The sequence below is a fragment of the Pantherophis guttatus genome, chromosome 3, assembly GCF_059756535.1.
Source record: "Pantherophis guttatus breed Tessera chromosome 3, ASM5975653v1, whole genome shotgun sequence".
In the NCBI taxonomy this organism is placed as follows: Eukaryota; Metazoa; Chordata; class Lepidosauria; order Squamata; family Colubridae; genus Pantherophis; species Pantherophis guttatus.
Genome location: NC_142065.1, coordinates 18,733,767 through 18,805,855, shown reverse-complemented (window position 1 = coordinate 18,805,855; position 72,089 = coordinate 18,733,767). Strand labels below are relative to the sequence as shown.

At 39.1% G+C, this 72,089-nt stretch overlaps 1 long non-coding RNA gene across 1 annotated transcript; it reads left to right on the top strand.

Annotated features, from left to right (window-relative positions):
- Positions 1-16,872: 16,872 nt before the first annotated feature.
- On the top strand, positions 16,873-29,655 carry LOC117674824 (uncharacterized). Its single transcript, XR_004594002.2, has 3 exons — positions 16,873-16,904; positions 27,897-28,031; positions 29,580-29,655. It is a non-coding gene; the product is annotated as an uncharacterized LOC117674824 (long non-coding RNA).
- The last annotated feature ends 42,434 nt before the right edge of the window (positions 29,656-72,089 follow it).

The following is a 72,089-nucleotide window of genomic DNA, read 5'->3' as shown; positions in this document are numbered from 1 at the left end:
TGAAGGCTATTGCTTAACGCATTGTAAGCCGCCCTGAGTCTCTGGAGAAGGGCGGCATATAAATTGAACCAATAAATAAATAAAATAAATAAATATCTTTATGCAAGATATTATGAAACTGTGCTGCAATGAAATTTCAGGGCTGCATGGCTCAACTTTTCAGCAAAGGTCTAATGATCCCCTTCTAAAAATAGAGTTTATTTTTTTTAGTTGTACATGTTGCACTTCCTAATTACTAAGTACTTCTATACTTCTGGCCATATGGAGCAATAACTTAACCTGCAGGGACAAAAGTCTGGTAGCAATACTGGTGGTCATAGAATCCAGTTAAAATGTACAGGATTGTGTGGTCATCAACCTGTCTGCAAGCAACACAGTGGAAAGTGTCCCCAGCATTGTGCAAAATGTACACCGCATGAGCTAGAATTGCTCAAGCTCAGGATGTGTTCACTGTCGCCGTCTCTTCATTTTCGTGTCCTGCAGTTTTCTCATGCTTTTCATGTGGTTTTTTTTTTTTTTTTAATATAACCAATGTTTTCTAGTTCCTCTGCTCTGTGCAACTTTGAGATACAGTGTGTGCTACATTGATTCAATAATAAATGAACTTGACATTATACTTTTCATGAGGATAGCTAGCTGGATGGATGGATGATAGATAGATAGATAGATAGATAGATAGATAGATAGATAGATAGAAAGACAGACAGGATGGATGGATGGATGGATGGATGGATGGATGGATGGATGGATGGATGATAGATAGATGATAGATAGATAGATAGATAGATAGATAGATAGATAGATAGATAGGAGATGGATAGATGGATGGATGGATGGATGGATGGATGGATGGATGGATGGATGGACAGATGGATGGATGGATGGATGGATGGACGGATGGACGAATGGATGGATAGATGTGTGTGTGAAAGAGAGAGAGATGGAGTTATGGATATTATATTTTTTAAAAATACACCTTTGTTTTAAAAATAAATAAAAAGGGTACATGTAAATACATATTAAATACTTTCCCCAAAGATTCAAATTTTTGCTTTTAAGAAGTAGGCATAAATATCTCAAGGAAAACTACTTCTTAAAAAAAAAAAAGAGGAAAGATCAACATTCAAATAGTGTTTTTTCATGGTAAGCAGGAGGGAAGTTTTCTGGTATAAAATGACAGGTTCTTTCTTTACAAAGCTGTCAATATGCAGCCAAAGTGCTCTTAGATGAGGCATTTCTAACTAAAGACTATCAGTTAGATACAATACTAATGTTCTTTTAGTAGCTAACAGCCTCTAAATTTTTCTGATATTTTCTCTGCTGTTACTTCATTCTTACAAGACATCCAGAATGAGGTTTCTAGACTACAAATTGAAGCAGTCAACTAGCATCCTGGTTTATCTGTAATACAAAATAATAATTCTTTGTTGAGAGGTTTTTTTTTTTTGTTCTATTTTTTATTTTATTTTTCAGATGCAGAAAAATGCAACATTTTTTCAGAGTTTTTTTGTGTTTTTAAACTGATGGATTGTGTGCCATCTTGAGGCAGCGCTGACATGCAGCACATATTCTCAATCTGGTACTTTGGGTATTCTAGGAGTGCACCCATCCCCCCATAAGAAATATACAGTATATATTTCCGTAAATTTTCACGGGTACAGGTATGCAAATCTTGGCGTATTCGGGTCTTTTCCCATGTAAGATTGAGAGTATCTTGGCGACGTTTCAACGAGGTCCCACTCGTCATCTTCAGGCTGGTGTCTTTGGCTTCGTGCTTGTGTGAGCAAAGCGTGATCGGAGATCCGTCTCTCTATAAATACTGGTGGAGAGGTGGGGAGTGCTGGCTTTGTTGTTGTAAGTGGGTTGGTTGGTTGTGTTGTTACATCTTGATTGGTAGATGGAGTTGATGTTTGCAGATTAGTCAGCTGTTTCGTAACATCCTGTGTGGCCGAGGTCATAGATGTGTGCCCATTAGCCTTTTGTGTTGTAACGACCTGGGTAATGGGTTATGTGGTAGCATCCTGACCTCTAGTGTTGTGACATCCTGAGTCCTGTGCTGCAACATCCTGAGTAGTTGGCTGTGTTGTAACATCCTGAGCTTTAGTGTTGTAACATCCTGAGTTCTGTGATGTATTGTCTTGAGCAGATGGCTGTGATGCAACATCCAGGGCTTTGGTTTGGCTCCGAGTCTGAGGTCTTGTCATGTGTTCATGGTGTGTGTTGGTTTGCTTTGTATGAGGATCGGAGGGGGGCTCAGCAGCTGGTGGTGCTGCTGTGGTCCAGCCCTTGGACGATGGTTGCATTTCATCTATGGGATGGGATTGGGTTTGAATCTGGTGAGGATGATTGGTGGTGGCGTCATGTGTTGTCCTGGGTCTGGTGTCAGTGTTTGTGGCTGGGGCTCGTTTGTTGACTAGGGCTAGTTTCTAGATGTCTGGTAGGTGGGAGGTATCGTCACGTTTATTCATGTTATGGGGGTGTTTCTCTATTTCGATGGCTTCCATAATCATTCTCTTGTTGAAGTGTTCAGTTTTGGAGATTAATTTGGTTCCTTCAAAATCAATTTCATGTCCTGTTGTTTTAAGGTGCTGTAAAAGGGAGGAAGTTTTTTCTTCTTTTCTGACTGTGTTTTTGTGTTCTGCAATGCGTACATTTATTCTCCTATTGGTTTATCCAATGTATGTGGCTGGGCAGATTTTGCATGGTATTTCATAGACTCCTTGGTTTTCTAACTGGATCTTGTCTTTGGGGTTTCTTAAGATGTTGGCAATTTTTTGGTCAGGACAGAAGGTTGTCTTGATGTTGTGTTTGTGGAGAATTTTGCTGATTTTATCTGTGGTGCCTTTGATGTAAGCAAGGAGATATATATATATATATATATATGTTTTCTCAGGTTTTCGCGGGTGTTTGTATGTAGGTCTTTGGTTATTCGGGTCTTCTCCCACGTAAAATTGGAAGTGTCTTGGCGACGTTTCGACGAAGTCTCATTCGTCATCTTCAGGCTGGTGTTCTCGGCTTCGTGCTTCCAGGAGCAATTCCTGGAGATAGATATGTGTGTGTGTATACATATATATATCCTTGTCCTTGGCAAACTCAAGTGAAATGAAATAATTGAAAACAAGTATATATATATATATATATATATATATATATATATATATATATATATATATATATAATTCTTTTTAATTTTTTTTTTTTTTACTACCGGCTCGCCCAAACCAGAGCGAACCGGTAGCATTTCACCCCGGTTCAAACATTGCTTTATTAATGGTAAACCAAGTCATATTCATTTTGGTCTGCAGCCTATGTCCCTCCTGTTTAACCTCTTCCACTGCAGTCTCATAAACAGAGGGGGAGTTTTATCACCTGGCATAATTAAAGTGCTTTATATGCCGCAATACTAACGTTGTGTGTTAGTAATACTTTGGAGGCAGGGCAGCTGATGTAGCTTTGAAAGTGCTGTAGTTGTTGGACAGAATTTTTGTCAGCATTTTGCACAGTTTGTTGTATTGCTGTGTCCTGCAACCCAGCAGGGTTTGAATTTGAAAGCACACTGGTATGAATACTTAAAGCTTAAGCCCAAGGCAGCATATTAACATTCAGATTTAAGAACATAGAATAACTGGGTTGGAAGGGACCTTGGATGTTTTCTAGTCCAACCCCTCATTTGAGAAGGAGACCCTATACTATTCTGGACAAATAATGTCCAATATTTTCTTTAAAACACACTCAGTAAAGGAGCACCCACAACTTGTGGAGACAAGCCATTCCATTGATTAGTTGTTCTCACTGTCGGGAAAATTTTCTTTACTTCTAGGTTGGATGTCTCTTTAATAATCTTCCAACAAGAAAAGAAAGACCTTCTGCTTCTTCTGCCAGTGAAGAAGACAGTGAGTGGACCTCTTCAAAATGGCAAGTATGCAACATTTTCCAGGGCTAGATCTGCATTTACTCCCAGGAGAGTTTTTGACCAGGTTATGTAGACTCCAAACCAAAGTTAATCACACTTGTTTTCAATGATTTCATCTCACTTGAGTTTGCCAAGGACAAGGAGATTCAGTTACCTTGCTCTTGAAATATTTCATCTACTCTTGCCAAAGATGAGGCCATTGCCCCTCACCAAAGGACCATTGAAGATGAAAAAGATTATCCCACTGTTCACAGTTATTTTTTAACAAGTATATACAAAACAGAGCATAGGTCTTTAATAACTGAAGTAAATGCTTCATTCTGTATTACATGATTCAATTTATGAGCCATGGTGGCACAGTGGTTACAATGTAGTATTGCAGGCTAATTCTGCCCACAGCCAGGAGCTTGATCCTGACAGACTCAAGATTGACTCGGTCTTCCAGCCTTCCGAGTTCAGTAAAATGAGGATCTAGATTGTTGAAGGGAAAATGCTGACTCTGTAAATTGCTTAGAGAGGACTATAAAGGACTCTGCAAGTCTAAGTGCCATTGCTATTAATGGAAAAGTAAAGTTCATGCAGCTAAAGAAAAAGTGGTCTATGCCCAGGGGTGGGACTCAGCCGGTTCAGACTGGTTCAGGAGAACCGGATACTAATTTTACATCTGGTTTGCCGAACCGGTAGTTGCAAGGACTGGCTGGCCCCGCCCACCCCACCCCGCCTCTCCCAGGAGTCTCCATGTGGCCTGTTTTGGATGCCAAGTAAATGCAGGGCCCTCGTGGAGGCTCTGGGAGGGTGAAAAATGGGTCTCCCGGAAGTCCCGAAACGAGCCTGTTTCCAGCCTCCAGAGGATCTCTGGACCCTGGGGGAGACCATTTTCACCCTCCCAGAGGCTTGAAAGCCTGGGGAGACTGGGAAGTGTGAAAAACAAGCCTCCCAGAAGTTCCGGAAGTCTGAAAGTGGCCTCTGGAGCCCAGGGGAGGGCATTTTCATCTTCCCAGAGGCTCAAGGAAAGCCTCTGGAGCCTGGGGAGGGCAAAAACTCCCCCCTCCACCATGGTGCAGGAAGCCAAGTAGGCCACGCCCACCATGGCCATGCCCATCCATCAACCGGGCAGAGAACCAGCTGCTAAAATTTTTGAATCCCACCCCTGTCTATGTCACTATCTCTTTGCCACTTTTGCATGGTGCAAGTATCGTACATTTCAGAGCAGTTCTGTATGAGCTTAGTGAGTTGTTTCCTCTATAGCACAGCACTGTAGGCAGAAAAGTTGGGATATACAGAGAGATGAAGACCCACACTAAAGGATTTGAGGTTAGACAGTCTGGGACTCATAAGCAGAGAGTTTGCTTTTATCTTGTTCAATCAAGTTCAGTACGTAGCCCTGAACAAAAATGAGCTTTCCTTGTCTATGGAGACCAGACATTTTTGCTATATGAGAGCACTCGTCGTCTGAACACCACTAAAAAGTCTAAAGGTTTGATTAACTTGTGAAATTACTGCAGGATCCTTTTTCACCTGTACCATCAGTTATTGTGCAGAAATTTAAATTTCATCAGCAAGTACAACAAACTAGGACATCCGTTGTTGCTTCTATCTCAGAACTGTGTAATTTAGCTCCACATGGCAACTTTATGTTCTTTTCAGAAGCAAGGCTGTTATATGTGCGGTTTATCCAACAGAGATTTTGTCTAAACAAAAATGTATATTTGCAAAGGCCAAGAAACAGCCTGCATTGGCATCCTTCAGTCTCAAGAGACTATGGTATCGTGCTCTGGAAAGAGATCTTAAAACAGCATCTAGTGTGACTAAAAAGGCCAATTTGAGAGTGGCAATCTGTTCCACACTGAGGGCAGATACATTCTGTCCCCTGCCCAGCCCCCAGATTTCGCTGGTTCCGGGACTGCCTCTTTGATTCAGCCTAACGAACAAGTGTCTCTTCGAATTGGAGAAGGCCATGCTGCATCTTTAGCCTACAAGCTGAACGATCGGAGGTCAAGTTTTCCCAGTTGTTAATGTCCATTCCCAAGGACTTTAGATCCCTCTTGCAGATATCCTTATATCGCAGCTGTGGTCTCCCTCTGAGGTGCTTTCCCTGCATAATTCTCCGTACAGGAGATCTTTAGAAACAGCATTACCCAGTATAACTGTATCACTCAGAGTTACAAAAATCAAGAAAACAGCAAATAATATAAATCTACACAAAGAAGACTGAATTCAGGGCCCCAAGTAGAGGTGAGGGTGTGAAATTCACCCTGTACAATGTCTGCAGATAGGATTAGCTATGTAAGTCCTTGTTGAGGCTATAGAGGATTATAACAACCTTCGGTGTGCAGACTCAAGGATGTAGAACACGGATTTTATAGGAAGAAAGGTCACAGTAAGTGAGCATACTGTTCACGGTTCATTAATATGAAACCAAGGAATAGCACTAAGGAATCGCATGGATAGTTTTATATGAATTTACCTATTTACAGGGTAATGAAGGTCAGTAGTTGCATCATGCTTAAAATGTGTGAAAAAGAAGCCTCAAGGTAATGCAGTGTTTGTAATAGTGTCAAGAGACAGGAATATGCCATGTACCTTTACTCTACGTGGAGCCTATCCATAATTAACAATTGCATATTTGCACAGGAGCTCCCTGACAGATTGATGAAAAGGTCAAATTCTACATACATGGCAGTGGTGAGTTTCTACCGGTTCACCCTGGTTCAGGCAAACCGGTAGTGGCAGCACCGGGAGGCTCCACTCACCGGTCCGGACGTCATCACGGGCACTCTGTGGATGCACAGAGGGTTCTGCGCACGCACAGAAGCACCACACACGAGCAAAGCAAGCACGCACATGTGCATGCTCACAGTTCCAAACCGGTAGTGAAGGTAAGTGAAATCCATTACTGGTATATGGCATGCCAAAATCACTTTTCAGAGTGATATGAGTGGCCTATAAATATAATAAATAAATGAGTAAAATAAAGAGATACAGCACATTTACGCACAATTCAAGCTAGAAAGAACCAGAGACTTTTCTTTTAGGTTTAATGGAAAAAGACTTGGGGAAAAAAAAAATTGGAACTTTGATGTTATATATGTTGACTGCAGCAAAACTACTTTATGCACAGAAATGGAAGGTCACCTCGATTCCCACGATGGATGAATGGCTGCAAAAACTGATGGAGTTAGCAGAGATGGCTAGATTGACTGTTTTGATTAAAGAAAAAAAAATTACAAATACCTTTATTTCTACGTGGAAACCACTTCTGGACTTTGTGCTTGAGGTGGGGAAAAAAATGAAACTTTGATTTTGGGTTTTACCGATTAGATAGATTTGTCATTATAAAAATGGCTAGTTTATACTATTATGTAAAAGTAAAATGTTGAGGTTACTTAATGACTTATTCTACTGCATTAAAAGGGTAGGAAGTCAATGCCTTTTTTTTTCTTTTTCCCTTTGCTTTCCCCCACTGTCCCCTTGCCTTTTCCCTTCCCTAACTTCCCTACTATTTACTTTTGTATTCTCTTTGTATGCTATAAAATTTGTATGCTATAATAAAAATTATCTTTGTATGCTATAATAAAAATTGTTTTAAAAAAAGCTAAAAAGGAAACAAAAAGACTGGAATTTTAGGAGATGAACAGGCTGAGCCCAAGGGAAGGGTCAAGCACGTCATCAGTTTGAAGTCCCTTCATGCCAAGAGTTGTAAGTCCAACCCCCCTTGAATTCCATTGACTCTTATCTATTGTCAGTTTGTCTTGACCAGGGCTGTCAAACTCGTGGCCCACGAGCTGGATGCATCATGCTCTGGCCACGCCCACACCCGGTTTAGCTAAGGGGGAAAAAGTCCCAATACATCATATGCCTCTGCCGTGATGATGCAAGTTTGACATCCCTGGTTCAGATTCTTGTATATAGTAGTAGCCAAAATTGTGGAAAACTTTTGGGAAAAGTTGTATTTTCTAAAACTAGCTAATAACACCACTTTTGGGGGGGGGTAGTACCATAAAATTATATATCAATGGAAAGATAATTTAATCAAGAATGTAATGCAATAACTTTTATGAAGGAGTTGCTATTTGAATAGCAGTTACAGTATAAAGAAGAAAAGTGAAATGTAGAAAAAATGAGATATTCAGAAATTATCACCATGTCAGTACCCACTTAGTTGGGTAACCTTTAGCATGAATTATGGCCTTACAACATCTTCCCATAGAGTGAACCAAGTCTTTTAGTTCTGCAGAAGTTATAATGTGAAACCAAGATTAAATTATTGCTTCCGTTAACTGGGTTTTATTGCTGGGTCGCTTCTGACTAACAAGTTTCTTTAGTTGGCTCCATAGATTTTTCAATTGGGTAAAGGTCTGGTTATACCCAGGCCATTCCAGCAGTGGAATAGGATTACCTTGAAACTCCTCCAAAAAGTGGTGTTATTAGCCATCAAACCTCAAAAATACACTTTTCCCAAACGGTTTCCACAATTTTGGCCACTACTGTAGAAATAGCATGGTATAAACTTATACTCAATTGAATAGCCCTGGTTCCAACTCTAGGGGGAGGTGCTCATCCTTGTTTCAAAGCTGAAGAGCCACCGCTGTCCAAAAACGTCTCCATGGTCATGTGGCTGGCATGACTAAATTCCAAAGGCGCATGGAACACTGTTACCTTCCCACCAAAGGTGGTCCCTATTTTTCTACTTGCATTTTTTACGTGCTTTTGAACTTCTAGATTGGCAGAAGCTGGGACAAATAACGGGAACTCACCCCGTTATGCGGCACTAGGGATTCGAACCACTGAACTGCCGACCAAATTCAATGTCTTAGCCACTGAGCCATCACGTCCCCTACAAGTTTTACAAATGTTTATTGGTGGACAGGATTTTGGAAAATTCCATTGCAGGTTTTGTAAATAGTGCTTCAGCTTTCAGGTAAGAAAGTAGGAGAACAAATTAGGGCAGTCACGAAAGTTTAAATAAATAACTCTCATTTAACCAGTCAAAAACATATACTCAGATTAAAATTCTAGTGCAATTAGTCAAGAACAATCCAAGCGCAGAGCAATATAAGAATGATGTTTAAAGTTGATTTGAATCTCCACATGGTAGCACATGAAACGAGGTTGCCCAAATAACAAGTGTTTAACAGAAATGCTGCAGTTTTTTTTTTTTCCCTGGCTGACTGATGATCCTAATTGAGTTGAATATGTCTGTACCAATCAAATAACGCTAGGAAAAATAGATACGAAGGAAAGTGAATTTTGTAAAAGAAAAACATAACATAACAAACAAGGACACAATAGTTTTATTGTTAAGGTATCAGCATAATGAGACAGGCACGGGAAACCCAGGAATTACTTCCATTAATAAGTTTGCTGAAAACTGATATAAAGCTGTTAATGTAAAGAGAAGATAAAAGTGAAATTTTCTGCATTTGTTCTCTCCACAGTTCATTCAACCTCACTTTTGTTGCAATCTATGTCTTAAAACACCTGCATGAAGAAGTGAATTTAAATGCCAATTTCAATGATCCTGTAAATATATTGTCTCCATATAGTTATAATTTGCACAGAATAGAACTGATTAACAGAGTCGGAAGGGACCTCAGAGGTCTTCTAGCCCACCCCTTGCACAGAAAAGAAAACCCTATACCATTTCAGACAAATGGTTATCCAATGTCTTCTTACAAATTTCCAGTATTGGAGCATTCGCAACTTCTGGAGGCAAGTTGTTCTACTTATGAATTACTGTCAGGAAATTTCTCCTTACTTCTAGGTTGATTCTCTCCTGGATTAGTTTCCATCCATTGCTTCTTGTCTTGCTTTGGAGGTGCTTTGGAGAATAGCTTGACTCCTTCTTCTTTGTGGCAGCCCCTGAGATATTAGAACATGGCTATCATGTTACCCCTAGTCCTTCTTCTCATTAAACTAGACATACCCAATTCCTACAATCATTCTTTATATGTTTTAGCCTCCAATTCCTTAATCATCTTTTTTTTTTTGAAGATTTTTTTTATTTTATACACAAACACATAATACATCAGTCCTTCCGTGTGTCATCTCGGTGTTTCTTCAGTGACTTCTTGTTGTCACTCCTCCTGTCTTCATATTTTTTTTAATCTATTACAACATCACTCCCACAATACAATACTTTTATCATAGTATTCTCTTATTTAACTATTAATTTATTTATCTGTATCTCTTTTCTAACCAATGATATAATTGTCCCCATATCTTAAAATATTCTGTATCTTCTCTTTCTTTAATTATCAGAGTTAATCTATTCCTTTCTGCACAGTCTAATTTTTTTCCCTTAATCGTCTTTGTTGCTCTTCTCTGCACTCTTTCTAGAGTCTCAACATCTTTTTTACATCATGACAATGAAAACTGAACGCAGAATTCCAAGTGTGGCCTTACCAAAATGGTATTAAAATGGCATTAACACTTCATGTGATCTTGATTCTATCCCTCTGTTAATGCAGCCTAGAAGTGTACAGATAGTCTTTGGTTTACAGTAACAACTGGGACCAGAATTTCTGATGCTAAGCAAGGCAGTTATTGAGTCGTGCTCAATTTTACCATTTTTTTTTACCAAGGTTGTTAAGCGAATCACTGCAGCTGCTAAGAGAATCACACAGTCTTTAAGTGAATCCAGCCTCCCCTATTGACTTTGCTTTTTTGAAGTCAGCTGGGAAGGTCATAAATGGGCTTGAACCATGATGCTGTGACCATTGTAAATACATACCAGTTAGAAGAATTCTGATCAGATCATTGTGGGAATGCAGCAATAATAGTGAGTTCAAGTTATTTTTTTCAGTGTCATTGTAATTTCAAATGGTCACTAAACAAATGGTTATAAGTCAAGAACTACTTGCAAAGCATTTTCTCAAAAAGCTGCATTTTAAGATCTATTTTGGTCTTCTTGGGAAATTCAGAGCCACACTGCAAAATGTAGAGGGGGGGGGGGGAACCAAATTTACTAAGTCCTAATTTTTCATATAAAGATTTGATCTGGACTACCATTAGTAGTTCAGATTCTTGAAGAGAGTTTAAACTTGCATTAAACCCTTATATTCATTTGAACTTCCTTGATTTCCTGATTTTCCCGCCCTTGACAATTTATTGACATTCAACCTCTACACACACACACACACACACACACACACACACACACACACACACACTGCTTAGCTTAGGCATCAACAAGGGAAAGGTACATATGAGGGAGGATTAGTTACACTCCAAATATTTAGCAGGTATTGGGTATCTAGTTAAAGCAAAAGCAAAAATTAATTAACTAAGTTGGGGGAAGAGTTGCAGGACATTAATACAATTGAGCAAGTCCAGAGGTATTTCACAAGATGAGTCCTCCACTCCTCTGCTCACAATAGAATACCTTATGCTACCAGGTTTGAAGTTTTGGGCTTGGACAACCTAGAACTATGCTTCCTATGGTCTGACCTAAGCGTAGTACACAAAATTGTCTGCTACAACATCCTACCTGTCAATGACGTCTTCAGCTTCAACTGCAATAATACACAGGCAAACAATAGATACAAACTCAAGGTAAACCGCTCCAAACTCGATTGCGGAAAATACGACTTCAGCAACAGAGTGGTCAATGCCTGGAATGCACTACCTGACTCTGTGGTTTCTTCCCCAAACCCCCAAAATTTTAACCTTAGACTGTTTACTATCGACCTCACCTCATTCCTAAGAGGTCTGTAAGGGACGTGCATAAGAGCACCGAAGTGCCTACCATCCCTGTCCTACTGTCCCCATTGATTTGTGTCCATTTCCTGTATTCATAATCATCTTTATACTTATATCTGTTCTCTTATACATGTTTGACAAACTAACTAAATAAAATAAAATAAAAATAAGAGTGGGAGTTTGTGATCTCACAGATTGCACCAAGCAAAGAAGCAGTATGCCAATTTGGGAAACAAATAGGAAGTTAGTTTCTCTAGCTCTGGTGTTAATGAAAAAAATGTGGGTTAATCACAAGACAACAGCTTTCAAGCAATTAAGTAAAATTGTCACCCTTAGGTTTCCTCTCCAATTTGTTCGTCATGGAGCTTGTACTCCGTAGAAGCCTCTGAACAGTAGGCAACATTAAGCTTCTGACATTTGTAGAGATCAGTGCTGATCTGATCGATATCAAAAGGCCAAGCTGAAGAAATTACAGCCTTTCTTGTCTTTATTTTCTAAAATCCCAAAGCTTCATGAACTGTAGAGCCAACTGACAGAGGAAAATTGGAAATCACTGGATCTCTTTTCGGGCACATGTTACACGCTGCCTCAAAACAAATGATGATGGAAGATTTGCTAAAGGAACTACGCACAATTATTCCAGATCTCTGATGCTTCACAATTTTTAGAAAGAAATCAGCATCCAAATATTTTCAGTGAGTAAGTTAATGTAAATTTTGTGCAAAACTGTTTATCAAATTTAGTTATGGACCTTTTAAGAATTCCTCAAGAGCAAATCAACTGAGCAAATCAACCTTCCATTGAGGACTTGTATACTGCATGAATCAGAAAAGGGGATGAAAAAAGTATCTACAGACTGGACATAAGTGGTTTCAACTTTTTCCTTCAGGATGCTGCTATAGGGTATTACATGTTAAAACAACTAGACATAAAGACAGTATTTTCCCCCATGGCATCACTTTGTTAAACACATAATTCCCACAGCACTCTGCTATGCCTAAAGATACCTAACCATATAGTAGGACTGTATTATTATTATCCTTCTCCTCTTTCCTATTACCTACTCCTACTGGTAAATTAAAGAATTGAGGCCTTTGAACTATGGTGCTGGAGAAGACTCCTGCAAGTCCCTTGGTTCTAACTGGTCAGTCCTAGAGGAGATCAATCCTAACTGCTCTTTAGAAGGTGAGATCCTGAAGATGAAATTCAAATACTTTGGCCGTCTAAAGAGAAGGAAGGACTCACTGGAGAAGAGCCTAATGCTGGGAAAGATTGAGGGCAAAAGAAGAAGGGGATGACAGAGAACGAGGTGGCTGGATGGAGTCACTGAAGCAGTCGGTGTAAGCTTAAATGAGATTGTAGAAAAAATGCTTTTAAAAGGCTCTGATGATCCCAGCTGAGTTGCCTGATCGTCAGAGGCTTTTAAAAGAATTTTTGACATCCTCTTCAGCTGAAGAGGTTATAGAAAAAATGGTTTTAAAAGTTTAAAAAAAAAGTTGGCCACGCCCACTCAGTCACATTACCACCACCACCACCAAGCCACACCCACAGAACCGGTAGTAACAAATTTTACATTTCACCACTGCCTATGAGGTAAAAAGAGCCTTGGTAGTACAGTGGTCTAAAGCACCCTGTTATTAAGAACAGCTGCCTGCAATTACTGCAGGTTGACTCAGCCTTCCATCCTTTCTAAGGTAGGTAAATTGAGGACCCAGTTGTGGGGGCAATAAGCTGACTTTGTATAAATATACAAAAAGGATAAAGGCTATTGCTGAGCACATTGTAAGCCGCCCTGAGTCTCCGGAGAAGGGCGACATATAAATCAAAATTAAAAAAAAAAAAAAAAGATAGGCTGAAATGTATTGAAAGACAACCTCAATGAGTGTCAAACCTATAGTGCTGATTGCAGGTTTGAATTAGATTGATATAGCACTGTTTTAGGCCATTATGGGTAATTATATTAATTGACATCTTGCAAACTTTGGAGAACCAGAAAAAGAGGGTCAGGTTAAGGGATCTCGGTACCTATTGATTCTCAGATGTTACTCCAGGATGAAGAAATATTGTGAGAAGAAAACTAGTTCCTTTAACAGGTAGGGAAAGAGTTTGCTATATTATTTTCAAGCTGAAATTTATTGAGGATGCATTTAATGTTTAATAAGACTCTACCTAATTGGCACTTCCCAGATTAACAAGTTTGAAAGCAATTACTATTTATTTTATAATGAGCATTTAGAAATCCCTAAATGTTACAAGCAGTTCTTAAGAGAAATAAATATATCTAAAACACACAGACAGATAAAAATTAAATGCATTAGGAAAATATATATGAAGTAAGAAAAGTTTGGCTGTCTCAGCAGATTCCATCATCTTCACTATCCATTCCTCCATCATGGAAGGGATATTTTATCATTTTTGGTGGACATTTAGGAAAAGCCAGAAAAATTTGAACTCAATTACATATAATAATGCAGAAGATCTTAAAGACTCATATGCTCAGGACTTTAAAAAAAAGAAAAGAGGAGGACTTATAGTGGTAAGCATTATTTATTCATAGATTAATTAAATAATAAAAATAAAAATCAATTAATTTTGCATTTTCTCTGAAATACTCTTCTTTAGAGATAAATATATGGAAGATGGAAAGACCAACTCATTGGTATTAATTCTCTATGTTTTATGGTGTAGCAAGGGTGAAACCTTCCCTACCGGTTCGGAAATGCACGCATCGCTTCCACACACATGCACGTCACATGCAATTTTGGACCCTCTTTGCATGCACAAAGCCTTCTGTGCATGCACAGAGGGCCAGAAACAGGTTACTTCCTGGTTAAAATCAGGAAGTAATGACATCCGGGCAGGTGGGCGGAGCCTCATGCTGCCGCCACTACCAGTTCTCCGAAACACCCACCACCGCCACTACCAGTTCACCCAAACCAGTGCGAACCAGTAGCATTTCACCCCTGTGGTGTAGCGGCATAATCAGATACCACAGTAGTGAGATAACGAACAAATATATTCTTATCACTAACAAGCAAACATAGATATGGAGTAGAATAATATATATGTCTTTAAAACTCAGCTCTTTAGAATTTTTTTAATTCTTTATCTCCAAAGGATGGGTATATTAAAAATCTACGCAATGATTTCTGCACCTTACAGAGATTAGAAACACTGTGATTTCAAGAGTTCGATTTTATAATTTCAGAAATAAGAGTCCAATAATTAGTTGCTTCTTTTATCTACCTAGCAAGATTTGGGAGAGTCTCTTCACCATTAATCTTGGCATCCATTAAGAACCAACATGTATAGTAATTCTCTATTCCAAATATTTGTTTTGCTACAGATGTGCTTAGGCCTTCTTGTTAATAAAGAATTTTCTTGGAAATTCAAATCCTTGCAAAAGTTTTATAAAATCTTTGGTTGTCTTAATAAGGTTATTGCTTCATTATAACTATTGGGTTTAAAACCTATGTGATCATATTAAAAGCAGCTGTGTCTTCTTCGCTGATGACATAAAATTATTTAACACCACTGACAATGCTGCTGCCCTACAAAATGACCTTGAGTACGTGTCAGAAAGGTCTCGCTTTGGCAACTCCAAATCTCAACTAATAAATGCTCTGTCCTACACATTGGCAAAAAAAAACCCACTCCAGAACACCAAATACAAGTTGGGCAGAAATGATCTCGTAGACGACCCTCACTTTGTCAAGGACCTAGGAGTATTCATCTCAAATGATCTAAGCCCCAGAGCTCACTGTAACAGCATTGCCAAAAAGGCAATGTTAATCTAATCTTGCGAAGCTTCTTCTCCGATAACATTGTATTGCTAACTAGGGCATACAAAACTTTTGCCAGACCAATTCTTGAATACAACTCATTCTCCTGGAATCCACACTGTATATCGGACATTAACACCAGGGGTGGATTCTACTTACCTTTACTACTGGTTTGTAGCAGGGCTGCACGCGCGCTCGCTTCACTCGCACGCACGTGCATGCGCAGAAGCATTTTGATGACATCAGGGTCAGTGGGCGGAGCCTCCCACCGGTTTTACTACCGGTTCTATAGAACTGGTGCGAACCAGGGGCAACCCACCACTGATTAACACAATTGAGCGGGTCCAGAGGTATTTCACAAGAAGAGTACTCCACTCCTCTATTCACAATAGAATCCCTTATGCCACCTGACTTGAAATTCTGGGCTTGGATGGAACTGTGCCGCCTGCGGTCCGATCTAAGCATAGTACACAAAATTGTCTGCTACAGCGTTTTACCTGTTAATGACTTCTTCAGCTTCAACCATAATGACACACGGGCAAACAATCAATACAAACTCAAGGTAAACTGCTCCATACTCAATTGCAGAAAATACAACTTCAGCAACAGAGTGGTCGATGCCTGGAATGCTCTACCTGACTCCGTTGTTAGAGCCTCAAACCCTCACAGCTTCAACCTCAAGCTGTCTACCGTGGACCTCACCCCATTCCTAAGAGGTCCGTAAAGAGGGTGTGCATAAGTGCACCAGCATGCTTACCATCCCTGTCTTACTGTTCCCATTTACCTGTACTTACTTCCTTTGTTTATGTTTATGTTTATACCTATAGCTGCTATCTTGTACATGTTTGACAAACAAAAAATAAAAAAAAATAAAAAAAAATAAAATAATAAATAAAATAAAATAAAATAAAATAAAATAAAATAAAATAATAAAAAATAAAATAAAATGTATTCTCTGTAATCATAGACCCAGGTTATGTTGTCAAGTTCTCTCTTATTGATTTCTTATCACAAATCCACTCAGCTATAACTCTAGTCTACATAGTTAAATCCTATTTCAAGTACTCCAAACTCTAAGGCACTTTTTTAAAGAAAGGCTTGTACAAAGTGGAACAGGTGCAAATAACAAGAGGACTGTGCAAGGAACTGAAACTCGGTTTAACAGAGAACCACTTATTATTATTTAGCGTACGATGAGAACATGAGAGCCATTGAGAGAACACGGTATGATTAGCTTTAAGAAATACAACTGAAAGGAAATACAATAGTGTGTTTGTGAATCATAGAAAAGTACCCACACATAGACATGATCGATATGTACATCAGTATATCAGTCACAAAACTGAAAGCCCATGAAGACTAAAGACTGTGATTTAACTTTGTATCATCTCCTCACAGTGTTGAACAGCCTAAATAACAGAAACAACTCACAGTGGAGGAACCAGCACAACCACTGCTGTAGAGATTTCCAGAAAGCTTCCTTCTTGTCATCCACTAGCATTTAAAAGGTAGCTCTTGACTTACAACCATTCATTTAGTGAAGTCACAATGGCACTGAAAAAAGTTACTTACAACTGGTCCCCACACTTATGACTATGGCAGCATCCCCAGGATCATCCGATCAAAATTTGGGCACAAACAGCATGTATTTACAGTGGTTGCAGGGTCCCAGGATCACCATTTGTGACCTTTCCAGCTGACAAGGAAAGTCATTGAAGGAAGCTGGATTTGCTTAACAACAACATACAGTAGTGGCCAAAATTGTGGAAACCTTTTGGGAAAAGTGTATTCTCTAAAACTAGCTAATAACACCACTTTTTTTTTTAGTAGTACCATAAAATTATATATCACTGGAAAGATAATTTAATCAATGTAATGCAATAACTTTTATGAAGGATTTGCTATTAGCATAGCAGTTACAATATAAAGAAGAAAAGTGAAACACGTAGAAAAAAATGAGATATACAAAAATTATCACCATGTCAGTTAATACTTAGTTGGGTAACCTTTAACATGAATTATGGCCTTACAACATCTTCCCATGGAGTGAACCAAGTCTTTTAGTTCTGTAGCTGTTATAATGTGAAACCAAGATTGAATGATTGCTTTTATTAACTGGGTTTTATTGCTGGGTCACTTCTGACTAACAAGTTTCTTTAGTCGGCTCCATAGATTTTCAATTGGGTTAAGGTCTGGGCTATTCCCAGCCATTCCAGATTATCTTGAAACTTCCCCAAAAAGTGGTGTTATTAGCCATCAAATCTTAAAAATACACTTTTCCCAAAAAGTTTCCACAATTTTGGCCACTATTGTATTTCATTTAGTTCACGGGTGTCAAACTCGGTCACGTCATGTGATGTATCATAATGTATTGTGACATTTTTTGTCTTTGTGGAGCTAGGGTGGGTGTGGTTTGCATGCGATGCATCCAGCCCCTGGGCCACCAGTTTGACATCCCTGATTTAACTGCAGTGCTTCATTAACACTCATGGCCAAAAACATCATAAAATCATGTGCAACTCATTTAACAGCCAGCTTACATAGTAACAAAAATTCTGATCCCAATTGTGGTTGTAAATCTGGCCTTCTATAAACCACATACAAAGCTGGTGTTTACTTGTCATAATAATGTCTTTCCTTTCCTTCAATCCTGCTTTCTGTAAAAAGGGAGACTTCCATTGAAAATGTATCAGGGGATGCCAATCAGCCAAGTCCCAATTCAAAGGTCCGTGTTTTGATATTCAAAGGCAAAAAGGTTCGATTCAAAACTATTTAGGATTCAATTTGATGAAATGTTTCAGTTTATAAAAACCTGCTGCATCGGAGCCCGGAGGAAGGGATAAAAATGGTAGGGATAGAATCCATTTAAAGGAATTTATCCCTGCCAAGATTCTACAGGATTGCTTCAACGATCTTCCCATTGTATTTCTTTGAAATATTCCCTTGGTGCCTCTTTTAATACTGAGATAAAAAAGATGCCAAAAGAATAGCAAAACAGCCTCTAAGCTGTTCAGCAAAGAGTTTAAGCTCTGTTGGACCAATGCAAAAAGTATCTCACTTCTAGTTAAAATCCAGTTTGCAAGAACAGTTCAAAAGTTAAGCTCCAACTTAAGATCAAAGCATCTGACAACTCCTTTTTCTAGATTGGTAAAACAGGGCTCATTGGCAGAGTTAGCCTCTTTTGAGAATGGCACATTGTGCTACTTAAATAACTATTGGGGAACTATTATGCTACTTAAGTAACTATTGGGGAAATTACAAAAAAATGAAGAACTGTAAGAAATAGTTTTATATTATGCACAATTGTTAAGAGCAAATACAATACCTCAAACTCAGTTATGTAGTGAAAAATCCCAGTCAGTACAAGATAAATAAGCAGGTGATAATAAACAGAAGATTTAAAAATATATATTTTAAGGAGAATTGAGAGGCTAAAAAGGCACAAAAAAGAGACCCAAACGAGCAGAAAAAACTGTAAGTAGGTAGGACACAAAGCTTCAATACAGTTTCCCAGTTTTGTAACTATGCTCAGATTCTTTTAAAATATGCGAGATTTTATATTTGTATTTCTGAATCTTTGTAATAATGGAATATATGGGTATAAAACATGCCAAATCAAAAATTTTCTTAGCCAAGTCAATTTAAATATAAGATTTAACTAAAATCAAACTATGTTTGCTCATACTCCATTTTAACAGAACACAATTAAGTGCATCAAAATTAAGAAGGAACATAACATTCATCATTATTACAGATGAAAGAGAAAAACACTGAAATATTTTACAGGTGTTTTCCACTTTTGAAAATGAGATTGGCATACTGATCTACCATATGTGTTTACTTTCTATCCACTGAAATATATTTTATGCAACTAAAACTCTTTATGTTTAATTGTGAGTAAACTGTTACTGTTTCTCTCATTATGCATACAGTTTATTTGTGTTTTGTTGAAAAAAATGTGTATTTAACAGAATGTAGTCTATTAAGGGAGACTTGATCATTTAGTTTTAGGGAAATATGATAATGATATGACACTCTTCATAACATTACTTAAATTATTATTAAATAGAAACACATGTTTTTAACAGTTGGTACTTTTATCAATGTATGATTAAAATATTTATCCTCTTCTAATTTCCTGTCTTGAATAACATCTTAATGGGAAGATTTGAGCTATTCAAGGAAGTGTTGATTTTTCTAAAAACTTTGTCTTGATTCTTTGTTGTAAGAGACAGACCTGAACAATGTGATCAACCAGAGGTGGGGAGAAGGAGAAAGGTTGTTTAATTGGGCAAGGATTTGTGCAGGAAACCAGAGCTGGTTTAATGTCAACTATCCAATTAGCGAACCCAAAACAAGGAAACACTCTCGGGAAAATTGAATCCCCAAAAGTAAAACTTTATTGGATACACCATGTTGGTACTGAAGAAACGAAACCAGCTTTGGTTTCCTGCAAATGCTTGCCCTGTTAAACAACCCTTCTCTTTCTCCCCACCCCTGGTTGATCACAATGTCCAATTATGAGATGTCCATTTGTTATGGGAACAGTCCATTTTTTCTCCAACACCTGCAATGGTGACCTTGATGGTTTCCATGCTCTCACGATCTCTGCATACATTCTCCATATTCCATCTCCCTCCCCTCCATTCATTGACAAGTTGAAAAGCAATAGGTTTGAAAGAAGCAAAGCCGTTCAATCTATTTTTTTATATAAAAAAAGTTTTTTAAAATTTTTTAAACAAACGGTACATCGTTAATCAATCAGCATGTCATCTGAGTACAAGTTTTTGTGTCATCATATTCAACATTTACTACCATTTTCTTAATACATATATATATTTGCTTTTACATTTTAATTTAATTTATTACATATTCTTTCCAGATTTCTTAAATTTTATGCTGTTTTTGTCTATATTCAATCTCTATCCATTGATAAATTTTCCCCCATATATTGTAATACTCTGATTCTTCCTTCCCTTTAATTGACATTGTTAATCTATTAATTTCTGCACATTCTAATATTTTCTTAATTACCTCTCCCTTCGTAGGAATTTTTTCTGCTTCCAATTTTGTGCAAATAAAATTTTAGCTGCAGTTATTACATGTATCATCAAATATACATTTTCTTTACTAATTTTCTCCAATAAGATACCCAACAGGAACAGCTCCAGTTTTAAATCAATATGTTGTTGCGTCATCTTCTCTAACCATAATTGAATTTTTGCCCAATAATTTCTCACTTCTGGACATGTCTACCACATATGATAGTACGATCCCTGTGTCTGGTGACATTTCCAACATTTAGTTGATTTATCTTTAAACATTTTTGCCAATCTTTCCAGTGACATGTACCATTTATAAAACATTTTATACAAATTCTCTTTATATGCTGTAGCCATTGTTAATTTGTAGTTTCTTTCCCATGATTGCTGCCATTTATCTAACTCTATTGTGTATCCAAAAAGCCCATGCTTTCATTGTTTCTTTTACTTGTTCTTCTTCTAATTTAATACCAAGTAAATAGCTATACAATTTTTTAATCGTTTTCTCATCTGTTCCTGTGAGTAGTCCAGGAATTCTGTCATTTCCAAATAAAAACCATATAACTTAGCATCTTTTTCATATCTCGTTTGTATTTGCAATTGTGTATATCAAACCATAACAATCCCTTGTTCTTCTAATTCTTGTTTCATTTTCAATTACCCCTTTTCTGATAAAATATCTTTATATCTAATAATATTTTCCATATTGATAATATTTGGATGTATTAACGCTTCCATTTTGAAAGCCCTGTTGGTATTTTCAAATAATGTTTTTCTCTAACTTTCAAAAGTTTAAAAATACTCAATCAGGTTTTCAGGCTTTCTTGTTCTCCAAAACAATTCTGCTAATTCATTCAATTTTCCTTCTTTTATTTGGGCTTGCCTGCTTTCTTCACTGCTATGCTATCGGAGAAAGAGAGCCAACACATGGCCACTCTCCCCTCCTCTCTTTGTGCCATTTTCTGCTTTTTTGGCTGTTTCCAGGAGGTTATGAAATGAAACTTATATTTTAAAAAGTAAGCATCTCACCCAGATGATCCACACTTTCTTTTGCTTCCTCACTTCTGTTGTGACTGCCCCAGCTTTGTAGCAGCACATTCAATGGCTGATTTCACAGTTGTCCAGATGAGAGGCTTCTTTCAATTAGCCAGGGAATTTGTGATTTCCCTATGCTCACCAGTCTGTGCCTCTCCTATTCCCTGTCCCTACAGGATGGCTTCGATCTAAAAAGACCCCCAAATGGCTGGGATATCAACAATCCCTTGGGAGCCCCCAAAGAACATATCGTTTCATCGCGACACTGGCCATGCCCCCCCCAAAGTGGTTCACTCTTCACAGGGAGAGAAAGAGAAATTCTCTTAACATAGAGAATAACAAATTTTCTCTTATTATACCCTGCATAATAATTTTACACAGTAGAATTCTAGTAATCTTTAAAGAATCAGTGTGATGATCTGACTTACCACAAAGAGCTGACACTGCCACAGTCAAAAAGATTCTTGAACATTTACAGTATAACCATTAAATGATAATATTTGATGGGAACATAGAGTTGAAAAATAATAGAAAATGAGCAGGTTCAAATTATATGGAATTTCCAAATACAGACTGATAAAGTTTTGGATCATAACACACCAGATATAACTGGTTGAAAAGAAGAAAATGTGGATAATTGATATGGCAATATCAGATGATAATAGAATAGCAGACCAAGACTTGGAGAAGATCATGAAGTATGAAAAACTGAAAATCAAAATGGAAAGCGATGGCATAATATTGTCCCAAAATATCCTAGACAGCATTTAGAAAATCTACTCATTGACAAAATGTCCAGCTGTCAATTGCAAAAGGCAACTCTGTTTGGATCCGCACATATACCACATCAATACATTACGATTCTTGGGAAGAACTTGATGTATATGAAGGCCAACCTCAGCTAAAAAATTGCCAGCTGTGACTTCACATTTTTGTGAACAGATAATAAGAATTGTAATACAATTAAATTAATAAGCAAAAATGCAATCTCCTACAAACTGATATACTGGAAGTGATAGTATCTTTCATTATTGTTACTTTATTAACATAACAGCAAACACATCAAATGTGCCCTTTTTATATATATACTGTAAATGTTCCAATCCCAATTTGCTTTAAAGGTTATCTGTTTGCTGCTGAGATGTTTGTTGAGAAGATTCAATTTTTTTTTCCTAACTCTAATTAAGAAGCAAGATGTGTTACCCAACTAGCGAAAGGAACAAAAATCAGTAAAATTTATTTATTTTGTTTGTACAGCTATTTATAAGCCACTCATTTCAAGAAAGGACTGGAGGCAATTTACAATCAAAAACATGAAAACAAAATCAGATCAAATCCAACTAATCCAAAGAGCCCTGATACCTAAATTCTCATGCATTCCATGAAAAACTAATATTTTGAATGTCCTGTTAAAGATCAGAAAGAGGCATGTTTTTTCACAAGTGAAAGTGTGTTCCAAAAGGTAAAGACATTTAGCCTGCTGATGGGGAAAATTCTCCTATTGTTACCTGGGCAACAAGCCATGGTGGGCTTTAATGGTGGTAAGAGCCAGTAGTGGGTTGCCCCCGGTTCAGACTAGTTCACAAAAACCGATAGTAAAACTGGCGGGAGGCCCCGCCCACTGCCCCGGATGTCATCATCGGCGATCTGCGCATGCGCAGAGGCTTCCCGTTGTGAGCCAGTAGTTAAGGTAAGTAGAACCCACCCCTGGTAACAGCACTTTGAAATGGAACCAAAAGTGAATTAGAAGCCAAGAGAGTCCATGAATGAGGGCAAATATATGTGCCCCGGGATAATGTTGCAAGATCCAATCTGGGTCAGTTACCAGGACCAGAGTCTTCTGAGCTTTCGAACTCATTGAATCCAAGAAGCTCAGAAGACTAAACCTCAGGTTCCACTGATCAACAAAGATTGAATCTTCCATACAGTCCCTCCAATATCACTACTGGGTTTTTTTCCCTCCTCCCCCCTCCTCCTCCTCCTCCCCCTTCCTCTACTTCTCCTTCTCCCCTTCCCCTTTTACCAGTTGTGTTAAAGGTGTTGCTGTTGCCCGCCGGCAGCCAGCAAAGCTGGCAGCAGAGTCGGACAGTGAGGAGGTTGGGGAGGAATGTGGGCCAGTTCTGGGGGCTGGAGAAAGCTCAGACAAGGGCTCTGCATTGGAGGCAGAGAGGGAGTTAGACAGCAGCGAGGCAGAGGAACAGCTGGAGCCCGTTCCCAGTGTGTGCATGTGCAGAACTGCCAGAAGACAAGAATAACTCAGAAAGCAGGGTCGACTCGGGAGTAAAGCCACACCTTGGAGGTGATTGGCCCCTCCCATTGGAAATAAAAGAGGAGCAAACAGGGAGTGGGCTTCTTCAGGAAACCATTCATTCCGTGACTCTGAGAGACTCTATTCCAAGTTTTGCCTTATACTGTGGTTGGAAACAAGTTATGTGGCAGCTTGCCAAACGAGATAAGGTGTGTTGAGAAATATTTCTTTAAAAAACTGTTTGGACAAACCTTGCTGACTATGAATGAACGTAATTCACAGTCGTATAAATAAAAGAGATTTTGCCAGTAATTCCTGCCTCCTGCTTGTTAAGGGAGCCTGGGTCAGAAGAACAGGTGTTGAGGGAGATACAAAGTCTGGATTCTTGCTCTTCTGGCAGCCTCAACCATTGTTAATTGATGTTGTAGTTCATCTTTGAACGTGTTATTTCCAGTTAGCACATGGGTCACTGCATTTTGGATTACTTGAAGCTTCTGAGTGAGCTTTCAGGCCAACCTCCTATGGAATATTGCAATAGTCAATATGTTAGGTGACAAAGACATGAATCTTGGTTCATAGACCTTTTTGGTCCAAAATGTCCCACTAGTGACTTACCAACCAGAACTGGACAAACCCTTCTCTATGTTTCCAAGCCATAGTTTTCACCTCTTGCTATGGTAGGAATTACAAATCCAGGAAGACCCCAAATTCAGAACTCCTTCAGTGTGACACTGTAGAAAGAAAGTTGGAACCAATATATAATTTTTAATGCATATTTCACTCATAAAGAAAATCAATGCATCTCCTTCCAGCTTTTGAATAAGATGGCAAGAAATGGCCCTATTCTTTTTAGCACCAAATTATAGATTCCTGCTTCTAATAATATTGAATTTGTTAGCACCAAAGTCCAATGGATGGTTTTATAATTGTTTTCTTTTATCTGTATGACTAATGAAATGTGCATAATAAGAGCACATAATAAGAGTCAAACGAGAATATTAGGATTTTTTTTAATATGTCAAGACTTTTATATATTAAAAGTGAAAAATTAAATTAGACTTCAGACTTCTGGAAATTTACAACTCTGTCCATGTCATGTTTAATTAAAGTGATATAGAATTTTCAGCAGAGCTGTACAATTATCAAAGCCATTTCTTCTGGGTTTTTTTTTTTATTTAGATGGTAAATTAAAAAATACAAATACATACAGATAAATAATAAGATCTTTAGGGACTTGAATCAGTGCTTATTGTTGAATTAAAGCTGAATTAAAGAATATAGTAGAGTTAATATTTTCTTTTATGGAACTATAATGAAAGCAGCATGAACAGAATATTTTTTTACACCTTTGAGTCCCCCTGCCTAACAGTATATCAGAAATAGAAATCAGATTTCATAAACCCTGCTGGACTCTACCCCTATTAATTTATCCATTTATCTTATTTTTTAGTCAAACTTAAAAGTAAAACTGTGTGTTGAAAAACACTGCAGTTGGAATGACTTATGCTGACCAGTTCCAATTTTCTTTCCTTGTAAAGTCTGTTTAGTATTACAAGACCAATTCAAAGGCAGATTGTTGGTGCCACACATCTCCTCTGACCTTTAAATCAAATTTAGTATTTTACTCTGTAGCATGCCAGCAAGAAAAAATTGACAGCTTAATAAAGTGGATTTTTTTATTTTTACAATAAAGCTAAAAGAAAATCCTCCATCATTCATGGAAAAGCGAAATCAGAGGTTTGGGAAATGGTGGGGGAGGGGAGAGCTTGCAGTAGGAAATCCCTTCGAAATAATTGTGTAAAAAACAACAGGGATTCCTATTGTCAGAAGTGAAAGCTACCTTAAATTCAGTGAGAAAAATCCCATCATGTTACCTTTTACAGCGACAACAGCATGGAGGATGCAGTCGTGTGCTGCAGTCACCTCAAATACAAATCAATTAGTTTGACACTAACACTGTATTATGCATGATGAACTGTGAGTCACTACAGACAGTAAAAAGAAAAGGGGAGATTGATGGGAAATGAAGAAAAGAATGTTCTCAAGAAATCCATCTCCCTGTCAGACTTTACTAGGGACGGTCATAGATATCAACTCTCCCAAAATTCAGGACTAAGACTATTAAAGGCCTGAAGACAAAAACATACGAAGAAGGATTGCAGAAATTGGGTATGGCCAGTCTAGAGAAAAGAAGCACTAGGGGTAACATGATAGCAGTATTCCAGTATTTGAAGGGCTGCCACAAAGAAGAGGGTACTTTTCCAAAGTACCAGAAGGCAAGACAAGAAACAACGGATGAAAATTAATCAAGGAGAGAAGCAAGATGGAATTTAGGAGAAGCTTCCTTACATTGAGAACAATTAACCAGTGGAACAGGTTGCCTTCAGAAGTTGTGGGTGCTTCATCACTGGAGGTTTTTAAGAAAAGACTGGAAAGCCACCTGTCTGAAATGGTATAGGGCAGTGATGGCTAACCTTTTTGCCATCGTGTGCCAAAAACAGGGGTAGTGGGGGGGATTGCACACGTGTGTCCCCACACCCATAATTCAATGGGTCCCGTCCCCCACGCATGCATGAGTGACTCCCCCACTCTCCCCCCGCTTTTGGCATGCAATGGCCTGGTGGGCCCGGTAGGCCCATTTTTTGCCCTCCCCAGGCTTTGCCCTCCCCTTTTTAGAAGCCTGGGGAGGGCGAAAAAAACCTTATCCACTCTCCCGGAGGCCCTCCGGAGACCCGGAAACAGCCCGTTTCCCAACTTCCAGTGGGCCCGGAAGGCCCAAAAATCAGCTGGCCAGTGCACACATGCATGCTGGACTGAGGTAGGGCAACGCTCGTGTGCCCACAGATATGGCTCCGTGTTCCACCTGTGGCACCCGTGTCATAGGTTCGCCATCACGGATATAGGGTCTCCTGCTTGATCTCCAAGGTCCCTTCCAGCTTTATTCTGATTGAAGATCCCAGCAATCAAGGCTTATCTATGTGTGTATGTACGTATGTCCCAGACTGCCAGAACATTTTGACTGGTAAATCAAACACGGACAACAGTAATAGCAAACCCAGTATTATGGTTTTGAAGAAAACAACTTGAGGCAAATCTTTATGTTATACTAGACAACCTGTGACCTATGACAGGTAATTATTTCAGAAATGTTTCCTTACCTAAACAAAGAAAACAGAAGGACTATTGTTGGGGGAAAAAGCAGTGAGAGACACAGCAACTTCTGAATCCCTGCCACCTTCCTCACTGAGTTTCATTTTTTATAAGATGGCAGGGAATACTGGAAATCCTTCCTTCCTTCCTTCCTTCCTTCCTTCCTTCCTTCCTTCCTTCCTTCCTTCCTTCCTTCCTTGAAAGAATAAGATTGATAGACAAAAGTTTAATCCACTTGGAAAGAAATGTTTCTCAAAATTGTCAAGTTAATTTTAGTGCGGCCACAGTACTAACAGATAATACAAAACTCACTGGAACTAGCAGTTGCTGTAAATGACTAACCAACTACAAACAGTCCTACAGGCAGAGTACCAGTGGTGGGTTGCCCCCGGTTTGGACCGGTTTTATAGAACCGGTAGTAAAACTAGCGGGAGGCTCCACCCACTGACCCTGATGTCATCAGAAGCAATCTGTACATGTGCAGAAGCTTCTGCGCATGCACAGAAGCAAGGCGTGGGCGCAATCCCATTGCGAACCGGTAGTAAAAGTAAGTAGAACCCACCCCTGCAGAGCACCTTAGTGTTGGGCATGCTGTGTTACAGACTGATTACTAACCCCTAGTATACAGAGTTCTGTCAATGGCTATGAATCGGAATGTTTTCATGGAATTTCAAAATCAGAAAATTTAAGCTCCAAATGCTTTACAATTTACAGAAACTGTAAAGTAGTCTGTTAAGAGCATTTGGAGCTTAAATCCATAAACATTTCAGCACAGACAAAATTTTTTGATGATTTTTTTTTCTTTATTCATACAGTTCTTAGTTTTGTTTCCAAGCATTAAAAAAACAAAACAACTAATGATGAAGTTTTTCTTCTGGATAAACAAACAGCATGTCAATTTCCCTTCCCAATTCTCTTTATAGCAGTGGAAGTTGGCTTCAATGTATGATCTATCTTTTGAGTATATCTAAGCAAATTACTCTCCTCTTTGAGAAGTATGATGCATAGAAATTCTTCTTTCTTAGACTTCTGGGGGAGATACAGTGAACTGAAGACGGCTAGGCGAAAGCAGAGCCAATCACCATTGCAAAATACAAAGATTCCTATATACTCCAGACTGCCTACATGTGCTCCAGATGCTTTCTATGAGGAGACCACAGGTCAGTACTTTTCCATATGTTTGAGCACCAAGAGATGTTGGATTAATACAATTGAGCAAGTCCAGAGGTATTTCATGAGAAGAGTACTCCACTCCTCTGCTCACAATAGAATACCTTATGCCACCAGGCTTGAAATTATGGTCTTGGACAACCTAGAATTAAGCTGCCTATGGTCTGACCTAAACGTAGTACATAAAATTATCTGCTACAATGTCCTACCTGTCAATGACTACTTCAGCTTCAACCTCAATAATACACGAGCACACAATAGATGCAGACTCAAGGTAAACCGCTCCAAACTCGATTGCAAAAAATTCAACTTCAGCAACAGAGTGGTCAATGCCTGGAATGCACTACCTGACTCTGTGGTTACTTCCTCAAACCCCCATAACTTTAATCTTAAACTGTCTGCTGTGGACTTCACCCCATTCCTAAAAGGTCTGTAAGGGGCATGCATAAGCACACCAACATTCCTACCATCCCTGTCCTACTGTCCCCATTTATTTGTACCCATTTCCTGTGTTCATGTCTATGTTTCTACTTATATCTGTTATCTCGTACATGTTTGACAAACTAACTAAATACATAAATAAAATAACTATTTAGCTCACAACCATGAGGCAACCATGAGTTTGGTGTAGTGGCTGAGGTATCACGCTAGAAATTAGGAAACTATGAGTTCTAGTTTCACATTGGCCCCAAAGCCATCTGACCACCCTGGGCCAGTCATTTCTTTCAGACAAGGAGCCAAGAAAACTGCAGGAAATTGTCCAGGCCATATCACAAAATTGGACATGGTTGAACAGAAAACAAAGTGTGCCAAACTCCCTTTTAAATTACTTTTGGAAATTTCCCTCTAATTGTTTTTAAGCAGTTTGAGATCTTTGAAATGATAAGTCAGAAAATGCTGGGTGCATCTATCTTTAATCCTGACAAAAAGTAATTTTTAATCATATTTTAAGAATTTAAAGAATCTGAAATAAAAAGCAAAAAAATAAGATTTTGATCCTAGAAAGTTGTAAACAGTCCTCATAAAATTGGACTATTGAAAGTTTACAGTAAAATTTTAACATTAATAAATTTAAAAAACAATTATAAAACACAAACACTTTCTCATGAAAAATAGATCCTGTTTTGATGTTTTTAACATACAATAAAGATAAAGAATTCATTATTTCAAAAACTGGACACTAAAGGAAACTAAAATTGTAGGTAGAAGAAAGATAAATGGTCCTTTAAAATGACTCAAAACATTCTTAACAATAAAAATACTGAAGAAGACTTTTGAAGAATAGAATCAGAATTAGTAGCCATAACATCAACAGTAATGGGGTCCAGTTCTATGGATAGACTAGGTCCAAAAGATGCTATTGAAGAAAATCCATATGTAGAGTAACTTTTATAGAGATAGAGATGACATTAAAAAGTCAAGAGAATGGTTTAGAAAAGGAGATTTCACTGGATTTGCCAATCAAATTGAGGTTTTAAAATAGAAAAAGAGAAATACAAATGACAAACCTGTGACCTGGATATTTTTTTTCCCTACAGGATTTACAAAAGAGTCTTGTTAAAGCCTTGAAGAATATTTGAATGAACTAAATATTAGAGATCGTTAGAAGGAAAGGAAAGGAATATACAATTGGTTTATTTGATCAAGGTTGATAAAGATATATTCTGGTTAACCTTTTTGGACTTTCTGCTGACACCAGATGATGTTTTTGTGGATTTGTTTATAGATAAGTGATGAGATCTGAGATTAAGAGATAAATGTTTATATTTTTAAAGATGTAAAGTCATTAAATTTGTGCATACTTGTGATGAAGATTGGAAATCTCTGTCTCTCTCACCACGGACACACACGTGTGTGTGTGCATGTATGTATGCACTCACACACAAACTGTATATATTCTCTTTTTCATATTCCTTTCTTCTCTTTTTTTCTTTCTTCTTCCTTTTATTCCTGTCTATTCTTTTTTCTTTAAGTTTATTTTATATTGGAACACACACTGTATATTCCATTCTCCTTTCTTGCTTTTCTTACAATTAGAATTAAATGGGGGCATTTATTCTAGGCTTAGCTGACAGTTCTTTAGGTTGGGAGCTTGGGAGCATGGGGTCTTCACAAATGGTGTCATGTTGAATTACTTTCACCCCTCTGGATAAAGTCCCAGAAGAAAAACATCTTGTTTCATTGGGAAAATCACATGACAGGATAACAATAGCACTTAGCTGCAAATATTGTCGCACAGTAATTACCCTGTTTTCCCCAAAATAATCCCCTGATAATTTATTTATTTATTTATTTATTTGATTTGATTTCTATACCGCCCTACTCCTGAAGGACTCAGGGCGGTGAACAGCCAACAATAAAATCCATACATACAAAATTTAAAAGCAGAATTAAAATCAAATTAAATAGTTTTAATTTTAATAATTAAATAATTTAATTATAAGCCTTTAATAATAAGCCCAATCGGGCTTTTGACCATATGGCAATAAGGCCAAGCGCTTATTTCAGGGTTCAAAAAGTATAAGACAGGGTCTTATTTTTGGGGAAACACGATATCAGTTGTTGAGAATAGATCTAGGGGAACTGGCGTGTATATTTTCCGCAAAAAAACAAGATTCAGTCTGAGAAAGACTTAGGACTGATTAAATGGTTGGCTTTTCTGTATTCGTAGGACTCCTTCCAAGAACATGCCAAAAATATGATGCATACACAGAAAAAATTACCCTGCCAGAGTTAAATGGCAAGTGGGTGGTCAGAGTGAATGAATGAATGGTTAAACACGCCTACCATCTAATCAATATGATTGGAAATGCAGATGTTATTGACTTCATATAATTGCTTTTTTAATGTGAGGTAGAGGCAAGGTTTAGGAATGTTTTCTGCTGTTATGAATGTATTCAGTGAATCTGTGTGAAGCTTCAAAGATTGTTTTACTTCAGTAAAGTTTGAAAAAAAAACCCATAAAAAGCAACACGATTCCTTCATTTGTAAGAGCAAAACAAAATAGCTGATACGTTTTTCCCTTCATCTGCTTCACGGCCCTTCTCATCATTCTTCTGCAGAGTCCAGGCTGAGATGTTTCTTCTTTAATGAGTGCAAGGGGACTGAGAGAAGGCTTCTCCTTCAAGGCTGCCCCAAAGTTTATCGGGCTTCAGGGTGCATCACAAATGCCCAGTCTCAGGGGTGGGCTTCAAAAATTTTAGCAAGGGGTTCTCTTCCCGGTTGCTGGGTGGGTGTGACCATGGTGGGCATGGCCTAGTCAGCCTCCTGCACCACCGGGGGGGGTGTTTTTGCCTTCTCTGGGCTCCAGAGGCTTTCCTCGGGTCTCAGGGAGGGCAAAAATGGCCTCCACAGGCTCTGGAGGCCCTCTGGAGGCCAGTTTCTGGCCTTCCCAAACTTCTGGTAGGCCCTTTTTTCACCCACCCCAAGCCTCCGTGCACACCCTGCACTTACCCACAGACTTCTTTGGACTGTTCACCCTAAATTTTGCCAAGTTCTCAAGAGAAGGTTCAGTTCAACGTTTCCTGACCAGTCACCTAGTATCAGGCAGACAATGTAGAGGAGATGAGCAACAGCATGTCCTCCAAAGTCACTAAAGGTTTTAGCAGGTGCTACAAAGACTATGCCACTTCCTTTCACCAAACCACATTTCTCTAGATCATTAGCCAAGATCTTCAGGCACAAAAGATTGGAATGCCTGCAGCTGGCAATCTCAAAATTATCCTGCCTTGAAGCACTTTGATAATACTGAGGAGAATGCTCTGGGGTCATCCAAATTGCTTCATTGATAAACCCTTCACATCAGGAAAGTGAATCACATTGCTTCCATGGCACAAATCTTTTATCAAAATTAATCTATAAATAACTTCTGACAGGCATATTATTTAACTTCAACTTACAACAGGAGTTCGGAAGACTTATATTGCGTAACCAAGAGCACAGATTTCTACTTGAAAAAAAGCATGAACAAAATACCAGAGGAGGTTGGTACTCATTTAATAGGGAACATTGTGTTGGATCCTTCACATTGTGCTTAATTCTGTGAAAACATTCGTGACTTCAAAATCAACTTCATGTATTTTTATTTTTTTTTAATACCAGAGGAGGCTGGTATTCATTTAAAAAGAACATTGTGTTTGGTCCTTCTCAGTATGCCTAATTCCAGGAAAGCATTCTTGACTTCAAGATCAACTTTATGTATTTTTTTTTTAATACCAGAGGAGGCTGGTACTCATTTAATAAAGTACACTGTTTGGTCCTTCTCAGTATGCCTAATTCCAGGAAAGCATTCTTGACTTCAAGATCAACTCCATGTAATTTTTGTTTTAATACAAAGCTGCATTTATGATTCAAAAGATATTGAATGGCTCAGCAAGATCTAGTCAGGATGCCCTGATATTTTACCGTGCTAAGCCTTCGACTAAGCAGTAAAGTTTAGCAGGCAATTATGGGTTTGGGCAAGTAGAAGGACAAACTTTACAAATATAAGCAATTAATTTATCCCGAGTTAACACATTTGTCCATCCAGGTGGCAAATTACTAGACCATAGATTAAATATGATCTCTGGCACTTTTGACTCTAGCCCAAAGCTTCTCCTTCTCCATCTACCCCATTCCAAGCAGTTAAGTTTTAAAAGGGGGAGGAGGTTCTAGTTATGTAATTAGAATTTTGTCCTTTCAAAGGTAAAGGTTCCCCTCGCACATATGTGCTAGTCATTCCCAACTCTAGGGGGTGCTGCTCATCTCCGTTTCAAAGCCGAAGAGCCAGTGCTGTCCGAAGACATCTCCGTGGTCATGTGGCCGGCCGGCATAACTAAATGCCAAAGGCGCATGGAACGCTATTACCTTCCCACCAAAGGTGGTCCCTATTTTTCTACTTGCATTTTTTTACGTGCTTTCGAACTGCTAGGTTAGCAGAAGCTGGGACAAGTAATAGGAGCTCACCCCATTACATGGCACTAGGGATTCGAACCGCTGAACTGCTGACCTTTCGATAGACAAGCTCAGCATCTTAGCCACTGAGCCACCACATCCCTTGTCCTTTCAAAATTCTGAGGCAACTGGAAGGGTGAATTGTACAGAGGAGAGAAAGGCTAACCTTCCCCCCATGTTGCAAAAGTGTTTTTGGGGCAATCAGTTGTATCTAATGCTAACAGATTGCTTTTGTTTCTGTTTTGTTTCTTTTATTTTAAAACTGCTTCTTTTGTGCAAGACTGAAGATGCAGCAGCTGAAGGAAAGAAAGGAAGAGAGAAAGAAGATGGAGTAAAGAATGGAATAGATGGGATTGCAATGTGAACAAAGCAATTGAAGATGCATATGCTTTAATTGATGAGGCCAAAGGCAGAATGAATGAACAATTGACAAAGGCTCTCTGTGTGCATGGATATGTCTAAGAAAGAAAAAGAGAAAGAGTGCCTGGGAGCACATTGGACAATTATGGCTTGCACTCCAGCTGTGATCTTTCCAGAACTGGTTAGGTTTATCAATAGCTTTCTACTCATTCCCTTTAATCCAAGTTAACTATTACCATGCATTTCATGTGGGGCTTGAAAAGTGTCTAAAAATTATTATTGTAATGAGTTGCAGAATGGCAGCTGGCCATTGCAAGATTACACACAAATCGGTTTTTATTATTCTTAATAAAGACTAGCTGGCTGCCCGTACTTCGCTACGAAACTATGTGCTCGGGCTTGACAAATTGACACTTGCAGCCTGAAACTTAATGTAGAATGTGTAACTCTGTAGCATCAGAGTGTGTTAATATAATGCAACTGGCAGTTGGAACAGAGTGGGAGGGGGAATAGAATGTCCCAGGCCACAGCATCCATTGGTATTCATCTGGCTAGCATCCTGTCAGTATGTGAAAGAGTTGAGGGGTGTTTGGAAACTCAAACAATATTTGCTGTGTGAGGAAGGAGACAGGAAGGAGGCTGGGCGTGGCTTAACTCAACTGTTCTGTAGTAAAGCTGCTTCCTGCTGTGAAAGTAAAACTGAAAGTGAAACTCCTCTGCTTGTGTTTTGCATTTGGAACAGATTTCTTTTGAGGTGGGGAGGGGGTGCACAACTCCTTAGCATCAGAGTGTGTTAATAATAATATAGGAAATACTAATGCTCTGATGGTCATTTTGAAAAATCCTTTCTTAGTGAGCACCTAGAAGCCAATAGGAACATATGTGGCAAATTTCAAGTTTGTAGGCTTTACGGTTCTGGAGATTTCGTGATTAATGCATGAGTGGTTTTCGCTTTTATATATATAGATTCAAAAAATGATCTGTTTTATTGTTGTTACATACATACAAAGTAAAATCACAGCTGCCAGTTCTTTAGCTGGTGTTATCCTTCATACCCATCAAGTTCTTCTCGAAGTGCAATTCATAGATTTTCTAACTGCACTCTAGGATTTTTTGATATGGCACTTACTGTGCCGATAATCACTGGGACCGCTATGGCCAGTTTATTAGATTAGATTTAATTTTTTTTTATCCCGCCTTTATTACTTTTTAATTAATTAATTAACTCAAGGTTAATATACCTACCTCCTCTTATTTTCCCCACAACAACAAACCTGTGAGGTGAGTTGGACTGAGAGAGAATGACTGGCCCAAAGCTGGGCTAGAACTCACAGTGTCCTGCTTTCTAATCTGGTTCCTTAACCACTAAACCAAATTCAATTTCAATTTTAAGATTTTGATTTTCCAATTCTTTGTCTTTTATTCTACTATCTCCCGGTATTACCATAACAATTATCCACATTTTTGTCAAGCGCCAGAGAAACCAAAGGATCCAATCAGTTCAAATGAATATAAAGGTTTATTGCAAGCTTATGCTCTCTACAAGAATCTGAACCACTAACAGTCAAAGCAAATTGGCAGTAAATAAGAGTCAATGGAATTCAAGGTGGACTGGACTTAGATCTCTTGTTGATATAAAGGGACTGATGACATGTTTGACCTCTCCCTTTGGCTCAGGTCTGGTCATCTACTTCTTCTTCTTGTGCCATATCCATCATCGGATATTGGTGATCCTATTTTTATCAGCAGCCACATGAAAAAGTGCTGCTGAGTTTTGTCCAAGCCAGTCCCTGAGATTTTGAAGCCATGACATTCTTCTTCTGCCTGGAGCTTGTTTGCCTTCAATCTTTCCCTGGAGAATTAAGTCAAGTATTACGTATTTTTCCTGGTGTCGCATCATATGTCCGAAAAATTCTAACTTTCACTTTTTAATAGTTTTGATGATTTCCCTTGGCTTTCCCAGGTGGCTTATCACCTCCTCATTTACTACATCTACTACAATTTTCTTTTCATTGCTTTTATTATAATAATTAATCATGTTTTTGTCAGGCATCTTTTCAACCAAATCTAAAAAAAGCAAGAATTGTTTCCTGAACTTTCTCTAATTTTCGGTTATTCCTTGATATTGTAGCAACTATTGTATGTCACAGTCTTTTATTGTTCACTGTTCTCTCCTTGAGGACTGTTTTCATTAAGTGCTCTGGGAAGGATACCAGCATTGTGCTCATTGTTAAGGAATAGATGTTACATTTTTATGTATAATGGTTTAATTTGGTTGTAAGTGATAGTAGGAGGATTATTGTCCTGAGAGGCAGAGATGAAGAGGGGGAAATAAGGCAGCACATAGACACAAACAAAACTTGATACAAATTATATTTACGGTCAGATCAAGGTTTTATTTTGTTTTTAGTGTTTCATCAATGCTCCTATATATTTTAGCTCTAAAGGAAGGAGGTAGACACAATAGAATGAAAACTTGAGATGCTACAACTAACCATCTTATTATTCAGCCATATAAAAATAATTTCTACTTACATCATATCTCCTTCAGAAGCAGAGCTGAGAACAAATAAAATCGACAAATAATAATTTAGAAGCATTTTTTGTTGGTCTGAAATGGTTTTCTAATGGCTTGAATCCAGAAGCATAAGCAAGCAGAAGGCTGCCTACTGAAACTTTCTTTGATAATTCTTCCTGTCTTTCTGGAAAAAAAGAATGTTCTGGAATGCCCAGTGCCTTCTTAGAGGATGTAAACCTTGTTACAAAGGAGTGAATGGGAAACAATCTTGTGCTTCATGCATCCAAGTTCCTAGTGTGAGTTTCAATTATTCCCCCTCTCATAGTAATTCCTTCAGTTTCTATGGAGGTCTTAGGAGTAGTGAGATGCAGAAGGGAAGAATGTTTAATTGTGTGCTTTACTTACCCTTTCCACAAACTGAGGATCAGGTTTTCATTCCCAATAATTCCCGGTTTGGGTACAAAGTCCAGTCTCTCTGACCCATCGTGACAAGGGTGAGAAGAAAGTCTGTCATATATTATTTTTCTTTCTGAGCCATTGATCCTCTCTTTTCCTTTCCACATAAGAATATGTAGGATATCAGCTGGTTCTGTTTTGTTTGTGATGATATCCATCCTATTACTGATGCCTTCAAGAGTGGCCCCCAACCTTTCTGGCACAAGGGACCAGTTTTGGAAGCAAAATTGTCTTCCGTGGTCCAGAGAGAGGGGGGGATGGATTTGTGTGCAACATAGATACTGTGCATGCATAAATGAAGCTTCACTTGCTTGCCTGAAGCTTGTGTGACCTCGTTTCTAACAGGCTATGGACCAGTCCTGGTCTACGGCCTGGTGGTTAGGGACCCCTGTTCTAAAGGACTACCATTTTCATTCCTCAAAAGGGAAGCCACCTCTCATGGAAATCAGGACAGTGCTTACTTTCAAAATCCTTCACAAGAAGGGATTCAGTTTCTCTGCTATTCATTAACACCCCCTTTTTTTTCAGGTCTTACATGGAAGCCTGAAAAAAAGAATATTTTTATTTATTTACTACATTTATTTGCTGCCTATAAGGCAACTGTTGTTGTTGTTGTTAGTTGTGAAGTTGTGTCTGACCCATTGCGACCCCATGGACAACGTTCCTCCAGGCCTTCCTGTCCTCTACCAACCCCCAGAGACCATTTAAGCTCACACCGACTATTTTATTGACTCCATCCAGCCACCTCGTTCTCTGTCATCCCATTCTTCTTTTGCTCTTAATCTTCCTCAGCATTAGGCTCTTCTCCAGGGAGTCCTTCCTTCTCATTAGGTAGCCAAAGTATTTCAGTTTCATCTGAGTGCTGAGCTGCTGGCTGGGCCGAGAAGCATGGAAGAGGATAACCAGCCAAGTCTTCTTGCATTAAGTGTGATGCTGGGTGGTCTTCTAAAGAGCAGTCAGGGTTGATTTCCTCTAGGACTGACCAGTTTGATTACCTTGCAGTCCAAGGGACTCGCAGGAGTCTTCTCCAGCACCAGAGTTCTGCTTAGAGTTATAATAACTTTGATAAATGCAGTCTTTAAAGCAATGGCATCTTTGGATCAGCAGGTGTGCATTTTTTTTTTCACATGAAACCCCAACCATTTCTTTTAAAGGGGAAATTTCCTGATAATTAAAACAATTAATCAGTGAAATGACTTGTCTCCAGAAGTTGTGGGCATTCCAACCTGGAGGCTTTTAAAAAGAAATTGGACAACCATTTGCCTGAAATAGTCTTGGGGCTCCTGCTTGAGCAAGTGGTTGGACTAGAAGACCTCCTAAGTCTCTTCGGTTAGTCTGTAATTCCATGAAATCATTTTTGAACCCTGCACAAACATGAAAAACATTTGGTTTTTTACTGTTGGGTCATATGTACCTGTTCTGACCTAGGCTTCCTGAGTCAGTAAAACACACGAGTAGTCCCAAAAACCTGTTTTATTTTAACAGCTGTGAATTCTGTTCATTTACAGATGAGTCCCAAATAGTTGTAAAGAGTCCTTCAGGATAAGGCTGATAATCACTCACCTTTATCTCCCTTGACACACTGCCAAAGACCTAATTGGCAAAGCCACACAGAGTCCAGAATCAAACAGAGCTTCAGACTTTAAACTGCACAGAATCAACAATGTTGCTTCCTGCAAAGGCCCACATGCCTTTGCTCCTCCTTTAAGTTTTATGGGAGGGGCCAATCATCTCCAAACCCTACTCCCAAGTCATCCCTTTTGTTTAAATTGCTCTTGCCTTCTGGCAGCTCTGCGCATGCGCACACTGGGAACAGCTTCCCCCGTTCCTCTGCCTCGTTGAGGTCTGACTCTGGAGGCTCCAGAGGCAGCATGTACCTCCCAGATGGCCCTTTCTCTGCCTCCAATGCAGAGCCCCATCTGAGCCTTCCCCAGACTCCAGGACTGGCCCATGTTCCTCCCCAGCCTCCTCACTGTCTGGACTCTGATGCCAGCTCTGCAGGCTGCTGGCAGACCACCACAGTACCATACACATCTTGCTTAACCAGCTATACATTAGCATGTACTTTAGGAAAAGTGGTAGATTTTATTACTTGTAGTCTAACTCAGATGAATGTGTGAAGAGTAAGGATATGTTACCTCAAATTGGCTTTATATTTAAGGAGTTGACTTGGCATTTTATTGTGTCAGTTAATGAACTGCTGGGGAAAATCTATAGATGAAAAAGATAATTAAATGGTTTTTTTAGGAAACAAAGAAAGGTTCACATCTCTCTTGAAAATGATGGATTTGTTTTTCATTCAGTCTGGAACTAAACACAGAACTACCATAAATCTGGGATAAGTGTGAGATAGACCTTCCAGGTTAATTGTGTGGTTGGTATAACTGAGACTCAGCAAAAGGCTCAAACAAAGCTAAACAAACCTGCCTACCAAAACCAATAAGGTTTTCAACTTGCTCTCACTGCTCCTGAAATAGTCAAATGTGTTGCCTCGATGATCAAAACAACTTCTTTAAACAAGCCAGGTTATAATCATGTCAAAATACCGTATATGTGTTAAAACCAGGTTCTTATTCATAGAGCTATTTGGAAATCTTATATGAAATCAAAAGATGTGATAGATGTCCTTTGGTAAATATTGCTACTTTCAAGTTTATTTATGTACATCAGTTAATCTATTTTTTGTTTTCAATAAAAGTGAGCATATATAGTTCAAGGTTGAATTGTGGAGTCCTTGGTGCTCTGAGCTTGGTCATTTGCTTGCAGACATTTCATTACCCAGCAGGGTAGCAATAGCACATAGACTTATATACCTCTTCACAGTGCTTTACAGACTGAGTGGTGTGATGGCCTAGAGGTGGAACTCTCGCCTCACACTCAGGAGACTGTGAGTTTGATCCTAGATAGAGGCAGATATATCTCTCTCTCTGGGCACAATGAGAATGTATCTGCTGAAAAAAACTCCACATTGGTTACAGGAAGGGCATCCGGCCACTAAACACTCAGCTCCATTCAATTGCCCAGACTCCACCCCACAGGGGATTATGAGTCATTAATATATGACGGTGACAGTGCTTTACAGCCCTCTCTAAGCAGTTTACAGAGTCAGCATATTGTCCCCAACAATCTGAGTCCTCATTTACTGACCTCAGAAGGATGGAAGGCTAAGTCAACCTTGAGCTGCTCAGAATCAAACTCCAGGAGTGAGTAATAAGTTAGTCTACAGTACCACATTCTAACCACTGCACCATCAAGGCTCCTTATCTGTGCTAGTGTTGTCTCCTTGGGGTTCCTTAATTATTAGGGTATTGATTATAGCTGCCACGGATCTTTTACTAGTTCTGGATCCATGGACTTAAACATTTGTGACCTTGAATGAAACTATAATTTCATCTTCTATTTTTAGCTTTTTGATTTTCTTGGGAGCCACTATAGTGGGAAGTTGTCAGAATATTGTTGAATAATGTACAATGAATGATTGAGTTTGTCATCTGCACTTCTATAACTGTCTGGTTTGGTTCTGCAACCCAACAAGACAGAGGATAATTAGAACTGCAGAAAAAACAATTGCTACCAACCTGCCTTCCATTGAGGACCTGTATACTGCACAAGTCAAAAAGAGGGCTGTGAAAATATTTACAGACCCCTTGCATCCTGGACATAAACTGTTTCAACTCCTACCCTCAAAACGACGCTGTAGAGCACTGCACACCAGAACAACTAGACAAAAGGACAGTTTTTCCCCCGAACGCCATCACTCTGCTAAACAAATAATTCCCTCAACACTGTCAAACTATTTACTAAATCTGCACTACTATTAATCTTCTCATTGTTCCCACCACTCATCTCCTTCCACTTATGACTGTATGACTGTAACTTCGTTGCTTGTATTCTTACAATTTATATTGATATTGTTTCCTGATTGCTTATTTGTACCCTATGACTATCATTAAGTGTTGTACCTTATGATTCTTGATGAACATATATTTTCTTTTATGTACACTGAGAGCATATGCACCAAGACAAATTCCTTGTGTGTCCAATCACACTTGGCCAATAAAAAAATCCAATCCTATCCTATCCTATCCTATCCTATCCCATCAGTTCCATTCTGTTCCGTTCCATTCCATTCCATTCCATTCCATTCCATTCCATTCTACAACCTTGTTATAAGTTCTTTGCCTATATTCCATTTGGAATATTTTTTAAATAGAGTATGTATCCAAAGGAGAACCACGCTTAACTAGCAATCAACCAGTAACCAATGCAAAGTAGTTCATTCTTCTCAGTTTCATCCACATTGCACCTTCTTTGTGCAGGGAAAGAATAAGAACATAAGAATCCTGCCATGTCTTTCTCAGTTTGGAAAATGTGCTATATGGTTTGGAAAATGTCCTGTGGCTAATACAGGAGACTTGGAAAGGTAATTCTCGCTGATCTCAATTATGGCATAACTCCCTCTTCAAAAATGATACAAGACACCTGAGAGAGAGAGCTATATTTGTAGGTTCTCAAACTGTGGTGCTTGCAAACTTGACTCATGTTGTAGAAAACGAGGAAGTTCAGAAAGGGGGTAAAATTTAAGGAACTTCAGAGAGTGGGTTTTGTTTTAAGCTCCATGAGCCAGATGGACTGTCCTGGTAACCCAGATTAAGCATAAATATGGGAAGTTTTCCCACTCTACATATTCTTCCTTAGTGTTGTGGTCCACCAGCAGTCTGTGGAGCTGGCAGTGGAGTCGGAGAGTGAGGAGGTTGGGGAGGAACATGGGCCAGTCCTAGAGTCTGGGGAAGGCCCAGATGAAGGCTCTGCGTCGGAGGCAGAGATGGGGCCAGGGCCATCTGGGAGTGATGTGTGGACTCCAGAGCCTCCAGAATCAGACAGCAGAGAGGCAGAGGAACAGGAGGAGCCTGTTCCTAGTGCATTCATGCGTAGAGCTGCCAGAAGGCAAGAGCAGCTAAAGCAAAAGGGACGACTCGGGAGTAAGGCCAGAAGATGATTGGCCCCTCCGATAAGGCTTAAAAGAGAAACAAATGCACTTGGGCAATTTTGCAGGAAAGCAATGTTACTAACTCTGTTTCCAGTTGGCATCTCTTGTTTGTTTCTGAACTTTGTGGGGCTTTGCCAAGTAAAGGCAAAGTAAAGGCATCTTTGGCAGGGCATCAAAGAAGATAAAGGTTGGTGATTATCTCGAAAGACTTCTTCCGGAGGACTTGTTTTGCAACTAATTGGGACTCAGCTGGGAATGAACATAATTCTCAGCTGTTACAATAAAATAGGTTTGTTTGTGTCTTGTATTGACTCAATAAGCCTAGGTCACAACACTTAGTACTGAGCAGTAGCTCCCAACATCATCAACTCCGATTTCTTATTTCACTTAGTCTTACATCATATAATCTGTTCTTTTTGAGTGCTAATTAAGCACTCAAGTCAGTCTGTTCTGGAGGGAAATTGCGTTTGTCATTTTCCAATCAGCTGCTTTCATAAGACTCAAAACAGGGTTACAAAGAAATGACCTTTCCCCTACAAATTCTCAAAGCAGACAAACTAGAATAACATTTTCTAGAATTCAGTCTAAACTGGTCCAATGTTGATGAACTGGAGGAGTTTAGACTGGTTTATGAGTCCTTCATCATTAACATTAGCTGTCAGAGAGGTGCACCCCCAAGCTAATACCTTAATTTGTCTGAATCATATTTCTAAATATACCATTACAAACAAGATCATCTTAAGATTCCTTGCCTGAATGCTTAAAAAGATTTAAAATATTGTTTCACAGCTTGAAAATTTAAATGTCAGCATATCTATTTAGTTGGCCACCAAGGGACTAATTAAGATTCCAAAGAAACTAAGTGTGTTTGTATGTATTTGATAAATTTGAACTGCTCAATAATTCCATTACATCCATAGCTTTAGCTCTAAGGTATTTAAACTGCTCCAGTTAAATATCATTGTCTGAATTAACTTAAAGAAAGAAAAAAAAAACCTGTAGAAAATGCATAGAATCTGAGCTATATTGTGAGGTTGTTTAATCAAGAAGCTCAGCTGCTCCATTTGCATCTTCATTGACAATAAATTGCTTTGACAACTGAACCTGAACTGAAATGGCATGGAGATTTGTAGTGAAAACAAGAAGGAGTGTGAAATTGAAATTATGTGAAATTGTATCTTAATCCTTTAATAGGAAGTTGGTCCTCACGAAGCAATTATAAGAGCAACATCTAAATTGAGATCATTTTGAATATATTTCATCTAAATTGCTACTACCTTGTACATTTCATCTAAATTGCTATCTTTTCCTAAGCAGACATAAGCATATCAGGCTTATCCATATTTTATTTTTAATTTTCATAGAAAATCATAAAATCATAGGACTGGAAAAGATCTTGGAGGTCTTCCAGGCCAACCCACTGCTCAAGGTAGGAATCTTATACCATCCCAGGCAAATGGTTGTCCAGTCTATTTGTTGAAAACCTCCAGTGATGAAGCACCCACAACTCTAGGAGACAAACTATTCCATTGATTAATTGGTCTACCTGTCAGAAAATTTCTCCTTATCTCTTTATGAAAAGCTTCCCCCATCACTTCTTTTAAATCAGACCTCTGTACTATGCAGAAATAGTAGTCTGCACTTGAATGTAGACATAACTGAAAGAGAAAACAAGAAAAATTCTGATGCTGGTGCCAGAGGTATAACATAGGTAAAGGTAAGGACTTCCGGTTGGTGACTTGCAGCGACAGGGTGTGGAGTGAGAGCTCGCTGCTCCTCAACACCTTTAAACATCGCGTTTTGGGGATCCCCTTGGGGGACGCGGGACCCGGAGAGCCCTGCGGGCAAAAGAGGAAGCCAGGCAAGCGGGAAGTGGGTGCGATCACCTCTTGCTGGACCAGGCGGCTCTGCCTAGCCAACGCGGTGAGCCGGCCATTGATGGCGGGCATGAAGCAGCAATAGCCAACAAAGACGGGAAGCTAAGAAGAAGATCGGAGGTGCGGTGACAGATTTAAGCCTATTCCCCTACACTTACGATCGTGCGGCAGAGAGGGGATCGGTGGTGTCGGGAGAGGAGTGCTCAGAGTGGCGAGAGGCAGAGACGGAGAGGGTGGAGCAGCTTGTACTCCCGGCGATCCGACAAGCCGAAGAGCAGACGAGAAAACGGGGAGAGTGGATTGCGTTTGTAAGGAGCTTTGGAGAGTGCGGTGCGGTGAGAGAGTAAAAGAAAAAGGAAAGACTATTGGTGTGGCTGGCTTTTGGTATTGGGATTGAGTGGAAGAAAGCAGAAGAAATAGGCTTTCAGCAAACAGGAAGTGCTTCCATTGAATCGGAAGAGTGGAACAGCAGAGGTTGAACAAGAAGACGCTCTGGCAGAGACTATTACCATCGAGTTTGGTTGGAGCCCAGCAAAGTGGGAAATTGAAGATCTCCTATTTGTATTCTAAAATTCCGTAAATACTATAAATACTATAAAACAATATACTTATACCCATATATTTATATGTCTATATCCTTCCTATCCTTCTCTTGAGTATCTGTGATATTAATAAGTGAACTCTGTTTTTCTCTCTAACTTTATAATGTTATAATTAATATTAATTAGACCTCTTAAGCCATTTTATAGATATATACAAAAAAAAAAAAGGTTGATTATATATGAGAATTTAGATCTCTATAATTATTACTAGTTAAGGGGGGAAAAAAGGGTTGGATTTGTATCTTACTAATTAAATTATTATATAGGATTTTATATTTATTTATATTTATTGTAATTTATTTATACCTATTTATACTTATTTATATCTATTATATCTATTTATATCCAACCTTTATTAAGATCTGAACTTAGAATTTATTAGTTCATTAACTTATTGTGGTCAACTTATATAATTTAGAATATCTATCTGTATTTATTTATATCAATACTACCTATCAGGAACTGAAAATAGAATTTATTAACTTAAAATAATTACTTGTATTGCTAGCCTTTAACAATTTATATATATTATTTACTCTTTTCTAAGATTGAATTTAGATTTTACTAAGTGATTAATTGATTTGTATCGATATTTTGTTTACCCATTTGGAAGAGAACTATATAATTGTATAATTAGTGATTGTTAATTGCTGGAAACTTTATAATAGCCCACTACAGTACTTTGGAAACTTAGAACCTAGTATTAATCGGAACTTACTGAGAGTGCAGAGAGGACCAATAAAGGAGCGAAATAAAGGTCTAAGAAAGCTCCTCAGAGAAAACGTGGCAAGTGCCACTGGATGAGAATTTGGAGAAAGATAGAGGAGATAATAAGAGACCAAAAATTGGTTCTGAAAGAAATGGCAAGTCTGACCTCCACAATTGCAAAAACTGCTAAAAAAGCGACATCTATACCTACCTTGGCAATGTCTTCCCCAGCCACCCAGAAATCAGTAGAAGGTCTCCAGAAACTAGACAAACCCCCTATAACTCCTACACTACAAACGGTACAAGCATCCCTTCAGTCAATCCAAGAAACAATGCTTGCGATGCAAGAAAAACTTTTGAATAGTCACTCCGAATTAAAATCAGACATCCATGCTCTTGATTTTAAAATGAATGAGATTCAAACTGCTATTGCTAGTAACGAAAATAGAATTTTAAAAGCAGAACAAAGAATTGAAAAAAACGAGAAAAAACTGGACACAGTAGACCAAACTTTGTCGGCACAAAACAAAGAAACGGAAGACACGCTGATCCAACTTGAGATGGACAAGGCCTCGTTTTTCTTGCGTTTCCAGAACATCCTGGAAGATAAAGATGAGGATTTAGGTGATAAGATAGCGGAGTTGATTGCAGAAACTCTGCAGCAAGACAAGCAGGAAATAATTCGTGAGATCGATGAGGTGTACAGAGTCCAGACAAATTACGTAAGAAGAAACAGACTCCCCAGAGAGGTCCATGTGCGCTTTGCTAGAAAAAAAGTTAGGGATATTCTGTATAATATAGCGCGGGAGGAAAAAATTACCTACGGGGGAAAAGAAATTAATATTCTGAAACAAATTCCGAGAAGAGTGAGGGAAAGGAGGAGAAACTATAGGTTTTTGACAAATCATCTAAACAGGAGAAATATAATTTTTAGGTGGCTTTTGCCGGAAGGACTGCAAATTTCCTGGCAAGGGAGGAAAATAAGAATTGATTGTCTAAGTGATGCTCAAGACTTTTTAGAACAACTAAAGGGAGGAGAGGAGGAACAAACCAGTAAGGAGGATAACGAGATAGCAAATACGGAAGAAGAGATATCCCAAGAGCAAATTACTAGGGAAGACATAGAAGAGGAGAAGAAAAAGGAGGATACTGAGGAAAGAGGGAAAAAATCAAGGCCAGTGAGAGCAGTAACTTTAAAAGGTAAATAAGAACAAGAGTCTAGAAACTAATTTCAGGAATGAACGATACCAAGATCATATCGGTAAATGTGAATGGATTAAACGATTACAAAAAAAGAAGGATAATACTGTCAAAATTGGTGAAACAAAATCCCGATATTATCTGCATCCAAGAGGTCCATATAAAAAAAGATGAAGCCGAATATTTAAATTACTGTAAATTTGGTAAAGTATTTTCCTCACTAGCTGAGAAAAGGAAAAGGGGGGTTGCTATCTATGTTAAGAAAGGAATAACGGCAGAATGTAAATATAAAGATGAAAAAGGGAGAATACTCATAGTTGAAATAATGAGAGGTAACTCTAGACTGTTATTAGTAGGGGTTTATGCACCGAATAAAAAACAAGGGAAATTCTATAGGAAACTGCAGGAACAGTTGGCAAATTGGGCACATCTTGAAATATGTATGCTAGGAGATTTTAATGGAATTGTAGATCCAAAGCTTGATTATAAGTGCGATATAACCAAAAAGAATAAAAGACCTCCCTTACCAAAGATTTTCTTTGATTTGGTGGATGAGATAAATTTAATTGACATGTGGCGTACCTTACACCCCCAGGACAGACAATATACATTTTACTCCATCCCACAGAACTCCTGGTCCAGAATCGATATGGTTTGGGTTACTAGAAAATTGGCATTAGAAATCAAGAAAGTTAACATAGGCATCAATACTCGGGCAGATCATAAGCTCCTTGAAATCAGTTGGTCCCATGATACGAAGAAAATACAACAGAGATGGAGCTTAAGGACCAATCTCCTAAATGAAAAAGAGTTCACACTCAAATTGAATGAAGAAATCAAACGCTTCTTCTTAGAAAATGGAAATCGAGGGACAGCCAAAGAAATTGTGTGGGACACTATGAAGGCCTATGTCAGAGGAGTAGCCATCTCATATACTGCCTTTAAAAATAAGGAAAAAAGAAAGAATAGAGAAGAACTTACTCAAAAATTATTACAAACTGAGGCTGAATTACAGCAACGACCGGGAGATGAGGCGACGAAACAACAGTGGTTGATGATGAGACATAGACTGAATCTATTGGACCAGGAGGAGGTAGCTCAAAAAATAAGAAGATCTAAGCACTATTGTTTCGAGAACGCTAACAAGTCGGGGAGATGGCTGGCATATAAATTAAAAAAAGAGAAGGAAGAAAACCAAATACTAGCCTTAGAAGATCCACAGGGCATCCTGTTGACGAAGGAAGAAGACAAATTAGAAAGCATAAGAAAATTTTATGAATGTCTTTACAAAAATGAAGGAATTGAGTTAAACAAGGTAGAACAGTATTTGTTGGAAGCCAACCTTCCTCAAATTCCGGAAGAAGAAAAGGAAATGTTAAATGGGAAGATCACCATAGGGGAGTTAAAAACCGCCTTATCCAAAATAAAGAAGAATAAAACCCCAGGCCCTGATGGTCTCCCCGGAGAATTATATCAAAAATTTGATGACGCTCTGAAACTGGAATTGTTAGAAATTCTAAATGATGTTATTGCTGGCATAACAATCCCAGACTCCTGGAGGGAAGCGTACCTGACGATCATTCTGAAAGAAGGTGCCGACCCGAAGCAGATTTCCAACTATAGACCTATCTCACTGCTTAACGCAGATTACAAATTATTTATGACTATAATAGCGGAGAGATTCAAGAAAATTTTAAATAGATGGATACATAAGGATCAAAATGGTTTTCTCCCAGGGAGACAGATTAGAGACAATTTGAGAACAGTTTTAAATACCATTGAATATTATGAACAATACCCTGGAAAACAGATGGCTTTAATGTTTGTCGATGCCCAAAAGGCATTCGACAATCTGAATTGGACCTTCATGATAAACCAAATAGATCTAATGGGATTCGGGACTAACTTTAGGAGGATGATAGAGAATATTTACCAAAACCAGAGGGCAAATATATTAGTTAACGGAGACAGAACCCAGACATTTCAGATCCAAAGAGGAGTCAGGCAGGGATGTCCCCTATCCCCCTTACTTTACATTCTAGCATTAGAGGTCTTACTTAGAAGGATTAGAACTAATGAAAATATCAAAGGCTTGAAGATTAGGAAGGAAATATTTAAAACACAGGCTTTTGCGGATGACGTTGCCTTCATATTAGAAGACCCATTAGACACCGGCCCAAAATTAATGCAGGAAGTTCAGAATTATGGAGAAGTCGCGGGCCTTAAACTTAATAAGAACAAAACCAAAATAATTGTGAAAAATATGACGAACCCACAAACGAAAGAATTAGAAGATTTATTAGGCCTCCAGGTAGTTAAGAAGATAAAATATCTGGGAATATGGATTACGGCGAGACTCTCTTCATTAAAAGATGATAACTATATCCCTTTATTGCAGAAAACTAATCAAGACCTTGATAGGTGGAGGAGGCTTAAATTGTCCCTGACTGGTAAAATTGCGGCGATCAAAATGAATATTTTACCGAAATTTCTATTTCTATTTCAAAATATACCGATATCACTAGATAAAAAAATTTTTTCGGATCTGAATAAACATATCAGGAATTTTTTGTGGGAGGGTAAGAAATCGAGGATTTCTCTCAAGACACTTCAAGGGAAAAGAAATTTGGGAGGGTTCGGGCTCCCTGACTGGGAATCATATCAAAAGGCGGCAAAAATAATTTGGATAAAGGAGTGGATCAAATTACAAGAAGGTAGAATCTTGACACTAGAAGGACACGATCTCCTTGAAGGATGGCACGCTTATCTCTGGGACATAAAGGATAGGAAGAAAACTCATTTTTATAAACATAAAATTAGAGAGACATTGATCCGTACGTGGCTGGAAATTAGACAGAAGATATATACCAAGGTTCCTAGCTGGTTGTCGATTATGGATGCTCTAGTGGCCCCAAATAGAAGAGAGAACTATAAAATGGGCACATATAAGGATATCTTGGATGAAGAAGGGAAGCTCAAGCCCTTGGAAGTGCTGAGGGACCAGGGGTTTATTTTGGATTGGTGGAAATATTTTCAGATTAAGTCTAGATTTCAAGAAGATAGAGATAAACGTGGTATTGAAATGAAATATGGATATTTTGACAAAATTATTTGGGGACCAGATAAGAAAATGCTATCGAAAATCTATAACTTTATATTAGATGAGGATAGAGCTGAGAAGATAGCTAAAAATCAGCTAAGCATTTGGGAGAAAAATTTAGGATATGGCCTTAATTTCAATGACTGGGAGATAGCTTGGAACAGAAATCTCAAAATAACGAAATCGGTAACATTCAGGGAAAATCACTACAAAATGCTGCATAGGTGGTACCTAGCCCCGGACAGGCTGGCCAAAATATTTCCAAATTCTTCTGCTTTATGTTGGAAATGTGGAAAGACGGTCGGCACCTTTTACCATCTGTGGTGGACTTGCCCTGAGACCAAAAAGTTTTGGTTAAAGATCCGACTCTGGCTCTCGGAAATAATGGGACAAGAGATAGCCCTGGCCCCGGAATCCTTCCTCCTAGGTATGATTGAAGATGGTCTCGACAACAATAAAACCCAATTGGCAATTCAAATTATTACAGCGGCTAGATTAGCCTTTGCGAAACTCTGGAAATCCAACTCTACCCCCTCTGAAGAAGCATTAATAAATAAAATTCTAGAGTGCGCAGAGATGGCTAAATTGACGAGCGAGCTAAAAAATGAAGAGAACTTCAAGTACTATGGGGAATTTGGTATAACTGGTTAAAGAATAGGATAAAAATATGATAATAGGCTACGATTTGTTAGACACCCGAAATGGACTTAATTGTATAGAAATGTAGAGAATTGTATAGAACTGTATATTGTATAGCTATGGATGAAATTCACTTAATGTTTGATCTATGAAATGTGTAAACATTGCACCTCGGATCAAGATTGTGATTGTACATTGTCTTTTTAAAAATTGGAAAATTCAATAAAGTATTTAAAAAAAAAAAAACATAGGTAAAGGTAAAAGTTTCCATTGCACATACTGTATGTGCTAGTCGTTCCCGACTCTAGGGGGCGGTGCTCATCTCCATTTCAAAGCCGAAGAGCCGGTGCTGTCTGAAGACGTCACTGTGGTCATGTGGCCGGCATGATTAAACGACAAAGGTGCATGGAATGCTGTTACCTTCCCACCAAAGTTAACATGGTATAACATGGTGAACTCCAAAATAGACATCCCTTGACAACCTGGAGTATCCCAGAAGTGAAAATACATTGGAGAAAAATCATAAAATCTGCTACTTAGATCCAAAAGTCGTAGAATCAAACTGGTTGGATCCCATTTAGTACAAGACTGCATCATCTATTAAAGTGGATAAGTTCATATGACATGTGAATGTCTAATCCTTAAATGCTCCATTTGTAGGTACAACTTAAAAAGATGTTTCCTTATAAAACCCTTAATTTTCTTTCAAGGACTTCCTTCAGAGATATTAATATACATAATTATTAGATTCAATTGAGGATATCTCCCAGGTTCCCTTAGCTATCTGAAGTTTTGACTAATCAGGTTCTGCCAGCCTGCCTTCCTGTCCCCGGTTTACATAATACCGTTCCCAACTTCATCGTCTTTCCCAGTAACAGGGTAATGTTTTTTGTATGCCAATACTATTAATTGGTTCAGGGAGTTTAAAATGTAATGCGGCTTTGTATTTATTTCATTATCATGTTAATTCTGCTTTTTGATTATTTTAAATAACATAAAAAGTTTTTCTTAATCAAAGCAAGGATAATTTGATCTAGAATGCTGTACTCCATAGCGGTAAGGCTGACCTACTATTAGACAAAGTGTGAGAACTACATTAAAGCTGGTTCTTCTGCTGAACTTGCCTCTGCCTTTTGCAGGAGAACACGGGAATATATGCAGGGGTGAAATGCTCCCAGTTCGAACCGGATTGCCCGATCCAGTAGCAATGGCGGTGGGTGGTTCGGAGAACCGGTAGCAAAAATCTCTGCGCCTCCACCCCACCCCATGCCCAGCTGAGCCGTGCAATCATCAGAGGCTTTTTTTTTTACTTTTAAAAGCATTTTTTTCTACAACCTCTTCGGCCGAAAAAATGCTTTTAAAAGTTTTTTTAAAAAAAGCCTCTGATGATCGCATGGCTCAGCTGGGATTGTCAGAGGCTTTTAAAAGCATTTTTTTTCCTGCAACCTCTTCGGCCGAAGAGGTTGTAGAAAAAATGCTTTTAAAAGTAAAAAAAAAAAAAAAAGTTGGCCACGCCCACCCAGTCACATTACACCCCACCACCACTGAGCCATGCCCACAGAACCAGTAGTAACAAATTTTATATTTCACCACTGCATATATGTTATGCAGAATGACCTCATTTAAACTGCTTCTTTATATGTAATAAGGAAAGGAAGGACCATAGTTATCCTTGGCCAGTGGGCAAAATGCTTTTCTCTCTGCATGTATATTCTAAAAACAGATATGGCAACTTCAGCGGCCAATCAGATGTCTCTGAGAAGACCACAGAAAGGACATAATATCATGATCTTCTATGGCTTGGTGCCTTTGAATTGCATAATGGTATAAACTCTCTGGAATATGTTACTGTCATCCTGCTACAGGTCAAATAGCCATGGAGAAGAAATAGTCCATGTGAGCTTCATTCCCATATTTTATTTCGTTTTGTTTTGTACTTAGTGCTGCTGAAGTGAGCAATGCTCCTGGGTGACATACAAATCCAGGAGCCTGGATAGCTCAACAGACTAAAAGCCTGTTATTAACATTCAGCTGTCTGCAATTATTGCATGTTCGAATCTCCCCAGGCTCAAGGTTGACTCAGCCTTCCATCCTTTCCAAGGTAGGTAAATTGAGGACCCAGTTGTGGGGGCAATAAGCTGACTTTGTATAAAATATACAAAAGTATGAAGGCTATTGCTTAACGCATTGTAAGCCACCCTGAGACTCCGGAGAAGGGCGGAATCTAATTAAAAAAAAAAAAAAAAATAGCCAAGTATCTAAAAATACAAGAAAAAGGGAAATAAATATAAGAGGAAAACAAATACACACCTTTGCAAGACAACATGTGCATAGCAATAGCAATAGTACTTTACAGCACTCTCTGGGCAGTTTACAATCTCAGCATATTGCCCCCAAGAAACTGGATCATATTTTACTGACCTTGGAAGGATGAGACAACCTTGAGCCCTATCCGGACCAAACACCAGACTGTGAGCAGAGTTTGCCTGCTATACTGCATTTCAACCACTGTGCCACCAGGGCTCCTACATACCAGAACTTGGGGGAAAGTGGGGGGGGAGTTCAATGCTTGTTGAAAGATTTGGGGTCTCAGGGTAATTTGAACTCTCAGTCCTGATGCCACAATTGTGCTTCCTATGTCCCATCTGGGATGCTTCTTTGCTTTCTAAGTACCGGTCACACCACACCACAGCATAGCAGATCTGTACACAATGCTTTATTGTGGCACACACCTTCACCAACATAGGCTATAGCTCTGGGTTAACTCCATTCTCCTAGGCCAGTGGTAGTTAACCTTTTCAGCACCAAGTGGCAAAATTGGAGCACATGCGCACTGGAGCACCAGAACCCAGAAGAGAGCAGCTGGCCGGTGCGCATGCAGGTGGCGACCAGCTGCAGTTCCAGGTTCCATCGTACACAGGTTCCGGCCAGCTGGTTCAGCACGCATGTGCACTGGCCAGTTGCTCTCTTCCGGATTCCGGCACGCACATGCATGCCAGCCAGCTGGTCTTCGTGCAAAGACCAGCTGGCTGGCACACATGTGCGAGATGGAAACCGGATGTCCAGCTGGCAATGGTATGTGTGCCCACAGAGAGGGCTCTGTGTGCCACCTCTGGCACGCATGCCATAGGTTTGCCATCACGGTCCTAGGTCTTGCAAGTGGGCGTAGCCATGTAAATATGTCTTTAATATCTAATTCTTAAAGCAAGCCCCATTCTCAACGTCTATAAAGTGACATACAATCACTGTTTCCCATCAAAAAAATTTCCACTGGTTGGGACAAAGTGCTCTATCTGTGTGGATGCTATTTTTCTGGTTGTTGCAGAATTTCAGGCCAAGTTCTAACCCTGATCTTAAATAGTATTGCTAGTAAGCACTCCAGCTGAGCTTCCAAATCAAACCCCAGAGCAGAATCTCACCAGGATATGCTGCTTCCCATACCTTGTGGTCCTTGACAGTTAACTGATAGCCTTCCTGCCTTACTGCAATAGCTGTACATTTCCAGACATTGCCCCCAACTTCCCTGTCTGCTTGCTGTTTTCTTATCTCCTTTTCTGCTACATGCCCTCACAATCTGCCTTATTGTTCACTTTTGTAAGTTAAAGGCCTGAATGGGTGAGGCCTCCTATGGACGTTGGCATGTCCTTGAAAACTGCCAGGCAGCATGAATGCTTAGGAGATAAGTGACATGTTTTCCAAAGCTGTGTACCAGTTGTAACTAAAAACTAAAAACCAAAGACAAATCCCTCAAGCCCAAAGAGAGACAGTGACTAAAAATGAGGGAGGGAGGGAGGGAGGGAGGGAGGAAGGGAGGGAGGGAGGGAGGGAGGGAGGGAGAGAGAGAGAGAGAGAGAGAGAGAGAGAGAGAGAGAGAGAGAGAGAGAGAGAGAGAGAGAGAGAGAGAGAGAGAGAGATGTTTCTAGGTTCTGAATTCACCCTCCAACTGGTGAAGATCCAACTGATATTTTCAAATTTGAGAAAGCAAGACCACATAAGCCTAATGCAGATATCTCCTGTGAATAGCGACGACTGATAGCCATCAAAGCTATGTGAGCTAATGTCTTTCATCAGTTTTTGAGCTTCTCACTCCTTAAACGAAACACAGATTTTGCATAACAACTAATATTTTCAGGAAACAGTAATTAAGAAAGGCAGATGTAGATAAAATTGGCCTTCTTCATCCCACCACACTGAGATTCATTTATCATAAAGAAACTAAATAACAACCAAAAATAAATTTCAGAAGCTAATTGTAATACTGTATTCTATAACTTAAAGGCCGAGCAATTTTTGGTTGTGATTCAGCCATAGTTATATTTGAATAAACAAGGAAATTGATAGGAGGAAGAGAAAGAACTGGGATAACATTTCTTCAGCCCTCAATTGCCCTATAGCCCAGTCCAGTTTCTTAATACACAATTATCACAACAAAGTATATGTGCAACTCCTTTGTTAAGTACAAGAAATCTTCTCCCAGGCACGAAACATAACAATTTGGTATTGTTGAGCCCAAAGTTCTGTTTTAGTTTACAATGAAAACTCCAAAAATCTATTTGACAGTACCATAGCTGGTCCTCATTTAACAATCAGTTGCTTAGCAACCATTCAAAGTTACGATGGACCTCCCCAGAGCAACTGGCGACATGTTTTCGAAGTTCGGATAGTTGTATCCTCTGCCCCAGTCATGTGTTTGCATTGTGGCAATTGGCTCACATTCACAGCTGTTTGCAGCAATCCTCAATCACATGTCTGCATTTTTCAGCTTTTTGCTGGTTTCAGTTATTTCTAGTTTCAAAAAAAAGAAAAAAAATGGCCATTGAAGAAAATGGACTGCTTTAACCACCCTATTGTTCATTTAATGATCACATAATTAAATCTTTTTATCAGGTTCGCCTGATTCTCCAGTTGCGTCCCTTTCTGGATCGGGACTCGTTAAATACGGTCACTCATGCCCTCGTCACTTCACGCCTGGACTACTGTAATGCTCTCTACATGGGGCTCCCCTTGAGGAGCACCCGGAGGCTCCAGCTGGTCCAGAATGCGGCCGCGCGGGTAGTTATGGGAGCAGCATGGCGCTCCCATGTGGCTCCCCTCCTGCGCGAGCTGCACTGGCTCCCTGTGGTCTTCCGGGTGCACTTCAAGGTCTTAGTTACCACCTTTAGAGCACTCCATGGCTTAGGACCGGGGTACTTACGAGACCGCCTTCTGCCACCAATAGCCTCTCACCGTCCAGTACGCTCCCATAGAGAGGGGCTTCTCAGGGTGCCGGCAGCCAAACAGTGTCGACTGGCGGCCCCCAGGGGGAGAGCCTTTTCTGTGAGGGCACCCACCATCTGGAACGAGCTCCCCCCCAGAGATACAGAAGATTCCGGATCTGCGCACTTTCCGCCGTGCCCTCAAAACATTCCTGTTTCAGCAGGCTGGCCTGGCCTAACTTTCCTTTTATATTGCTTTTTTGATTTTATTTTAAACTGGGATGTCTTGAATTATCTAGGACCAGAGTGTTTAGTATATTTTAATTGGTTTTTTTTATTAACGTTTGTATTACATGTATTTTTATCATTCGCTGTTCACCGCCCTGAGTCCCTTAGGAATAGGGCGGTATATAAATTTAATAAATAAATAAATAAATAAATAAATAAATAAATAAATAAATAAATAAATAAAATAATACACTTAATGGCCACAGCTATTGATTAATGACTGCTGAAAAGAAAAGTTATGAAATCAGACATGGTCATGTGGTGATCCACTTAACAATTTACAATCGTAATCCCAGACTCAAGTATAGTCATAAATCAAGAACTACTTGTAGTTCACTATTAGCCATACATATGGTAGATGCAGGGGTGAAATGCTCCCGTTTTGGACCGGATCACCTGATCCGGTAGTGATGGAGGCAGGTGGTTCGGAGAACTGGTAGCAAAAATCCCTGCCCCGCCCCCATGCCCAGCTGAGCCACGCGATCATCAGACGCTTTTTTTCTTTTAAATGGCTCTGACGATCCAAGCTCTGACGATCCCAGCTGAGTTGCCTGATCGTCAGAGGGTTTTTAAAAAACCCTCTGCCAATCAGGCAACTCAGCTGGGATCGTCAGAGCCTTTTGAAAGCATTTTTTTTACAACCACTTCACCGAAGAGGTTGTAGAAAATATGGTTTTAAAAGTAAAAAAAAAAATTGACCACGCCCACCCAGTCACATTAACCCCCCACAACCACCAAGCCACGCCCACAGAACCAGTAGTAACAAATTTTAGATTTCTGGGTAGATGTCAACTACTTTGAAAACAGAAACATCTGCCAGATGTTTGCTGTAACTATCTAAACTTTACTCAGGTGAATAGGAACACACTGAAAATATATTTCTAAACTCTGCCAATATGTTCTGACATTTAAATAATCAAGTGCAAGATGTATTGCATGGTATGGGAGTAGCTCTGTAGCGGACAAAAAAGCTCTACAGAGAATCATTAAAACTGTCCAGAATATCATCGGGCTCCAGCTACCAGCCCTGGACGACATCTTTGAATCTTGCTGTTTGAAGAAGTTGCATAACATTCTCAGAGACTCTTCCCATCCTGCTTACAATCTTTTTCGACTGTTGCCTTCTGGCAGAAGATACAGAACAATTAAAACTTGGACCACATGTTTTCTGAATAGTTTTTATCCCAGAGCTATAATTGCACTCAACAATGAACTAAAGGGCCACCATTAGTGAGCTGTTGGACAGCATTACTTGGTCTGTTATGTGGATGTTTGGGTGGTTTAGGGGTGGGGAATTTGTGGTGGGTGGGAGTGTGTTTGGGGATTGTTATGCATGTTGGACCTGGTCTTTGGGTGTTAAGTGAATTTTGTTGTATGGGTATACTGTGTATACCTGTACAATGACAATAAAGTTGTTGTTGTTATTAATGTTCTATTATGTTCAAAAAATCTTATTATTTTAACTGCACTCCAGGTTGGAAATGAATTTGCTTCTTGAAATCCTTTCTAAAATATACTTTAAATTCTCCTGAATGGCTAAGAAATATTGGGTGTGGTTTTCTTTTTCCAAATCACTATTTAATAGATAATGATTTGCAACCTCGAAACTGACAGGCAATAACCAGTACACACTGGTGGTTTACTGGTGGTTAATACTGTTGCATCCAGACTTTATTTCAGATCCAACATTAAATTATCTTTCTTTAAAACTTTCTCCCCCCACTTTGTAGTTAGGACAAGTTGTGTTTCTTCCCTCTGTAAGGAGGTGAGCCTCATCCATGTGGCAGGTGCTGACTCTGAAATTCTCTTAATGCAATTACCTTCTGCTCCAGAATCTCAGTTTAGCAATGGGCCAGTCACTAAATTCACATTTGATGCGAAAATCTGAAAGTTGGCTAGAGGTGAAACCATTCAGCAGAAACCAAACTATTACATGGACTTTCAGCTAAGCATGCACAAAATTGGGGAAGGCTAATTTAACACCTAAGGTACAACTCTGAGCATATTTATCTATGAAACAAGCTCAAGGATATAAATTAATGTCACTTGCTTCTGAGCAAACATGGAGTAATCAACCAATGTCTTAGGAAACTGCAGTTTTTATACAGTCCAGATGACTTCAGTATAGAAATGTATGTATAGATGTATTGAATGTGTGAATCTATTCAATTCACAGTAACTAATACCCCAGATTGTGGGTAGCCATATACTTTTGTTTTTCCCCACTTCAGGGGGCACTGACAATAGCAGGAAGCAACTTTTTGAAGCAAACCATGATGTCTCTTTAGTGAACAGAAAGACATTGTTTCCATAGTACATAATTGCAAGCCACTTTACATGGGTTCATTTAGTCCAAGAGTGTCAAACTCACATCATCATGGCGGCATCACCTGACGCATCGGGACTTTTTTCCCCTTCACTAAACCGGGTGGGGGCATGGCCAGCACGTGACGGGCCAGGAGTTTGACAGCCCTGGTTTAGTCAATCATATCAATTGGTATCCTGATCCATAATCAAATCATGTGTGAGATAAATGAACCAAACTCACAATGATTGATTGATTTTAGATCTTGCCTTTAGGTGGCAAACATATCCAAAACATCTTCCTCCTCCTATTTTCTCCACAACAACAATCATATGAGATGGACTGGCAACAGAGAGAGAGGGAGAGGGAGAGGGAGAGAGAGGGACAGAGAGAGGGAGAGAGTGGGGGGAGATGAGAGAGATGGAAAGAGAGAGGGAGAAATAGAAAGAGAGAGAGAGAGATGGAAAGAGAGAGGGAGATGAGATGGAGAGAGAGATGGAAAGAAAGAGAGAGATGGAGATGGAGAGAGAGAGAGAGAGAGAGAGAGAGAGAGATGGAAAGAGAGAGAGAAAGATGGATATGGATATGGATATGGATATGGATATGGATATGGATATGGATATGGATATGGATATGGATATGGAGAGAGAGAGGGGGGGGAGAGCACCCAACAGATTTCCATGGCTAGGTGGGACTAGAATCATGGTTTCTGGTCTTCTAGCCTAATGGTTTAACCACTAAACCAAACTGGCTCTCAGCAGTTATTACCAGTGAAACCACAAGACAGGAAGGTTTAGAAGCCACTGTTCTTAAGTATCTGATGAAGAAAGAAAGTGTCACAGCATCTGATAGTATACAACTATGAGATATGTTCTCTGGTACTTGAAGCTCCTCTTGTCATAGTCTTCTCATCCCTGTAGGTGGTGTGTGTGTTCCTTGGTTTTGGGTCTTCCACCAGAAGACTGAGATTTTGAAGGTTCTGAACAGTATCTTAGCTGTTCCTGATACTGGACTCTTCTGGACAGAGAGCTTTGAAGTTGTTCCTGGGATCTAGAGGCACCACCCCTGGTCAGGATTACAGACAGAGAACACCTATCACCACTGGGATTACCTCAGTCTTTACTTTAGACATCTGTCTAATTCCTCCTTCAGACCCTGATACTTCTTCAGCTTTTCATTCTCCTTCTTCCTGACATTGTTGTGAGTTGATTGTGATGATCTATATCTATTACTACCATTGTTTTCAGTTTCTTATCAATTACTACGTCTGTTTGTTTGACCAGGATCTTCCAGGATGTCAGGTACTGGCTAATCAATCAGACTCCCAGGTACTGACTACCCTGTTTCCCCCAAAATAAGACATCCCCTGATAATAAGCCCAATCGGGCTTTTGAGCGCATGGCAATAAGGCCAAGCATTTATTTCAGGGTTCAAAAAAATATAAGACAGGGTCTTATTTTCGAGGAAACACGGTATACATGTATTCCTTACTCAGAACCTTTACTACTACTTACAGTCAACATACAATGTTTCTCATTTTCATTATTTGAGAATTACATTTACACACAATAACCTGTTTTTTTTTCTTGAGAACAGACTTCCCCCATCCCACGCTGTAATTACATTCAATCTTTGAAAAGATGAAATTTCTGTTCAAAAATACCTCTTTACCATCTCCGTAAATTGGATTGCAGACTTGGATGAAAAGAAACAGGTAGCAATCTGCTTTAGCAAAAGGTTTCTGAATCTTTTATCTTCAGCAAAGGAAAAAAAAAAAAGGTAATTTTGAAGATGAGAATCATCTTTTAAGGAGCTGCCCAAAAACAGTATTGAAAGAAAAATTAATAGATTTAATCATGAAAGAAGAAAAATATTAGCAGTAACATTTATGCTGCAGTGAATAACTCAGAGAAAACTGGTAGCAGGTTCTCATAACACTGGATTGTAAATAAATTAGTTACTGACAGGAGATACACTCTGAAGTCAAGTGTCATCTTCCATAAATAAAGGGGGAATAGTGCTCTGCTAAATCTTTCAGGTATAAATGTGCTACAGTTCCAAGCCTCTGAGTCCAGAAATAAACATAATGCTTATAAATATTCAGTTTAGCTTTTGAATGCACGAATAACACAATGTCAAAAGTTGGGCACCATATTTCAGAAAAAAATATTTCAAGGTTAAACAAACCATATTGTGGAAGAATGAATTACTGGCAGTCTCTGGTGAAGAATTTGTTGCTGTAAAGAAAGTTGCATGGCCCATTTGTTGCACTATTGTTTACATCTCTTTGAAATATATTAACTATTTCAAACAACATTGAGAAGAATTAAAGCAATGTCACTTAGATTGCTCTGAAGGCATGGGTTTTCTTTGGCTTGTATAACCCCTCACTCCAATAATGGAGTCGACACGCACAAAGAGCCCACCTAGCTTGTGGTGTGTTTGTGTGTGTCTGTGTCTGTGTCAAATGAACATCAGATATTACAAGCTACTACAGAATTAGCCATCAGTACTTGAAAGTTACTACAAATCATCCATACTTGAAAAAATAGCAGTGCTGCAATATTTGACAAGGGGGTCACACTATTTTTCATAGTACTAAAAGGCAAAACAAGAAACAATGGATGGAAACTAACCAAGGAGAAAAGCAATTTAAGAACTAAGGAGAAAATTCCTAACAGTGAGAGCAATCAACCAATGGAATAGCTTGCCTCCAGAAGTTGTGGGTGCTCCATCACTGGAGGCTTTCAAAAAGAGACTGGACAGCCATTTGTCTGAAATGGTAAAGGGTGTCCTGCTTGAGCAAAACCTCCAAGGTCCCATCCAACTGTATTATTCTATGTTCTATGAGCCTCTTTAGATGTATTTACATAATCCTCAGCTTATGATCATAATGAAGACTGTCCATCGTGGTTATAAGACATGATGGTCTTAAAACAGGTCATTCATATGACCTACCTGGTTTTATGACCTTTTTTTACAGCAGTCATTAAGACAATGCCATGATGGTTAAGTGAATCAATGGGAGGCTATGGACTGCTATTTTTGGCAGTGGATACAAACACAACTGTGTTGTTGAGCACCCAAAGTTTGGTCATGTGACTAGGAGGGTCACCATTGGGCTTTTGAATCTGGGTTGTAAGTAGCACCCAGTTGGAGCCATCATAATTTCAAACAATTGCTAAGCAACCAGTCGTAAGTGTAGGATTACCTGTACTATGTCCACTTCGATTTAAATCAATACTGTCTTAGATTATGTTCTAATAATAAAACATATTTCCAATTCAGTTGCATGCCATATTTTTCTAATGTCATGTTTCCCCGAAGGAGTGAAAACATCCAGTATACATCTTAAGATATACACATGAAAAATTTAGGCTATAAGTCAGCAGTGTTTTTGCTTGAGGCTGGCATGAAAAATTACAGACCAACTTTGAGAAAAATTTTTACAAAATTGTATTTTATCTACAAAACTGTGTTTTGATTTGAGGAAAAAACCACTGGATATCTACATCCATATGCAGACACGGCTACATAATATTTTGTCAGCTACATTTTATCAATTTTAACATTTTTTTTAAAAAAAATTTCCAGATATTTATTTAACCCAAAAGACAACAGCCTGTTTTTAAACATTAAGGTATGGTAGTATCCCAAAAGAAGAACCAGGTTTACCACTCATACATTTCTTACTAGTACATGACTGGAAAATAAGGAAAAATCAGAGAATTTCTAATGGGCATTGTGTGGCTCCAGATTAAAGGATTACAGTCAACTTTCATTTAGATATACCAAGCAAAGGGAGACAACCATTACTCTGGGTAATTAGTACCACTGTCAAATTACTTATACAAAATAAACACATGCATGAACACACACATACAAAAAAATATTCTCCAATGTAAATGATATACTCTGAAACATTGGAGAATAGTGTCAGGGTTCCAAGTAACACCCCCAATGAAAGAAAACTCTGAGGTTTGAGTTTCCTCAAAGTTACATTTTATTAGAGATGTTATATCAGGGGTGAAATCCAGCAGGTTCTGACAGGTTCTGGAGAACCGGTAGCAGAAATTTTGAGTAGTTCAGAGAACTGGTAGCGGAAATTTTGAGTTGTTCAGAGAACCAGCAAATGCCACCTCTGGCTGGCCCCAAAGTGGGATGGGAATGGAGATTTTGCAATATCCTTCCCCCAGGAGTGGGGAGGGAATGGGGATATTGCAGTATCCTTCCCCTGCCATGCCTACCAAGCCACACCCACTAAGTCATACCATGCCCACCAAGCCACACCCACAGAACCGGTAGTAAAAAAATTGGATTTCACCACTGTGTCATATTGGCACAACTGGGAAAACCCGAATTTGAAAGCTTCCAGGTTTTCCCCACCCAAATAAAAGTTCAAGTCCCTGCCCAACACCCACAAGTCCATCACATGGTCCAATCAAGCATCATACCCACTGGAGATGCCTCCCAGTTCCAGCCTTCCAGGTGCAGGGCCAGTTGGCCTTGACTTCTTGAGAAAGGAATGTTATTATGACAATTTATCACCCATGCTCCATACAATCCCCCCTCCCAGTTCCCCACAGTAGTAAACGTGGTAGGTCTGAAGGCCTAACACAAAAGATGGCTTCCAGGCCTGACAAATAGATCTTGACTTTAATCTGGTTGTCATCTTCAGACACTTCAGAAAGTACTCATGTGTCTTTCCATCTTGCCCTAGAGAATAAATTGATCCGCTCTTCTTTGTGACAGCCCCTCAGGTATTGAAAGACAGCTATCATGTCCTCTCTAATCCTTCTCTTCAATAGGCTAGACATGCCTAGGTCCCTCAATTATTCTTCAAATGATTTAGCCTCCACACCCTTTATCATCTTTATTGCTGATGCAAATTCTACCCCTGACATTCTTCCAGTGCATGTACAAAAGGTGAAATGTTCATAACGCCAGTCCTTTATTCTCTGTTCCACCACCTGGATAACCGTGACTGTCAGCTGCAATGCTATTATCAGCCCTTCAAAAAGCTTGTTGAGAGATTACTCTCTTCCCTAGAGAAATCTAGACATATCATCTACCCATTTTCCTTTGTCTTTCAAATGGCCATCTGTGCCCAGCTAAGTTATTTACTGTAATGCTACTTTTTCTCTCTCTTTTCTCTTCTCCCATTGTAGTCATTCTTTACTTATCCTGCAAGACCTTCAGGAAGAACTCTGAATTATTATTTGCTAAAAAAAATACCCATATACTGTATATTATAATTTACTGGGAGGAAGAGGAGGAGGAGGAGAAGAAGAAAGAGGAAGAGGAGGAGGAGGAGGAGGAGAAATATTTCTCTGTCTCACAAAGTGACACTGAAATAGAATGCCTACACCTAAATGTGTTTACCAAATACTTGTTTTTTCAACAGGATGACATGGTGTAAAAACACTTTTCATATTGCTAGACATATCCTCATTGTACCAGGCTGCAATATTTTTCACTGATTAAATATCCACACGCCCACATGTACAATCTAAAAAAAACAAAACAGAACATCTGTGATTGGGTCATCTTGATATCTGACTGTCTAGGCTGCGAATTTCTGAGAACCTTAGATCATGCATCTATTTCAATTTGCCCCAAAATTTCAACACTTTTCATCTATTTATATTAATTAGCAGTTGGCCAAGTTGTCCCTCCTTCAGGTCATCTGTTTGCTGGATATTCCCCTCCTTAGTAAAGAAGTGGAATTCAGGAATTTAAACAGATTTCAATCTCAAGGACTTTCATGGAATGAAACTAGCTCTTTGCTGACAAATAATAGACGTCTGGATTGCTATAGTCCAAATATAGTCTTATCCTCTAGAGAAACTTAGGGGCAGGTAGGTTTTTGGAAAGATATTTTAGAGGTCTCAGATTTGGACTTCAGGGATGCAAATGATACCAGATGGTAGCAAATAATTAATTTTATTGATCTTTGTGCTGTTATCTAGCGGTCATCAAGATTTTTGTGGCCCAGATCTAGTAATGTTAGGATGCGATGTGTCCCTTGGAAATCCAGAACATAGGATATGTATGATTTCTAAGGCAATCTCATGTACTTTGAGTTGTGCTTGGAAATGTTTGGCAAACCAATGCAGATTGTAGACAGAACTATAAATACTAGGTCTAACAAACCAAGGGCAAGGGCTGATTTTGATGCACTGGAAGTACTTGGAGTTGTGATCATGCTGAGAGAAGGTCTTCTAAAATATTGCCAAAAACCAAAAAAAAAAGCCCCAGTTATGGTGGGGATATGTGGTCCTGTTTCCTTTTTCTGCTATTTACCTGAGAAAATGTTTGGAGTCCTGTTCCAGATATGAGGCTAGGCCTCATTTAAGCTCTTCCTTTATTGTCTTGAACCCATTTTATCACAACTTTAGTAGAAAAACTTTCAACACAAGCTTTTTCTTCATCTACCAACACCAGATTATGTAAACCAAATAGCCACAAAGATAAGCAACCTCTCCTCTCTCAATGAACCTTCTTTAGTATCTCCTGCCCGTTTCTTCATGAAGAGTATTTAAGCATACCAACTGAACTGCAGCCTATCTTTCAAATTTAATAAGACTTATACTGCAGGTAGCAGTCCTCAATTTATGACCACAACTGGGGTCAGAATTTCTGTTGCTAAGCAAGGCAGTTATTAAGTAAGCCATGCCCAAGGTTATGACTTTTTGCCATGGTTGTTAATCAAATCACTGCAGTTGTTAAGTGAATCAAATTGTTCTTAAGCAATTCCTCCCATTGATTTTGCTTGTCAGAAGTCAGGTAGGAATGTTGCACATGGTGGTCCCATGACCTCAGGATGCTGCAACCATTGTAAATACATGCCAATTGCCAAGAGCTTGAATTTTGATTATATAATTATGGGGATGCTGTGATGGTTACAAGTGTGAGAACTGGTTGTAAGTCATTTTTTCCAGTGCCATGGTAACTTTGAATGCTAGACAAATGGTTGTAAGTTGAGGACTACATGTATTGCATTTTTAGCAGCCACTGGATCAGAAGAATGGCAGAATCTCAGGGCAAAGGACCAAGTCTTGCAGCCTTGTGTTAGGAAATTTATAACAAATTGGGTTACAGCCTTTGGTTGATCCTCAGAAACCTGATAATCTCTTCCTAGTTACTTGGAGGTACTTCATGAATTCTCTTTTCACATCCATAGGATTCCCTGCAGATTTTTACTCCACTAGTCATTGCTGACTATAAGGGATATTGCTCATCACTGTTTCAAGGTCACTGAGCCAGCACTAGAATAGAATAACAGAGTTGGAAGGGACCTTGGAGGTCTTCTAGTCCAACCCCTGCCCAGGCAGGAAACCCTACACCATTTCAGACAAATGGTTATCCAATATCTTCTTAAAAATTTCCAGTATTGGGGCATTCACAACTTCTGCAGTCAAGTTGTTCCACTTATGATGCCCAGAGATATTTCCATGGTCTTGTGGCTAGCCTGACATCATAGAGCACTGTTACCTTCCCACCAAAGTGGTACCTATTGATCTACTTCCATTTGCATGCTTTCGAACAGCTAGGTTGGTGCTGGGGCAAGGACGGGAGCTCACATGACACATGGCACTCGAGTCTTGAACCTGGGCTGCCAACTTTCCAGCTAACAAGCCCAGCATCTTAACCATTGAGCCACTGTGCTGTCCTATCATATCCTTAGCTCTAGTAAAACTCAGCATTTTGATTACTTTGGTTTCTGCTACAGAAGAAGATTTTAACTATGTGAACAGAAAACTATTTTGTTACCAAGTTCTGAAATTAAAGTATGTGAAATGCCCATCTGAAACTGTGGAGCATCAGTACATATAGCCCTTGGTACATTGTGAATTAAAGACAAGATATAGTTGTCTTTAAAAACTTAGGGAGGACCTAAATCCTGAAGAATGGTTAAAAATTAAGACACATTAACAAATATTAAAGAAACCTTTCTCCAGGGAAAGAGGAAAAGAAATTATTGCATAAATGCCTGTACAAATGCCTGTACACAAATACATATGAGCATGGTAGATATTAAGGGTCATGGTGGCTCAGTGGCTAAGATGCTGAGCTTGTTGATCAAAAGGTCGGCAGTTCAGCGGTTCAAATCCCTAGTGCCGCATAATGGGGTGAGCTCCTGTTACTTGTCCCAGCTTCTGCCAACCTAGCAGTTCGAAAGCACGTAAAAATGCAAGTAGAAAAATAGGGACCACCTTGGTGGGAAGATAACAGCATTCCATGCGCCTTCAGCATTTAGTCAAGCCGGCCATATGACCACCGAGACATCTTCAAACAGTGCTGGCTCTTCGGCTTTGAAACGGAGATGAGCACCGCCCCCTAGAGTTAGGAACAACTAGCACATATGTACGAGGGGAACCTTTACCTTTACCTATGGTAGATATAATTATTTAGGACTGTAATTTATGAAAACCAAAAAAAAAAAATCTTATAGAAATAGCACTTAAACTTATATTCCACTTCACAGTGCTTTACAGCCCTCTCTAAACTGTTTACAGAGTCAGCATATTGCCCCCAACAATCTGGGTCCTCATTTTACCCACCTTGGAAGGATGGAAGAATAGAAGGCTGGGTTCTCAGGAGAAATCAGAAGTCTTGATGGTTTTGTCCCATTTGTTCTGTTACTAGTTATTGTGTGTATGTCCTAAATATTTCTATAGAATACCAAGTTGAAAAAGGTGATACTTTAAGCATTTACTCATGCTGAAAAGCCTATTGTGATAAGAATTTCTGGCAAAGGCTTTGCAAATATTGGTGTGAATGAAGCTTAATAATTTGATTTGCTGGAGTTCCTGTTGCCTTGTTTATCTACAGTTCAGTGAACATGCTGTCATTTAGCAAGCACCTTGCAAAAAATGAAAAAGCAAACAGATTACTAACATGAATGCAAATTGATGGGATTACTTGTGTTGATTTCAATCCCAGATCTGGCCACCAGTTATGAATATTGGCTAAGGCTTCTCAGATATAAATACGAAGGGACTTTTTCCTACATTATAAAAAGTAGAATATTTTCTCCAGTATTTTAGCTTCTTATGTTTCAGTTGCTTTCAAGAATACAAATATAAAATAATCATAGAAATAGAAACAAAAGTGATAATAGATTGCACAACCACTACTCCTGTCCAAAACACTCAATCATTCAGATTTTTTTAAAAAATCAAGACTGCATATTATTCAGATAATAATTTATGTCCTCCAACATGGTCCAAAGTCTGTTTTGCATTTTTATGAAAATGTTTTCTCCTGTGAAAAAGGCTGAATGTTTTACTTTGGCCTCAAGACACTGGAGAATTTATTTCAAATTTCAAATGTGTCTTGGTAGTGTCTTTGAGCTAATTTGTTGGAAACGGAGGCTATTAGTTATCATGATGATTTCCATTTAGCATCTTTTCTTTAGTGGAGATTCTGCTCATCCTTCTAACCTTCAAACTCTATAGGAACTTCCTCATGAGCTTTTTCCTTGGAGTTAAACTAAAGTTTGGGAAGCCACAAGTACTGCATGCCGCAGGAAAACTTATCATGCGACCAAACAGAAATCAAATAATAGATTTTGTTCATATCCTTTGGGCAGCACATAATGAAATAAGTACAAATATATTGTCTCCATCCTATTAAAAATTCACCAAAATGTTTCTTCTCTGTTGAAAAAAAATGAAAGCAAACTAGAAGCTGTAGGAAAATGCAGGATAAATATTCAGCATGGTACTCATTCCCCTCTCTAGTTACTCTCTTCCTCTATGATCTTTGCTTGTCCTCTCAAATTCATTGGTTTTTGCCTTTGTGTGTGTTGGGTGGAAAATGTTTCTGTGCTTCAAAACCTGCTTCAAAGCTCAGTAGCAAAAGATGAGAAACTTACAAACAGCACAAGGAATCCTGTTGACATCTGAAGGGCTTCAGATGGATTGAAAGGAAACATTTCTCAAATCTTCTGGACATTTGGAAGAAGTGGCATAGCTTCCATGACCAAATCAACTCATTTCTAAGACTAAATCAATACTTTAATCATGGTACCACACAGACTTTCAATCCATGCACTGATTCAAAGCTGGGATCCCCAGGATGTAACCAAATACACTGCAGCCTCATCTTGCAACAGGTCCTGAGGCTTGCTCCTGCTCTATCAAACTTCTAAAAAGAAATAAAGTTAAACCAGTAGCCAGAATGGGTTCATCAAAAATAGATCATGCCAAACAAATCTTATTTTATTTTTTCACAAAGTGACTAAATTAGTAGATCAGTAAAATACTATGGAAATAGAATACTTAGATTTCAGTAAGGCACTTGACAAAGTAGATCACCATCTACTTCTTGGTAAGTGATACAAATGTGGGATAGACATCATCACCACCACCAGATGGATATATAACTGGCTGACAAACCATACTAAACATAGAGGGAAGTAAGTAGTGGGGTACCCTAAGGTTCAGTTTTAGACACAGTACTCTTCAATATCTTCATAAACTATCTACATGAGGGAAGAGAAGAGGAACTCATCAAATTTGCAGATGACACTAAGTTGGCAGAAATAGCCAACATCCTAGATGATACACTCAGGATCCAGATGGATCTCAACAGATTTGAATACTGGGCCCTGTCTGACAAAATGTAGATAGAAGTAAGTTTTTACACTTAGGCAGGAAAAACCAACTGTACAAGTAGAGATTAGGTGAAACCTGGTTCAAAAACAGTAACTGTGAGAGGGACGTCAGAGTAGCAGTGGATGATCACTTAAATATGAGCCAGCAGTGTGCAGCAAAACCCAAAAAAAGCTAATACAATCCTTGGTGGTATTACTGCATCCAGTTTGGGTCACCACATTACAAAAAAGGTTTGAATCTTTGGAAAAAGTGCAGAGAAGAGCAACTGAGATGATTAAAGGCCTAGAGACTAAAACATATTTATTTATTTCATTTATTTTATTAAATTTGTATACCGCCCTTCTCCTGCTGGACTCAGGGCGGTGCACAGCCAAAATAAAAAACATCCCAATACAAAATTTAAAATTTGTTAAAAGAATTACACACTTTGGCCCAAAATTTAAAACATCCCTACTAAAACCCATAGACAATTAAAATCTAACATCTCAAAAAGTGTGTGTGGGGGGGGTTACGCCAGCCCTGCTTGGTGGAAAAGAAAAGTTTTTAGGGCATGGCGAAAAGCCTGGAGATCTGGTATCATGCATATCTCCGGGGGCAAGTCGTTCCAGAGGGCAGGTGCTGCCACAGAGAAGGCCCTCCCCCTGGGGGTCGCCAGCCAACACTGCCTGGCTGACGGCAACCTGAGGAGTCCCTCTCTGTGGGAGCGTACTGGCCGGTGGGAGGCTATCGGCGGCAGAAGGCGGTCCCGCAAATGAAAAATGTTTGCAGGGAACTGGGTAGAGAAAAGAAGGATTATGATAACAGTGTTCCAGTATTTGAGGGGCTGTCACAAAGAGGAGGGGGTCAAACTATTTTTCAAAGTACTAGAAGGCAGAACAAGAATCAATAGATGGAAACTAATCAAGGAAAGAAGCAACCTGGAATTGAGGAGAAACTTCCTAACAGTTAGGACAATTAACCAGTGAAATGCCTTGTCTTCAGAAGCTGTGGGTGCCCCATCACTGAAGGCTTTCAAGAAGAGACTGGATAGCCACTTGTCTGAAATGGTATAGATTCCCTTGCTTGTTCAGGGAGTTGGACTAGATAGGTCCCTTCCAACTTCGTTATTCTATGTTTTATGTTCTCATCTTTAACCTCCTTTTCATGTGAGGAAGAAATTTATGGCAGGAATGTGAGGCAGTCTCATCCCATGGTCTCAACAAAAGCCATTCTGAAGCCTTCTCTTTGTGTTCTTTTCCAACAAGGAGATAAAGAATTGATTTTAGGGTCTTCTCCTTATCAAATATCATTCTACAAATTGATTGCTTCTAGGTTTGTTGGGAGGGTGACTTTGAGAATTTCTCAGCCAACATAGCTGCCTAGGTATCTGGGAGACATAGTCCCAGCAATAAGAAAGTGTTCCAGACTATAAAAGGTTTTAATAATACAAGTGATCTACATGCTATGGTCCAAAGAGAGGAAATATCCAAGACCATCCCATTTCTTTCTGTGATACATTTTCTCCTGGTGGTGCTTTATAAATAACATGTGCAATTTGAAGCAAAAAAAAAAAAAAACCATAACAGGAGTATGTTTGTGATGAGAATAATTGTGAGATTATGAAGGTGCATGATCAGTTACCTCTACAGGAAAATAATAAACATAACAGATGAACATTTTTAATTACTTGCTTGCAAAACCTAATTACGGGTATATCCTACCTAAGCCTAAACAAACAGTAACAAAACTATTCAGAAAAAATAAAATAAAATGTGGCATATGAAGAAAAAACATTGCCAAGAAAACAATACAATCAGATATGAGTACAAAGGATTCAATTTTACACTAGAGCAATCAAGTTCTATTGTTCTGAATTTCTCTGATTTTAATTTCTTATTCATTATCTTTGGATGGACAAAGAAAAAAAATGTATCAAAAAAAGCTACTATGTATGGGCTGCAAAAATCTGGATGACCACTAGATGACAGGAAAAAGATACAGCAACCTCTTGGACAATCCCTTCCTTCCTTCCTTCCTTCCTTCCTTCCTTCCTTCCTTCCTTCCTTCCTTCCTTCCTTCTTTTCTTTTTCTTTTCTTTTCTTTCTCCTTCCCTCCCTCCCCCTCCTCCCCTCCCCCTGTCCCTCCCTCCCTCCCTTCCTTCCCAAAAAAAATTCAAAATGTTAAACATACCTGAATTGTGGACTGAAGACAAATCCTATAATACCTCAAAGTAATTTGGAACAAAACGCTATGCAAAAACTATGTGATGTTTCCAATAAAGAAGAATGTTTGTAGCTTTGGGTTGAAATGTAGGGTCCTCGGTACTCTCTGAGCTTCTTTGTTTTCTTGCAGATGTTTCATTCCCTAAACTAGGTAACATCATCAGTGCTCAAAACTGATGACATTACCTACTTTGGGTAATGAAACATCTGCATGAAAACAAGCAAGCTCAGAGAGCACCAAGGACCCCTTACTTGATGTTTGGACATGACAACTAGCATTTGATTCGTGCTCAACTCTTGCAAAGTTTAGGAAAGATTCAGACATCAATCTGCTGTATATCTTGTTTGGTATGGAATTAAAAGCTATTACAATTGGAAGTCTGATTTTTTCGATTAGAACTGAGATTAGCTCTGTGCCTTCTTTCAAAATGTAGTTATACGATCTCTAAATTGGTTGCCCCTGCCTCTCGACGTTGAAGTTGCCCATTAACAGGAGAAAACTTCAGTTGTAGAAAAATGGAATTTTGAAAGATGCCTGGATTCTTACCTTCAGTATGTTAGCATTTACAAGTCATTAGAGTTAAGATTTCTGCTCATGTCCTCCAAGGCCATCAGAGACATATTTTGATATTCAAAATGCAAGTTGCTAACATCAAACTGTGCTTGCCCCAGAGATGGGACAGAGACGTAGGCTTCCTGTTTCATCGTATTTTTTTGTCTATAAAAAAATTCTTTGAGATATACCTGGCCAGGTACACAGGCAACCGACTTTGAGAATAAGGTCACTAGGATGCCTGGAGCCAAGCAGGAATGTTTATTAAACCCCTCCATGCTTGTGTGTAGTGCTGGTTCTGCTAAAATATTCAACGCTGAATAATAACAACAACAACAACTAAAAATGTCAACCCAAGAGGTTGCACAACCTCAAAGCAAATGTAGGTGGGCTTATCTGTAACATGAAGCACCATCCCCGGATATTCTTTTATTTTTGCTGCTTCTGATGGCTCACGGTGAAAACAAGAAAACCAAAAGCACAGCGTGGAAAAATTGAGCAGCCATATAATTCCAGCTGCTCAGTCGTTTGGCAAGGGAACTTGGGGGGAACCAGAAAGTTGCTTTTAGCACTCTGCAGAAAAAAAGAAAAAAAAAATCTTCTGCATTTTTCTCCCCTGCCAATTCTCCTTCATTTTGATGCAGGAGAATTTGCTTTTGATTTTATTTTCCCAAAGCAGAAGTGAATTTCAATGAACTTCTCACAGATGGAGTATGGAGTCTTTGCATTGTTATAAAATAGCCAAGGAAGTCTGAATGTAAATAATCCTGACTTCCGTTGAACAATCATGTCTCCAGTGGATTGCAGTCTCTCTGACTTCCCACAAGCTAGACTTTGTGAAAGGATTCCTCCCATTGTGCTTTCTTAGGAAAAATAACATTATGGGCTCTGCAGAGGAATGAAATGCAGTAGAACCCTCCATGCTTCCAACCATAAAGCAAGCTCAGAAAGGGCATAATTGAATAATATTCACAGATTTTATTTTTTATTTTTTTTAAAAAAGTTCTCAAGTATGCAGCCAGGGGTGTCCAACAGAGGTGGGTTTCAGCAGGTTCTGACCAGTTCTGGAGAACTGGTAGTGGAAATTTTGAGTAGTTCGGAGAACCGGTAGTAAAAATTCTGACTGGCCCCGCCTCCCATCTATTCTCTGCCTCCCATGTCCCAGCTGATAGGGAGGAAATGGGGATTTTGCAGTAACCTTCCCCTGGAGTAGGGTGGGAATGGAGATTTTACAGTATCCTTCCCCTGCCATGCCGACCAAGCCACGCCCACCAAGCCATGCCATGGCCACCAAGCCACACCCACAGAACCGGTAGTAAAAACATTTGAAACCCACCACTGGTGTCCAATCTTGGCAACTTTAAGACTTGTGGGCTTCAACTCCCAGAATTCTCCAGCCAGCCATGCTATCTGGAGAATTCTAGGAGTTGAAATCCACAAGGTGTAGAGATATAGAGAGTAATGCAACACTTTTGAGAGCTTGCCCAGCAGTTTAGTTTGGT